At 35.2% G+C, this 72089-nt stretch overlaps 1 protein-coding gene and 2 long non-coding RNA genes across 4 annotated transcripts; 2 read left to right on the plus strand and 1 right to left on the minus strand.

Moving 5' to 3' along the window:
- The first annotated feature begins 13216 nt into the window (after window positions 1–13216).
- On the plus strand, window positions 13217–29309 carry LOC18444797 (uncharacterized). 2 transcript variants are annotated; one of them, XM_011628987.3, is made up of 7 exons: window positions 13267–13661; window positions 13936–14051; window positions 14737–14872; window positions 15080–15826; window positions 27756–27847; window positions 28350–28500; window positions 28874–29309. In XM_011628987.3, the coding sequence occupies exons 2-6, from the start codon at window positions 13951–13953 to the stop codon at window positions 28498–28500; spliced, it is 1227 nt and encodes a 408-aa protein (XP_011627289.1). In that variant the 5' UTR covers window positions 13267–13661; window positions 13936–13950; the 3' UTR covers window positions 28874–29309. The 2 variants fall into 2 exon arrangements, with proteins under 2 accessions (XP_006855024.2, XP_011627289.1); XM_006854962.4 differs by lacking the exon at window positions 27756–27847 and having other exon boundaries at window positions 13217–13661.
- Window positions 29310–29656: 347 nt separating this feature from the next.
- Window positions 29657–31532, minus strand: LOC148779761 (uncharacterized). The gene is made up of 3 exons (XR_016044917.1): window positions 31331–31532; window positions 30299–30499; window positions 29657–30039 (listed from the first exon to the last, which is right to left on the minus strand). It is a non-coding gene; the product is annotated as an uncharacterized LOC148779761 (long non-coding RNA).
- A 17833-nt stretch (window positions 31533–49365) lies between these two features.
- LOC148779762 (uncharacterized) lies at window positions 49366–49850 on the plus strand. Its single transcript, XR_016044918.1, has 2 exons — window positions 49366–49479; window positions 49568–49850. It is a non-coding gene; the product is annotated as an uncharacterized LOC148779762 (long non-coding RNA).
- The last annotated feature ends 22239 nt before the right edge of the window (window positions 49851–72089 follow it).

Genomic DNA, 72089 nt, shown 5'->3' on the forward strand with positions numbered 1-72089 from the left:
ACAACTGTAACTACTGAAGGTAAGTGTCACCGGAAAGTTTAGAAATGTTCCAAACAACATTGGAACCATGGAACTCTACCAAATCCGCAATCTTATCGTATGGGAGAAGGACCTTTGCAAATAAGTTTGGAAAAATAAGCTTCAAAGGCGTATCACCCAGCCACTTGTGATGCCAAAAATAGACAAAGGCTCCATTCCCAACGGACCACCGAAAGTATGCCTCTATCATAGGATGACATCTAGAAATGGGCTTCCAAAGATAGAAAAAATCATTGGGACGTTAATCACGTAACCAAAACCCAAGCCTATCCCTCCCATACTTAGAGATAGGCACTTGGCACCGTAGCTGATCAACACAGTGGAAACAATGCTACCACCATTTGGATAGAAAAGCCTCATTCATATATTTGAGCTTACGGATGCCCAAACCCCCTTCACTCATAGGGGTACACACCCGATCCCATCTCAAGAGATGGAATTTCCTCTCTACTATAAAAGACCTCCATAAAAAGTTACACATCATTATTTCAATTTTCTTAATAATTGGGGCAGGCATGGGAAGGAGCGACATGAGGTAAACTGGTAAATTTGCTAAGCATGAATGTAACAAAGTTACTCTTCTGCTAATAGAGAGGAATAGAGCTTCCATAAATCTAATTTCACCTGCTCACGTTGAAGTACATTATCCCAAATGGAAATATGAGGCCCGAAGTCCGAGATGGGAATGTCCAAATATGTGGAGGGGAATGGGAATGCCCAAATATGGAAATATGAGGCCTTGCTCTTCATATGGGTTGTTCAGTTGGTTCACATAGTCCACCTTTCATTTGGATTGAGGCTTTTAATTCGTACAATACCTTACCCGCTAGGATCTTCCACTTCTGCAACTTCTAGTGCTTGTGCGATAGTGTTATTACCATTCACCATCTCCTAGAGTTCTTGCCTATATAGGTGAGACTCCGTGCAGGATCGTCAATCGATGTGATTATGGTTCCAAAGCATCTCGAGTCCGGCCATCAAGCTCCCATTTTATACTAATGCAATTGTGTTGCCTTTGATTCTAATGAATATCGGTCCTTAAAGTTTGGAAAGTCTCAACTGAAGTGAACTATTGGGTGCCTATCTTTCCTTAAATCAACTCTGCAATGTCGAAGTATCAATCATAGTGAAAACTTACTTGGAGGCTAGCCTTCCTTCCAATTGAGTTTATCTTTTACAAGAGCAAAGTAACCAAGCCCTTTCTCTTAGGGGAGGGGGCCATAGGATAGCGAATACGCTAGAAAGGTTGGGCTGAATGATTTTGGTCAAAGGGACCAACTTGAAATAATAAATTTTTTAGGTATTTTGCTTTGAGTTAGTTTTAGTAAAGTAAGATTGCATTATTCTTAAAGAAAAACACTTAAAAACATCCATAGGTGAAGTTCTATAGTACCTTACTTAGAACTCGTCACCATCCAAAGTCCATCACACGATTACAGTTATCAAGTAGCGTTTGAATTTTAATAATTATTTTACTATTTAGATTTATATGAATTTGAGACTGCGTACATATGACCAACTTGCACCAAAATAAAGTATTAAAAAAATAATCGTCAAAAAAGAAAATGACAAAAATACCTCTAAAATTTTATAGGGCTATTTTTGTCATCTAAATTATTGTTTTATATTTTAAGTCATTTTTGTAATAAAAATATTAAAATTCAAACACTGTTAGACATTTGTGACTGTGTGATCGACTTTAGTAAAGTACTATAAAACTTCATTTATAAGTGTTTTGAAGTGTTTTCCATTTCTAAATATCATCTTTTCTATTCTTGAGTGGATTCGAATATTTGGATGAAGATGAAATAGGAAACTGCATAAGGAAAGTTGTATTATTTAGAGGAAGATCAATATTTGATGATGGGCTAGAGAGCAGTCCGTTTCCAATTATTTTATCAAGATAAAATACATGTTTTAAGAAAATAGGTGGTGGCATGTGCGGGATTTAGAAGTTGATGGATCCCCTATCACGTGATATGAGGACCTCTCAAGTCTGTGTATACATGTGAGGAGTACTTTTGCTTTTATGCATTAATGGGAAAAGAGTTCGTCATCTCTTTAGGAAATCGTTGTATGCCTTTCATGGTGATCTCTTATAATTTTTAGTGGTCTCTTGCTTACACAATTCAATTCAACAGAGAGGTGGTTGTCAAGAACAGTAGTGTGATTTTGGGCTGTGAGGATATTCAGTAGAGAAATACTTTCGACTTGGATCTACGTGCTCCTTGTATTCAGTTGCTGGTGCGTGTGCAATCTTTCCGCTTTGCACGACTTTATAGTTATCAGCACCCACTGATCCAAATGTCTTAAAGAGGCCCACATTGTTTGATATATGAAAGGTTGCCCTGGTGTATACCCATTGACTTTTCTTTTTGTTGATCCTATTCACTTTGATGACAGTAGTTTCTAGTTTTTTCTTACTGGTTATATTTTATTATTTTTGAGACTTTTGAGGCTACTCTCAGTATCAGCATTCCATTAAATAATGTCCTGGTTTCCCAAAATTAGGCAGTTTCATTTTCATTTGTCATTAGCTTTGGTTACTTAACATGACCCATGACATGGGAAATTAACCTCCTCAAATCTGGGATTATTTTAATGAAAAAATATTTTCCAAGTTTGGAACTTAAAGAAACTTAAGTGATTTGGCTAGGTGAAAGATTCTAATTCCATGACAGGGGGAATTTAAATATATTTAAATTAAAGAGATAGTTCAGTGAAAAAGTCTCTCTACATTTACCACTTTATTAATAAATTAGTTGATTTTAATGTGATTTTTTTTAAGGATCATAGGAAATTTTTTACATTTTTAATAATATACTCTTACAGTAATTTTGGATGCACAAAAAGTGTTCCACTTTAGCTCTCACTAAAATTTTATCCATATACTTTGACAATTGGAGAAAATGGCCCATGGTAAATAGAGAAAAGAATATTGCCTCAAATATAACAAAAGAAGGTGTGGTTTATATGAAGTGGCAAACTTAAATTGCAGAAGTAAAGTTTAGAGTGTTCGACGCTATCGAATTTAGTAGGATGGAGTAGGTCTGATACATATTTTAAGTATGTTTAGAAGATGCATTTTTTTAAGATAATGTAAAATCTACATCATCCAAATAAAATGAGTGGCACAGATTACTACAGCCTTGCACAGATTACCATAGCCTTACTTCTATATGTAAGATTGATACCTTATATAAACTTTTTCAATAGAAGATTATATAAGAACTTTGACTAAAATAATTGAGCTTCTTGGTTTAGGGATCAGGGAAAAAAGAGTTAAAAGGGCTTTTTGAAAAGCACCAAGCTTGTGTCTTAGATTTTTAGAATAGCTGCTATAAATGTATTGGAAAGATATCCCACCAAACATTTTGGGTATCTAGAGGGAATCCAAAACACAGTGAAAACCCAAAAATAAATGGATCGGATAGAAATCACATACCTTTTTCAGAACTGATTCTTCTCGTAAAGTTGATGTGATCCTCTTGGTCTCTTTACATGCGTGTCTATGGTTCTAGAGTTCGATGTTCGCATCCCAAAGGCCACAACGGATTACTAGAACCGACAGTATTGTTTATATAGCACAAATCCCCAGCCTTTGATAGAAGGCCCAAGAGCTTTTGGAGCTCTTTCTAGAGCTCTTAGAGAGTGAAAATTAGGAGAGAGAGAGAGAAATGGGAGTTTTTAGTTGTAGAGAGAGAAATCATTTTAGAGATACGTAGATCTCATGTGAAAGTCTCAACTTGTTCTGTCTCTTTACCAACTTTACATAAAAAATTATCCCAGGAGGGAAACTTATAAAAAAAGGGAACTTATCTTACATCTTTTGGATAATGTTAAATCAAGTCAACCTTATTCCTATTTAGATATCTCATATCACATAGGATTCTCATATCTCTTCTCTCTACCACTAATAAGTCCAAAATTTTGTGGACGCCCTCTTCTCTAATCTGCCACTAAGAATGCTGAAAATGTCATGGACATCCATGTACCCATTTAAGGGCGGACTCTAAATCCACTATCTCACACTCATCCCATGGTGGGTATAATAAAAGATGTCAGATCCCATAATCATCATCTGATGATACATCATAATACAAGAGCTCTCTCTTACTATCAGGAAATGCACCTTAATACCTTAAAGACCAATGCATCTCTGCAGAGAGAAACCACATTAAGTATCCATCAAATTGATGTAGAACACCTATTCTCTTTTGCTAAAAAATGCTTTATCCTGCCCTAGAGTCGGTTGGCCACACCTAATCGAGTATCTCTATGGATCCCTCATGAGCTACTTTATGCTCAGAAGACTACTCAACCATTACGTGTACTCCCACTCAGCACATCTAATTAAACCATTGTTCTCATGCAAGCCAAGAAATTCAATTGTAAAAATATAGTATTATATTATTATAATTTTTTTTAAAATATTTTGCAAAAGAACATTGAGCATAAAAATCGTTAGTCGTTGATCAATTGAGGAGTATCTAATTAGAGTACACTTATTTTTCTAGGTGTCAATCGGAGTGTGATGCAAATGGTTTTTCCCTAGCCCTACTATTATTCCATTTTGATCTGCCTGCTTTCTTAGCTCAGCCCCCAACCCAGTTGAATCATATATGATCATGGGAGAGCATACTAAAGTAGCAACATCAATCTCCACTTTCTAGTATAGTCACAGGTTCAATAAGGGCACTCTGGGTCATTAAGTGACCAGCTATATCTCGTATGGTGTAATAGAGAACATGGATCATCCTATACACGTCTACCTCTATGGTAGTAGTGGTCTTGCTAAGCACGTGTTGTATGAGTCACATGCCACGTTGTAAATTATAAACAATACGATGATCTATTTCGAATTCACACCAGGCAAGTCTCAACTCGGTCGCAACCATGCATCCCATCACATCAAATGCGCCCTTGAGTCGAACCCAAATACCTACCCTAAGCATCCATGATGCTTACATCTTGCTATCATACAGGTTACATGATTTGGTGACTCATATAGATCATGTCGATCCATAACTATGGAATCTCATCTTGATCTCATATCGAGATGATACTCACACCCATGTGTATCTCATCCTCCAATGTCCCAGACAATGAGGGTAGTTAATGTTGTACGAGAGAGTGAACCAAGCCTACTGACGATATTATCTAACAATGAATAAGCGTCCTAGTGTGCTAGTGTGAATGTACAATCAAATCATGAGCATGTCATGAAAAATTATAATACAATGAAATACTCATATGAGTAGTAAATAAAAAATGACACCCATATACGAAAAGAGTCAGACACTGATGATGGAGTAGAAAACCAATTAGGGACTCCTAGGTCCTAGTTCCATCACACGAGTCCTATACTTCTCTCAAGCTATAGGCTTAGTCATAGGGTTTGCTAGTTGGATAAAATGCCATGATTGTCTCTCTCCTCTCAATGACACCTCACATATATTGATACACAATCTCAATATATGTGAGGTGTATCTTACTATGCTACTTGGGATCTTTTTCGAAAGCTTGTTCTACCGTGATATCACCAAAACACACTTACATGCTCTTCAGCACTCACTATGATCTCTAGCTTTGCAGGTTCCTCGTGAGCCATACACTCTCCCACAATGCTATACATCAATCCATGTACTCTGTATCTATATAGGACATGCTAATCATGTAATCTGACTTGTTGCACCAAGAAATTGCTCCCATTCCCAGAGTAGAGACATCTTCTAATGAAAACAATCAATAATCTAGATTACCATCTAATTATATTTACTCTATCTTCATAGTAGGATTATTTCCCAGAAAGATCCATGAGTAGTATCTGGTTTACTAGCGATATTAGATTGTCAAGTTCATGGTCTGCCAATGTTCTGGACCTAGATTGCTCTAGTGGCTGCTTGACAAACCCCACAATACATCTCATCACATTTACAACATGACATTCATAAGACTCCCAACTATGCTTACATGTGGTACTCAAATCATCTTTTCATATATCAGTCAACATGTATGGACAAATATTCAGATGAAGCACATGGCCTTTCATGGTTGGAGTATCGATGCCTCAATCATGCAACTTTTTTTTTTCTTTTCTTTTTTTAAGATTTTTTTAATATAAATTAATTAAGATAAAATTAAGGAGCCTCTTAGAATGATTGTGCTTGATCTTAACATCGAGCACATGATGCACTTTGTTCATGTCCTTCACATCGAAATTGGAGGGCAACTACTCTTCTGCGATATCGATTTTTCCTTTTAGTTCCTTACTATTAGGATCTTGTCAACCCATAATAACGAGATCATACAACTCCCATTATTCATGATGACACATCATTTTCAAGAAATATCACCTAAACAACCATGTGATCAAGCTTTAGAGCCTAACTCACTACAATGGCAAATGTAAGGCGAATTAGTATTATTCTCACCACTAGGGAGAATGTCTCAATATAGTCCATTGACTCAATTGGGTGAACCCTTTCGCCACGTTCATGTTTTGTGCTTTGTTCATAGTCCTATCAACCTTTTTATGAATGGGAAGATCCACTAGTTTCCATACTCGGTACTTCTCCATGGAGATCTTATCTTTTATTCCATTGTGACAATCCACTCACAAGTAATAAATGATCTCATTGTTTCCTGATAAGAACCTAGTTCATTCTCATTAATAAAATGCAAGCCAAACCTTTCTTCTTCAATCTCTAAATCTGTGAGGAATTCTACTACATGCACTCCTATGTGACTCAAGAAAGAATGGTGGTTCCCTTCCACTGTCCCCAATGACCAAGGGAATACTTCCACTATCATCTTTTAGTGGATGAATTTTCTTCACCTTTCTTTATTTAAGATTAAAAAGTCATCCAAGACTTCTAATTCTCATAAACTTCAACTCAACGAAGTCCTCATCGCAGGATTCAGGATTTTTAGGTCACACTCTTCAGATTGACAAACTAGGACAATACCCATCAAAGTTCCTTAAAAAAAAAAAAATCTAGTTAGGCTTAGTACTATGGACCTTTAGTTTAACTCATTGCAATATGGAATGACAAGAACAACTGATATCCATAGATAGAAAATGGCTTTTAAGGGATGTCGGACTGGTCTATAAATTATTTAATGGGTTTTAAAACACAGATCTTGAACGCACCCAATTCGAGATATATACAATAGTCAATAAAGCATCTCTCAGAAGCTCACATATAAACATACTTGCACTATTAAAGACATCACAATATCCAATAGGGTATTATTCCTTCTCTCGTAGCACCATGTTGCCACAAAGTACAAGACATCATTTCCGTTTAACAAATCCCATGATCCTTTGAGAATTACCCATGACCCGTTGTCAATTATGAGAATAATAATTCTGCTTCTTGATAGGTTCTCAATCTCCATCTTAAATCTAATGAAGCAATACATTGCTTCTGATTTAAGTGAGATTAAGAATACCCACTGATGACCCAAGTATTAACATTAGGATTTGTCATAGGGCCTTCCAATCCTGGAGACCACATATGTCCAAATAAAAGTTTTCTAACTATTATTTTTAATCCATGTGATTAGTAAGAGATTTTCCAGTAGATATTACAATTGAACAAGGTTTAGGAATGGGAAAGTTCAATTTTGTTGACAATACATCTATGAGAAAAAATTATTAAAACAAGTAATTAAATATTCAATTTCTCAAAACACAATCCCCTTAGAAAGCAAATTGATTGTCCCGTAGAAGAGGGTTAGGACACGAAAATGTGGGTTACTCCTCATCCAAGGAGCACAGAGCATATAATGGAGCAACATGGTCTAATATAGACCATGCGATGATTCATATGACCCTATGTGCACTGCACCCTTAGAAATGTTGTAGCCCATCCAATGCTCTCACCGGAATAAGGGAAGCTAAACGAATCTATTGTCCTATATGATGCCCCAAATTCCACAATCTAATTGAAGGAAAGTGAATGATCATCTTGCACCCCATGCATACATTTGCATAGATAGTGAATTAGACAGTTCATGCTACCTTCAATTAAGTGCATACACGAGTGAAGTGGCGAATCTATCCTGCGACAGTTATATGTCCAGGTCGACTATCCAAAATAGGAGTTATGCTTAGCTCTCTTCCATTTGTTCCCAGCACCCACGACCTCCATATTCTCTTTAATGATGAGAATGCTGCCATTGGGTTAACCCTTGGGTTCGCTACCGCCCTTGGGCCCACCCACCTTGGTAAGTAAGGCGGTGTTTCTATCACTCATAGAGTCCCAACCATGCCTCTAACTCCAAATGTGGAGATGAGTGACTCTCCAAAAAGCTTCATCAATAGCTCCATATGGTTCCTAGGAATGGGGAAGTGACTAGTGCATAAACACTATTTGTGCCTGCCATTTCAATAATGCCAACATCACACATATCATAGATCTTTGTGTTTTTTTTTTTTTTTTTTTCAAATGCTCCATCATGGAGACATTTGGAGGCACATCAAATGCCCACATGAGTGTATGCAATATGGTGGTTGTGGTGCCATCAAACTAAAAGCGGAGGCTAGCCTTACGTGCCTGACTATTGGAAAACTTTCATATTGACATTTTAGTCATTGTGCATGCCACTTAACATAAAGTAGTTTACACAATGATCATTAATTATCTATGTCTGACATGTTTCCATCTGTGACAAGCCAAGATCGTGTATACTTACTTCAGGAGATCCATGCCGACAGTTAGATTTTCCATTATTGTTGTCTCTTGAATCGGGTATTGGAAAAAACACATATATCAAAGAAAATAAGTTCCCATCTACCAAAATTTTCCCTTTAAGGATTTGAGCAATCCAAATATGAAAATGCCATAGCAATCTATGTCTGTGAATGTAGAAAAGAAATCACATTGAGCTTATAACATGGACAATTGAGTTTGTTCACTCAATTGCGCATCCACAAAGAAATGTCATTGCTTCTGACATTTCTTCGAGTTTTCAAGAAAAAAATGCAAAACCCTACTTCCAAAGCGATCTGAAGCAAAAATTTCATGCAGTCAAATAGAGGCTAGGGCCAATAATCAATATCAAATAAGATTTGGAGGGCAAGGCTCCTGATCCTCGTCATCAAGGAAGTGATCGAATCTCGGATGCACAATCCCACATCAAAAAGGGAAAATAATTGCAGTCTATGGTCCAATTTGACTTGCAATAATTTTACCTAGACCCACCAGCATCAAAGGGCCACAAAAAATAATAAATGGGGCACAAAATATGATTTTAGGGCTAAAATCATTTTTTTTACACAATCAGTAGACAAGACCCTGTTGGTTGCGTATGCTTTTTGTGCTGCCCCAAAAAACATATAAGATTTGTTGAAAATGAACGTCCAAACACAAAGTTATGCCCCTTGGAAATTTGGGGCTGCACTGTAGCAGTCCGCAGCCTGGGCCGCATTAGAAAGTGCCGTTATAGTGAGTTGTGGTCGTACATAATAATGTGCAACTGCGGTCACCATAAATCATGCGGCCTTAGGGAACATGGGTCGGAGCAACATAGAAACATATACAACTGAGGCCACAATATTTTTTGTGCGGCTCAATGAACATTCTGAATCCGCATGATTATACTGAGTAGATACGGCCGCACTTTACAATATAAGGCCTCAGGGCCGAAGTCAAAAATATGGGTGTGCCCGTGGTTTTATAATTTTACATATGATTCGTTTGCGCATTTTAGGCCACACTTGGCACTCTGGACCATGTGGGTGCATGCATTAGCAGTCCACCATGCAACCACCAATGACAGGCTACAACGGCTGCACGCACACACGTAACATTCGGTGACCGCCTGTGCACATGTTGCACAACCACGTGCACACGCGTGGTCCTTGGGGCCCACGCAGACCGCCATTTAGGACAAGTGGTTTTGCATACCCTGTGTGCATTCGCAACACCGTGCAAGCCTACACGCGCCCACGTGGACTTGCACTATGGTTCCTCACGGTGGACCATTGAGGGACCATGGTGGCCAGAGTGCACCCAACGCATGTTTTGGCCCCCCTGAACATCCTGTGAGCGAACCATTCGCACCTGAGCATCCACTCGCGAGTCCCATAACCATTCCCAACTCCCACAGAGTCATCCAAACCAGCGTTTTAAAAAACGCCGAGTCGAACCGGACTCGCCCGGTTCGACTCGGAAATAGTGAAAAAGGAACCGGATCGCCCGAAAATCGGAAATCGTCCGGTTCTAGAGAGAACCGGACGATTCTGTACAGTGAATCGCCGATTCACTGTACGGAATCGGCGAGTCCGAACAGTGAATCGGCGATTCCGTACGGAATTTTTTTTTTTTTTTTTTTTTTTTTTTTTTTTTTTTTTTTTGGTAATCCATGATAGATTTTTTTTGTAATCCATGATCGAATTTTTTGGTTTTTTGTAACCCATAATAGAATTTTTTGTAATCCATGATCGAAATGTTTGTTTTCTTTTCTTGTAATCCATGATCGATTTTTTTGTTTTTTTTTTTTTTTTTGTAACCCATGATAGAATTTTTTGTAATCCATGATCGAATGTTTTGTAATATATGATCGAAATGTTTGTTTTTTTTTTGTAATCCATGATTGAAATGTTTGTTTGTTTTTTTTTAATCCATGATTGAATTTTTTGTTTTTTGCTTTTTTTGTAACCCATGATAGAGTTTTTTGTAATCCATGATTGAATTTTTTGTAATCCATGATCGAACTATTTTTTTCTTTTTTTGTAATCCACGATTGAATTTTTTGTTTTTTGTTTGTAATCCATGAACGAATTTTATGTAATCCTTGATTGAATTTTTTGAAAATTTGTGATTTTTTTTGTTTAATCCATGATCGAATTTTTTTTTGTAATCCATGATAGAATTTTTTGAAAATTTGTGATTTTTTTTTTAATCCATGATAGATTTTTTTGAAAATTTGTTTTTTTTTTTTTTTAATCCATATTATTCAAAGAGAAAACGAGAGAGATGATGATTCTGAGGCCACCCTATCCCAGCCATATTATTCACATATCGAGTCCCAACAGCAACAGTGTAGGGATGAGCACGAAATACTGTAAATTAAATGCTGAATGGCGGTTCATGCAGGGAAAGAACATATCAATATTCGCATATTCATTCAAAAACATGAAAATTCTTAATGGAGTACCCTCATTTTTTATTGAATTCCTAAAAACCAATATTTATAATGAATTTTAATAATTTTTTCGGATTTATTTGAAGCTTTATTCTGACCGATTCACCCGATTCCGATCCGGATCGCCGATTCGCCGATCCGGATCGGTTTTTGAAAAGCCCGATCCGGGTCACCGATCCGGTTTTTAAACCATTGATCCAAACATTCGAAAAATCTCCAAAAAAAATAAAAACAATAAAACAAGATGGGAGAATCTCTAGAAAATATCTATTTGTGTTTTCGCACATACATTGTATTGGTTAACAGATCTAAGGGCAGATCTCTACAATAACAACCTGATACCAATGTTGGGAATCAAGAGGGAATCCCAAATGCAGTATAAATATAAAAATACACGGATCAGATAGAAATCACGTACATTTTTCTGAACTGATTTTTCTCGCGCGGTCGACGCAATCATCATGTTCTCTTTTGTATATGTGTCTTTCAGTTTGAGAGTTAGATACTCGTATCCAAAAGTTGCAATCAATTACTAGAACTGATAGTATAGGATACACAGTGCAAATCCCACTTTGATGGAAGGCCTGAGAGCTTTTGCATCACTTATGAGATTTCGTTCTAGGGCTTTCAAAAAGAGAACCACGAGAGAAAGTTTTAGTTGTATATAGAGAAACCCTTTTGGAGAGATACATATATCTCATGTGAAAATCTCAACTTTTTCTCTCTCTTTAATAACTATATATAGAAAAAGGGATTGTCTACAAAGAGACCATTTACTTTTTCTACAAGGAGGTTATAACTATTCCCACCTTAAGGTAAGTCATGAAGTCCAATAATTTCTCTTTGGAACTTTGTGTCTATTCAATGACACTCTTATAACCACCCATTTTGAAATTTAAAGATTAAGAATGATTGTCACCTCCTTGTAGAAAAAATAAATAATCTCTTTATAGACAATCGCATAGAAAAATGTCTCATGATGAAATCTTATCTAAAAACAGAGTTATGGTACAGTTTTTTTGAAAAATGTTCCATTAAGTCAACCTTATCCCCATTTAAAAATCCCATATCACACGTGATTACTATATTTTTTCTTTCTACCACTAACAAGTCCAGAATTTCATGGATATCCTCTTCTCTATTTAGCCACTAAAAATGCTAACAAATGGGCGGACTCCAAATCCAACAGAACATAATATAGGGAATCCATAATGCATTAATATAGGGAACCAACCCAAATAAAATAGCAAATACCCTCCAGTGCGTTGCATATATCCTCTTATTTTAGGCAAAGAAAACCAATTGGCAAGCCTAGGACCAAGAATAGTATTACACATTCAACTCAAACATTGCCACTTTATATGCTATCTAGCTAACTAAAAATACTTGTGTTTGATGTCTCCTTTCTATGAACCCACATGGTTGCAACTTGGTCAAAATAAATAAAGGCTTACTTTAAAATGCACCTTAATGTGTAATTCTGGTGCTGGAAAACCTTCAAATCAATCATCTCGTCCTTGATAATTATGGTTGTGAAAAAAATTAGGATTTTAAGCACTAAAAATAATATATATTATAACACATTATTTAGACCTTCCATTTCACCCTAAAAATAAATGTTCATGAATATGCAAGATTTGTATATTTTTTTATATTCAAATTTTATAATTGGTGTTGAAAATTGATTTTAGAATCATCATGAAAATTTTTGATGCCCAAAGTGCTTTTTAGATGAGGATTTGAGGCGAGACTTTATTTTGTTTTCATAAAACCTAGGCCTTCTATAAATGAGATTGTATACAATGACCATTGAACTTTGATACAAGGAGGTTACAATTACTTATAACCATCTAATACGAAATTTGCTAGTTTAGATATGTGTCAAAGTTCCAAAAATTTCTTTTGAAGTTTGAACTTGTCAATTGGAATAAATACAGCCAAGATTAATTATAACAATCTTGTACCCAAGGTAAAATAGTTTTCTATACTTTTCCTATACAAATTGCATCTATGCCAAAGGCTTTGAGGCATCGAAACCGTATTTTAGGGATAGTTTTGAGGTATATCTCAGTTGAATAGTACAAGGCTGACGCCTTATACAAACCTCAACCTTCATATATCTCTCTCAAAATAATATATAAAGCCCCCATTTCTTCTCTCTCTCTCCATAAGAAAATCCAAATTCCCCCTCATCTATCTCTCTCTCTCTCATGAATTAACAAAGGATGTTGCAACTCAGATTCTGAAAACCAAGTTGTTACTTGTTTGTTGATTTTACATGAACCTCATGACACATATCTATTATATTACTATTAACTGCCCTTTTCTCTTACATATTCATTCAATACGTAAAGCCTTCGTCCCTCTCTTTCTCCTCTGTATACCAGACTGCGTCAGAACTCCGTGATTGCGAATATTAACGGTTTTTTTGGAGCCCCAATGACGCATGACTTCCGTAATTTACCGAGGTTTGTTCATGTTCCGAAACCTCTTTCTCCATTGATTCTTCCTGAATAGAATGCTTCTATACTATTTGAATCGAAAAGGGTAAAGTGGGTTTTCCAGAAACCTCTTCCAGAGCTATATAGAGAGATTCAAATCATGAAGTTTTTGGTTTTCTTTGAATTGTTCTGAGATTATGTGAGCTTTTTGTATATTTGATTGCTTCCGCTTTTCTTTAGGGTTTGCTGAAATACTGCTATTTTCCTTTAAACCAATATTGGTGTAACTGTGTTGACGTAGGTGAATGTACTGTGGATGATTATCTGGAAACTGGTTGCCATGGCTGCTAATTTCAAACGATGGGAGCGGGACCCTCTCTTTTCGGCTGCTGAAATTGTTCAGGACTCAGCTGACAGGTCTCTCTCTCTCTCTCTCTAGCGATCGATCTATCTGTGGCTAGAATGCGTTGTAGGTATTCACAAAAATGGTGGTTTTGTTGACCCAATAACAAGAAAGGAGACTGTTCATGTTGTGGTAGCTGAAGTTTCCTGCATTACACTTTTCTATATGTCTCAGAGAATTTGAACTTCTTTTTTCAAATTTATGTTTTGGGTGTTCGAGAAAACTATAGTATTTTCTCATTATATTAAAAGGGAGGTGGGTTTCCAGAAAATTATAGAAGTTATTTATATTTATAACGTTAAGCCGCATGTCTCGTACCATTTGTATGTCTTTTTATATTTATAAAGTTAACCTTTTCCTAAAAAAAAATAAGTAAATTCGGCATTTGTAATTTTCCTGCTATCTGTAGTTTTTTGGTTTAGTTTCTGTTATGTGGGTTTTTTCTTATGATATTTTCATAATTATTGATCTTTTACAATGGATGATATACGTCACATGCCTACCTAGACAAATTTCGGTGAACATTGCAGAAATTAAGACCCTGTTTCTTTTTCTTCCTTTTTGTTTTTTTTTTCTTTTATCATGTGTCCTTCCTTATCAAGTGCAGAAAAATATAAATGTTATTCATCCTTGTCTTATAACTTTTTTTGGTTTGGCTTTTTTCCTCGGGTTCTTTGTTTGGGTTGTCTTAATTTTCAGAATGGAGTCTATTCTTAGAACTTTAATGCATGAGCATAGTCTTCTGCAAGATGGTCCTGCTGAATCCAGATTGCTCAGCTCAATGGAGTTTCATAGAAGAGATTTAATTACTGCACTTGGAACTACCAAATGGCAGGTAAGACTTATGGAAGTTAACATGATAATAATAATAATACTAATAATAATAATCATTATGATCATATTTTAATGATTTTTCTATTTTATAATAAAACGTCATCCATAATATCATTGTCATCAACTCATTTACATCATTATTTATGTTTTCAATTGGCGACCTTTCAATTTCTCAGCTTATACGTTGTTATGGTCTTTTCGTAATTAGTTAGAAGACTTTGAAAGGGCAGTCAATTTATCGGCTTTGTCAGATAAGGTGCATTTGGATGAAGATGCAATGTCCAGGCATAAACAATTTATCAGAGCAATTAGGGAACAGATTGCAGTCACTGGGAAATGCCTGGAAAGTATACCAGTGGGTGAAGATAGTAAAAACACACAGTGGGTTGATTTAAATGAGCAAGATAGAGAGTGCTTAGCGCAATTTATTTCTGGGGGTGACTCATTGAATGATACCAGTCATTATGATAATGAGAGAAACATTATGAGTAGGTATTTGGATGCTACTGCTACTGCATCTGGTTTTGCTGAAAGTAGTGATGAAATTGTTGAGCTCAAAGTTGAAGATGCACCTTTTAATGGAGAAACCCAACATTCTAAGACTCAGCATTTGGACAATGGGCTGAGTAAAAAACCAGGGTCTTGCCTTGATTTGTATGAGCAAAATGAGAAAATTAAATATGTGGATCCGCAAATGTTGGTTCAGTTGGACAGTAAAGGGTTAGGAGAGATGGGTTGTGGAGCCGAAAACATCTCTCTTAAGAACAAGTTTAGAGTATTTGGAACCAGAATTGGCTTATGGGGGCTTCTCAGTAACTTGGGTATGACACCTGCAACTGAGAGGTCTAGGAGTCTTATGAAGCGAAGGAAAGATGGTGAGACAAGTGGCTATGATTGTTTAGATATTGAACAAATGGAATCATCTTCAAGTCTTGGCTTGCCCCCTCGGAAGCAGGTAAAATTTTCTCTGTGTTATGCTTTCAACATTTGGATAATGTAAACTTGTTATGTTTTTTTTATGTGATTGCCATTTTTTCTTGTGATTATCATAATTCATGTTCGTGATACAATTTGAGCTTTGAGCATTTTAATCTCTTATTATAACAAAACCAATGTGTAGAAAAATCATACCATATCATTTAAAATTAAACTAGGAAGAGGCTTATAAGCCTTCAATCAATCCAAATACCAAGTATGACATAGAATGTAAACCAAATAGCCATTATGATTGGGCTTTTTTTTTTAAAAAAATGGAAAATAAATAAAAGTTTTAGTTTGTTTTTAATCGGACACACCTGAAAGAGAGATTGGGTTTATATATCCTTTATATAGTTGATGCCTTCTTGGGGGTTGGTTTATTCTTGTAACAAATATTTAATTCTTACAGTTAGTTTATGGTACAAATATCGTAGTTGGTTTTGAGAAGGGAGGTATTTTTTGGCATTTTGGTTGTTGGTCTTTGCTCTTCATAGTGGTTGTGAGACCCACTTTCTTGTAGAAGCTCGTAGCTTCTAGCTTTGTAGGTTATATTTTTGTTTACTTATTTATTGCTTGGTGGAGATTGTTTGATATGTTCTTTCCTTTGTATTTATTTGAAGAAAATAATGGTTGATCTTTCATCCATTATTTTGCTGCTACTTGTTTTCCAATTTGAGTTCACATCACAAGGAATTTGGTAAGGACTTGTTTGTAGGTTTATGATCCAATACAGAGAATGGAGAAGTTCCATATATATCACGTGGACTTTGTAAAATAGATGTAACTTGCTCGAGTCGACTAAAACTCGGGCGAGTTACTCGCTGCTGAGCCTGAAACAGGGTACCTACGGTTTCCCTGTATGGTACTCCGGCGAGTACTTTACAAGCTCACCGGAGTATTGATTGGAGTTTGTATAATAGTCAGCAAAAAGGGGGAGTTGAAATGCCCCCCTTTTTCTTATTTTTTTCGTTTTTTACTCGAATGGTGCGTGATTTGAGCCCAATTTGTGCTTACCGCTATATTTTTGACTAACCTATCAATTACATGCATTAGATTTGAGGGAGAAAAAGTTCAGATTTGATAGACCTTTTAGATAAAAAATTTTGGGTAAGATTTTCTTGATTTTGAAAAATTGCGATTTCTTTGTAATCGATGATTGATCTTCAGTGAAATTTGATCCCAAATTTACTATGTTCTTGATCTAACCATAAGCTTAATTTTCAGAAAAGTTCCAAAAATTAGGATTTCAGAGATTTGAAATTCGGATTTACTGTTCATCCAATTTTTCAAGACCTAGGATCTCCTAGATCGGAACTTGAAACCCAAAATAGGATTGGGATTTTGATTGGGTTGTCCAAGGAAGCTTTGACAAGCATTGGAGGCATTGGCTTGCACCGAGCGTGGAGATTGGGTGACCACTGCAAAATTTTGGGTAAATTTCATATTTTTTCATTTTACTTTCATACATTTATTTTTTAGTAGATCAATAATATTTGATTTGTAATTAATTCTGTATATAGTTTTAAGTTTTACAGTGTTTTATAATTTTCTATTCTTCTATTTTTACTTTCCAATATATTTGGATTTTTCCTATCGATATTTATTCTTTGACATCAATTTTTTTATATTTCATGGTTCACATAATTTTTTTTTAAAATTTTGTATATTTTTAGATACTTCATTTTTCTATTTTAGGGATTTTTCTTTTTTTTTTGTGAATTTTTTGAGGCCTTTTTTGGGCCTTTCCTTTGCTCGGGTCCGACTCGGGGGAGTCCAAGTGTACTTGGGCAGGTGCCCAGTCCACTGCCAGAGCCGTGTTTTAGAACACTAACATCAACACATAGGGCTTCGACATAGATCCAAGAGGGTATCTGGAAGATATGCATATTGAGGAGCCACTTATTGGAGGGGGATTGTGAGGCTTGTACATGTTATCATTTGTGCCAAAAGATTTGATGGTGCGATTGTTTATGGAGAAAGCTTGGTTGAGGTTGAATTGAATATTCTATTGCCTGGGAGTGATGGGGGGATTTTCCATTGGAGTGGAGGTACGATTCGATCTAACCTTCACAAGGGAGTAGGTTGTGGAGTTATTCTCTCTCAAAAGGGTGAGAGACTGAGGTGTACTGACTTTGGACAGCATAGGCAGAGTAGGCACTGTTCTAACAAAGTCATAGGGGTGGTAATGGAAAAAATGGGACATTTGGGGAGACTGCTCTGTTTCCGTCACTGAAGACACTGAAGATGGTGGCAGTTGCTGGTCAAATTTCAGTCAAGAAGAGAGAACAATGGAACCCACATCTTTTATTGGTAAGATTGAGTTGGAAAGATTGGTGTTGCACATCCTGGTTGAAGTCAAGGATTCAGAGGAGTCTTTTTCCTCTTTGCGTCAAAAAATGGGTGCTATGAATATCCTCTTAGAAATGTCCAGAAATTAGAGGTATGTCATTTGCACCTCATGAAGTGTATCTCATTCCCAATTCCTTGTATCCAAGAAAAGATGACCTGTATTTCTAACTTTCTTCTATGAAATTTCAGGGATGTATTTTTTGGGTTTTTTATTTTCGTTTAGGACTTTATGAGTAGTTTAGGAGGTTAGTTGGGGACCTTATCTCTTTGGGCATTATTTATTTTTTTGTGGGGTAAACTTGACATTACAAATTATATTTGCAGTAGAAGTTTTGTTTTAATTAGAATTCGGGTTTAAGGACATCTATTGTAGGTTTAGTCTCTATATAAAAGTTGGTTTAGGGTTTCGTTGAAGAGTTGGAATGTGGGATTTTGTTGATTTTGTGGGTCCTGATTTAACTAGAGAAAAGAGTTTGACTTGTAATGTTCCCCTTTACTTCAATGAATTCTTTAAATATTTGATTTCTTTGTTCCTGTGATTTTTCCTATTGCATTAGTTGGTATCAGAGCAGGCTTGTCCTGTAGCACCCTAGGATCTGCTGTATGCTTGCACGACAACTGCTAGAGGATGTTAAATTTGTGGTGGTGGTGTCATATTTATATGCGAGGAATTCAACAATTTGAAGAGGAGAATGGAGGAACTGACTGGTGAGTTACGTCAAAACCATTTAACCCAAAGGGGGATGAGTTTTATCCCTCAAAACACATTCCTGGTTGGTGTGGGATTCATCTTAGCCCTCTATGAAACTCGAGTTTGCTCAACTAAGGGAGTATGATGTAGGATGACCTGTATTTTTAAATCTTTTTATCAAAATTCAAGAACATATATTTGGGATCTTTAGGGTTTTTTTATTTTTAATGTATAGTTTAGATGTACTAAAATCTGCTAATTTTTGGATTACAAGCCAATAAGATTTTCCAATGGGGTAAGATGTGTTTGGGTATTTCTTGCTTTCTGGGTACAAATTAAAAAATCTAGTTATATCACGTCCAATCAACGTTTAAAAAAATTCCACCGTTACTCGAATTTTTTGTCTTGTCTGACTTCTCTATCTCAAACCCACACAACCATAACTGTCCCTTTCTCTCTCTTTTAGCCCCTTGCCCTTTGTGCCAACTACCAACCATAGATCTCTTATTCTGCAGCAACCTCTCTCTCTATCTGACTTCAATCCTCTTTCTCCTTCTGCTCCTGCAGCTGCCTTCTTTCTCTAAATGGCTTCAATTACCCTTTTCTCTCTCTCTCTCAATGTGCCATCACCGAATACTCTCTCTCTACATTCCCTGTCTCTCTACATTCCATCACCTACTCTTTCTTTCTCTCTCTCTCTCTCTCTCTCTCTCTCTCCACAGTCCTACATTCACCTCTACCTCTGTGGCAACTGTCCCATATCTCTCTCTTTGTGCCTCTTTCCTTTTTTTCCTAACTTCCAAACATGGATTACCTCTTTGCGGCCCTCCCTCTCTCTCTATCTGACTTCAATCCCCTTTCTCTCTCTACACCTGCGGCCCCCTTATCTCTCTATATGGCGTCAATATACTCTCTCTTTCTCGTTCTCTCTCCACTGTCCCTCATTCACCTCTCCGCCTCGCTCTCTCTCAGCCCCTCGCCCTTTGTCCCAACTCCTGGCCACGGATCACTCTCTGCGACTCCCTTCTCTCTCTCTCTATCTGACTCTCTCTACACCCCGCAGCCCCCTTCTCTCTCTATATGGCTTCAATTCCCGTTCCCTCTCTACACCAAAAGCAACCCTTCAAAACAATGAAAGCTGAGGAAATACAAAGAGAACCTAGTTGCAAAACTTGTCATGACCTCACTTGCCATAGTTGCAATTGGTTGCCACCAACTCTGCTTCAAAAGCAGTTATTCGGGTCTCATTTTCGGTGGATTTTTGGAAACTAAAACATGAAATCCACCACTTCTTTTGAGAGAGGAGACGATCCCATAGTCCTCTTTCTAGAGAGAAAGGAAACGTGTAGCGTAACTTGTTGAGTGGGTTTGTTTTGTGGGGAGGTGTTTTCTCTCTCTTTTGAATCTTCCTTGTACATACCATAGTTGTTGGAAATGCCTTGGAACCCAAATCGTTTTAGGAACTGGAATCGCGGAATCGCAGTCGGCTAGAAGATTCCTGTCTTAGGAATCATTGTCTTTACAATAGGAATCGCTAGGAACGAGATTCCTAGTTTTTGAGAATTGTGTTTCGACCGAAATAGATCTAAGTTTCATCCACATGGAATCAGGATTCTGTCCTCCTTGGAATCGAGATTCCCATCCCCCTGGAATCAACATTCCAAGAGTCAAGATTCATTAATATGCAGAATCGAGTTTCCGACATCTATGGAATCGAGCTTCTGACATATGTCGAACATAGAGATGTTGTTTCGAATCGTGATTCTAACATATTTGGAATCAAGTTTCTAAAATATATGGATCAGAGATCTATGCTAGTTTGAGATCGGGATTTACAATAATATGGATTATGGAATGCATTTGACCCTACTAGAAATGAATATTTTATTTTTATAGAGAAAGAAGCCACAAGCACATCTTGAGCCTCATCAACTTTAGAACCTATATTGAATGTCTCTTATTAGAAGGTTTCCCAAATTTTAAAGTGATTGTGTTGACTATTAAACTTACGATCATTATATAGAAAAGAAAATTATTTCTAAATTGTTATTTTGACTTCATTATTATAAAGACAAAATTGGATTATGTCTACGTCATAGTTTTACTTTTAATTATATGTGTTGTATTTACTAGTTATATTTTAAATTTAAAGTGAAGGCCATCCAGGGTGGTACAAGTAAAATAATGAAATCCTGCAACCACTAGAAGCATTTGAAGGAAGATTTCTACTCCAATTGACGTGGAATCAAGATTTAATCCTCGCTGGAATCCAGATTCGATATATTTGGGAACGTCTTTGCCCACAATTAATGGGTTCAAGTTTCTAAAGATGTGTTAGATTGAGATTCCAAAATTAAGGAATCAAGTTTCCTTGGTTTCGATAAATGGTCTCTTAAGATGTGTTGAATCTAGATTCCAAAATTAAGGAATCTAGTTTCTTTGGTTCCAAAAAATGGTTTCTAAAGATGTGTCGAATCGAGATTCTAAAATTAAAGAATCAAGTTTCCTTAGTTTCGAAAAATGATTTCCGTAGAGATTCCTTAACGGAAACATGGAATTGGGTTTCGGAACTAGAAATGGGAGGTTGGTGGAGAGATTCCGGTAACTATGGTACATACTAACAATTTACAGAAACCACAAAAAAAAAAAAAAAAAATCATCATCATCATCCAAGTCTTATCCTAGTTAGTTGAGGTCGGCTGCATGAATCATGTTCCTCTATTATTCTTTATCAAGTGCCGTACCCTTAGCAAGCCAAAAGTCACCATGTCTTTTTGCACTGCTTCTAACCATGTCCGTTTGGGCCTTCCCCTGGCCCTTTTAGAGCCTTCCACTTGAACCAATCATACGTTCTAACTGGTGCTGTATTAGGTCTCCGTTGTACATGGCCAGCCAACCTAAGTCTACTTTCCTTCATCTTATCGCTTAATGAGGCCACAACTAAGTTCTCTTATATGTATTCATTCCAATTTCTATTCTTTCTTGTTTTGCCACTCATCCATCTCAACATCGTCCTCTCAGCTATGCTCATGCTATAGATATATTGTTTCTTGATCACCTAACGTTCTGTCCCGTAAAGCATGGATGGTCTTATAGCTGTCTTATAGAACTTCTCCTCCAGTTGTAATGGTATATAACGATCACATAAAACTCCAGTTGCACATCTTCACTTCGCCCACTTGGCATAGCAAAGTTTTACGCTGGCTGTCTACCTAATGCAACCCACCTCCTTTAGCTGCGCTTGGGATGATGGGTTAAGGGAAAGTTTAAGGCCGTCACCCTTATTAGACCAATAACAAAAAATAAATTGACAATTTTTAAATTCAATGTGAAAATACTAGTAAGTTGTTTTTCATTATAAGAATTTTAAATGATGCCTCCAAACTTGCCCTAAACTTTTCAGGATAAGATTATTAGGTTAGTTATTGTATTTTGGCATTATTTATTTCGTTGGGGGAATAGTAATCATTGTGAATTATATAGTACTCGGGAGTCATATTTTAATTAGCATTACGGTTTGATGGAATATGTGGTGGTATAAATAGAGGTTGGTTTAAGGTTTTAGTTGAACGGTTGTATTTTTTTTTTGTGAGTCCTGGTTGAACCAGAGAGCTAGAATCTTGGCTTGTAAGCTTGCCCTTATTTCATTCAAAATGTTAGATCCTTGATTTCTTTATTGCTGTGATTTTTCCCACAGCATTACTTCGTTTGAATATTCAGACACTCCAAAGAATTTGCTTCATGGCTAGAATCTCTTTGCTTTCATTTGCATCTTTCATGTAGGCCGATGCCTTTTTGTGCAAGGGGACATCTACAATGTGTAACAATTTATGAACATGGTTTTAATAGGAGTATTCTGCAATCTATGATCATTTTTTGTTGTCATGTTGTCTAATCTTTTGTTCTCATCTTGTCTAAATGTGGTACGTGTGAGAAGGAAAATTAGTGTTTGGTCCTGAGAAATGGACTGGAGATTGGTAGGGATGGCAGGGAATCTGGTGCTGAGAGTCAGGTGGTTAGGCGAAGGGCGAGAAAGAGATTCAACAAAACCCTATTTTGTGGTTCGGAGATTCTCCCTATGTATGCTTGAACCCTTCTTTTTCTCTTGTGTGGCGCTTCCCATTCCAAGATTTCCTCAACCAAATTCGTCACCTACTCATTCTAATAAAATCAACTCCTCCCAGTCCCTATAACATAGCCTTCCTCCTTCCAAACCCATCCCCTGTACCTTTGATCCCTCTAACCTAGTTCAGCCTTTAATCTCACCTCCTTCCCTTCAAATCCAGCCATCACCTTTCTGGACCTGCAAATTTGCCACAAGATTTACCTCCATTGAAGTGTGTTCAATTCAAGCCCTAAAAGTTGTCCGGAACCCACCTAACTGTTTCCCATGACCCGAGTTCATTTCCTATCTTCCTCAGGCTGATCATCCTCTTGTGTTTCTATTAGAAGTCACTATCCAATCCTAGAACCTGAACGTATTCATATCATAGTCAATCCCTAAACTCAAAATTTCGTAACACTAACCCTTCTATCTAAACATCTCTGCTCATGCTATACTCATGTAGGAGCCAACGCCATTGGTCCTACATTAGAGTAGGGGAAAATGAAACCATAGATTGTTGAGAATAGCCAAGATCAAGTAGGGGAATAGTGTTGGTGAATGACATGTGAACGACAATTTTGAGAGAGTTGGGGATTGTGGCTCTTGGCTCAGTAGTTAGGGAATTGAGGCCACAACATAATGTTAGGGTTTCAATTCTACTGCTTACCTGCCAAAAAATGTTTTAAAAACTGCACTAGAGGTTGACCTAGAGAAGTTTCTAGTCTACTGCAATTCAGTTCAACCAGCGAGCCATTTGAATTAGTCAAATAGAAACGAATGAAGAAAATGAAAATTCACATTGGTGGAAAGGGAAGGCATTTGTGAAATCCATGCAGGCGCAGGGCATGCGGGGGAGGGTGATGTGCAAGAAGTGATTTGGAGGTGAGGAAGTTTGGAGATCTTTTGAAAGGGAAAACAGGAAGGTTAAGCCTATAAAATGTTTTGGGAGGATACTGTTGAAAAGGGCGTGGTGATTATTCAATAAAGAGTGGGGTGGTGAGGGGAGGGTGGTTCTCAATAGAGGGATGAAGGGTTTCACATTTGATATTGTTATAGATGGAAGAGAAAAAATGTGTACTGTAGAATGATAGTCACAATGTTTGAAAACGTGCCTCAGACTCGCACCTCAGGCTCGGAACTTGAGCCATAGCCTGGCTGAATTGCTTGGGCAAGTCCGAAAAGACTCGCCTGCCAGAGTCTGCACCGAGCTTGAAAACTTATTTCATGTTGTTTCAAATTTTCAATGAAGACAATATTGCAAATGATCTTTCTCCTTCTGCAAAGGTCCCCTTTTGACATATAATTTGTTTGTGGGTGGGTCTGCAGTTTTTTAGCTTTTCCCTTCCACATAAGGCCGTCTTCGACCATTTTAGAATTATGATTATTATTTTATTTGTTGGTGTGTGGGTCAACAACTTTTTATCTTCTTCTCTTCCATGTGGCTCTATTTAAGGCCCTTTTGGAAAGTTGTAAATTTGCATATAAGGAAAAAGTTTATATAGAGCCGAGGCTCTAAACAATCAAATTAGAGCCTACCGCAAAAATTTCACTAGAAGAGGTTGTTTTGATGCCCAAATATCCTCAAATTAATCTCGACATGAAGATGCATGGACATGAGAAAAAAATGGATTTTAAGTTTTGGAAATAGTGCATCTTGTAACGCATTTTTGGACCATCAATTTTCAAGATTTTATAACTAAAGTTGAAAAATATATTTTAAGGCTATCACAAATATTTCCAGTATTGAAACCACATTTTTGGACACTATTTGAAGGTGCACTTTACTTTGATTGTTTAGAGCCTCGGCTCTATACAAACCGCAACCTTAGTATAATTCGTTGGTTGCTTAGGCGGCCTGACACCCAAAACGCCTAAGCGGCCGAATCCGCATCTCACAGCTGTCTGATAGAACTTGCCTTGCAACTTGTCCTATATATATATATATATATATATCATCATCATCATCATCAATACTTTTTCTCAACTAATTAGGGTCGGCTACACAAATCCTGGTCCGCCATTCTGCTTTATTAAGGGCCATACTCTCAATGAAGCCATAAGTCCCTATATCTTTTCTCATTGCTTCCAACCATGTCTTTTTGGGTCTACCCCTTGTTCTTTTTTAGCTTTCCACTTGAACTAACTCACACCTCCTAACAGATGCTGTACTGGGTCTGCTCCACACATGGCTAGCGCACCTAATTTTACTCTCTCATCTTATTGCCTATTGGTGCCACACCTAAATTCTTCTGAATGTATTCTTTTCGAATTCTATCCCCTTTTGTCTTGCCACTCATCCATCTCAACATCCTCTTCTCAGCTACACTCATTATATATATATATATATATATATATATATATATATATATATATATATATATATATATATATATATATATATATATATATATACACACACATACACACACACACACACATATGGAATAGTCTTAAAAATTCTTATAGGCGAAAATGAATAGTGTTTTGCCCGGCCACGGACTTGCTATGTCAGTGGCGGTTTATTGAATGGACCCGCAACAAACGACACAATGTCCGTGATGCTTCCGCGTGAATTTTTGATCGTCACGGACCTAGCATGTCTGTGATGGTACCGCCACAGATATGTTAGGTCTGTGGCGGTCGTTTTATCCACGCTGTCCGATTTTTTCGGGCAGTGATGTGCTTATAGGGGAAATCACTGTAGCATTTTGCCTATAAGTGTTGCGTAGTCTCTTCATATATATATATATATATATATATATATATATATATATATATATATATATATATATATATATATATATATATATATATATATATATAGAGAGAGAGAGAGAGAGAGAGAGAGAGAGAGAGAGAGAGAACAATTGTTTCATCCGGGCTGGTCCGCATTAGTACAATATGCGGTCCAAAGGTATAAAGCATCCATCTTAATGATGGACGCAAATAGGTGGTCCATTGAAAACAATTGAAACTAATGGTCCAAATGTTTTCTTCATATAATTATTATTTCTAGTTTTCAAAATTTATTTATTTTTTCACATTCATGATCTCCATGTTGAAGACTATATATTCTCTAAAAGTTAGGATCAAATTCTATTTCAAAAATAAGTTTATATTAAGGGGCTACATGTGCGGGTTTGGCCGCATGCTAACCATCTCCATATATATATATATATATATGGGGCCTGCATTTCTACATTTGCAGGCCTGGCCGCATGCTAACCGTGTCCATATATATATATATATATATATATATATATATATATATATATATATATAGGAAGGACCTTAAAAACGCTTATAGGCGAAGTGCTACAATGTTTCGCCACCACCACGGACTTGCTATGTCCATGGCGGTTCATTGAACGGACCCGTAACAGACGACGAACGGTCCATTATGATTCCGCGTGAATTTTTGACCATTGTCTGTGACGGTGATGAGCCTTTGGGCGAAAACACTATTCATTTTCACCCATAGGTGTTGCGTAGTTTCTTCCATATATATATATATATATATATATAGGGGAATGGTGCCATGTCTGCCATTATAATATAATGAAACCACACGTCTAGAAAACCATGTTTTTTGCATTTTGTATGACCCCAAAACATGCACAAACCTTCTCTTCATCCTAAGTAATCAATCCCAAAAAAAAAAAAAAATTCATTTTGCACCCTAGATACGGTCAAAATGAGTCCCCTCCAATAACGAATCTAGACCATTCATTTGGTGAATTTCAAGATCTAGGCCTTTACAAAGTCATTTTTTTTTTCTTTTTTAACATTGTTCATCTAAAGAAATTGGCAACGAGAAAATCCTTTTAAGGCCTAGATCTAAGCATCTTATCAAAATGGACGGCCTATGTTAATTGGGCTAAAGGAACACTTTCTAGGTTGTATTTTCAAATTTTACTTTTTGTTATTGTTCTTTGAAATGAAAAGAGTGTATATTTAGAAATTGGGGTTAAACAAATGCCCCTAACATAGTTTTTAAAGATCATTTCATTTTATTACTATACAATTATATATATTGTTAAACCTATCCTATCTAGGTGGTCCAATTTATAATCAAAATATTTTCCAAAATATTTTTTTAAAGTAAAACATTTATTGCTTCTTCAATATGACTTTTTGTATTAGACTGCACTTTTGATAGTTTTCGTACCTTTCGTAATTAATACAAAATTCATCTACCGAAGGCATTAACTATCAAGGGCTCCTTGACATTAGCTGCATGCTCAAGTTGGTTTGTTTCATAGTTAGGGGATCGTGAATCAATAGAACTTGTGGCTCTCACTTCCACGTATTGTGGTATTTTCAAATATGGTTTTTATATTTCAAATAGTTATTTCCCTTTGAAATGAAGGCTCGGGGGACATCATTCTAGATATGTTTTAGCTATAAGCACAAAACTGAACATTTGAAGGTAGAATAACACACCCAAATATAATTTCCTTAAAAAACATTCATATGGAGGCTTATCAAAAGGACAGCAAATTCTTTAGGTGTGGTTAATTTTAGTTTCATATTAGTTGTTAGGGTTTTATTGTTGCCATATAAGCCACAACAGCAATTCTAAGAGAATAAGGAATGGATTTATTAATTACAATTTCTTGCCAAATAGTTTGTAGTTTGATATTGTAAAATGCATTGATGATGCAACCACTAATGTGTTTTTCCTTGTCTTTTGACTAGAAACATCCTGTTTTCTTAAACATGCCTTCTGAATACTATGTCTTTTGTTTCCCTGGGTAGCAGGGAGATTCAACCTTGGGATGTTGTGTTGTGCCCTTCAACCCCCTAACAACCAAGCCTAAGCTCCATATCCCCAGAAATTTTACTAGCATATGGTGAAAATTCTTCACATTTCTTGATGAGATTATTTATACAATCTTAACCATCTTCACCTTTCTCATGAGTTTTTAGCTGTAATAATCTAATTCACACAGTATTTTAAAAGAACCCATCGTTGCCACTTTATTGATTTGTTTAGTATTCTAAAGTTTCTTGCGGCTTCTTATTTCATCTTTAGCTTACATTTAATTAAAAGTGGGAGGTTTGGAAACTTTCTTAAATACCTAATAGTTTGTAAAATCTCAACATTGCTGACTTGAAATGCATGAAAAAATATAATGGCACTGTTTTGGTATAGATGAGAATTTTCATTGTGCCATTTTGTGCATCTTGTAAATTTTCCAATCATCCTTTTGCAAACCCCCTCGCTCTTTCATACACACACACATACACGGACACAAAAAGTGACTTGTAGCCATATCAGATGTGCCAATGTGCATCTTGCTATCTTTTTACATGGTTAGCATTATTTGACAAGTTAGTTTTGCAACTGAGCAGGGATCAAATTTTGAGGGAGTTGCTTATGACCTGCGGCCTTGTAGCTGGAGCACCGTGCTCCAGAGGAAATTTCAAAGGTCTCAGCAACTTATTCGATATGATCAATTCCCTGTGCGGGCAACAGGAATTTTTGTCACTCTCGGAATTCTAGGTATGTTCCTCCTATTTTTTTATTAGGAAAATGTACTATCAATTATAATCCAATTGTCTAAAGTGATGAGCCATAGTGGTAATTTTGTTAAGTGAAATTGATTGATGGTGGCAAGGGAGTGGGGTCTGCTGTTGGGCTCATGTTCTGTCACGGTGGGTCCCAATCTCTTTTTCATTGCCACTCTCATTTGATTGGATCATATGTATGACGAACCCAGTGGGCCATCAGTATGCTATTTTCATTAGATTATAGGATACCGACACTTGTTCTTTGGGTTCTGTTTTTCAAGTAGATTTCCTCAATTGTTACTCGTAAGTGTACATCGCATGTAATTTAGAATGAAATGGCTTATGTCTAAACTACTTTGGTTCAGGTCTTTTTGTTTTCCAAGTGGCCTAAGGAAAACTGCAAGTTCATTGGATTTGAAGCTTGTGCAGCCGCCCTTGCCAAATATTCTACTCTTATGGCAAGATCAGCATAGAAGTGAAAATTGGTATTTTGTTTTGACAAGAAAAAAGAGAAAAATTTGTTTGACCTTCTTTTGTTTCTTTTTCTATTGTTGGGAGTGAAATTTTCTCCCTCCCTGTAATTGCTGTTCTGGTGCTGTTACAGTGGCTCTGCTGTGTTGTATCTATATGTATATGCAGCTGATTACGCATATGTGGGTTTTAGCTGCTGCTTTTTTTCTTTTTTTCTTTTTCCATTATGTTCAATTTTCTAGGATTTGTGAGCTGCTTTGTTAGACGGAAAGACACTCTTTGTAACTTCTCGAATCAAGATGAAGTGGGAATGGAAAAGGAGAATCAAAATGTGAACGACTGATAATGAACGATCTCTCTCTCCCTCTCTCCTCCCCAACCCCAAACCCCCCCCAACACACACAATTATAAAAATGAACACGGTAATGGGAAGATGAAAGGATCTGGTGTTTGGTGCAAAGAAGTACCCCTCGTTCTCTATCGTCCCTTTACTCTCTAGGTGGACAACAGGTTAAACTGCTGTATATAGTTAGCATATTAGCCGATCCCAATTAATTGGGAAAAGGTTACGATGATGATGATGATTATTGATTGCATTTTTTGACCAAATTTGTATTACATAGCTATTTATTACGGTAGGAATTTAAAAGTTCGAAATTTATGCAATTTACTGATTAGAAGGCTGCGAATGATATCGATTTTATTGTCATTCCCATATGCATGAATTTGCGTAGGCATGTAAATTGGATATACATATTGTATGGTATCAAATACATCATTTTGGTCCTAGCTGCATATTAGAATTAAGGGATTTATGATCTAGATCACCTATATCTATGGGAATCGATTGAGATCGATCCAGTTATAGGATGGGATGTAACTCCTCAAGAATTTACAATACAGATATTCCTGAGATGTGACAGTCAAAACATATGTACATCTCTTGATAGGATAAATTTACTGTGGCGAGATCTTACAAAGTAACAAAAGAAAGCTAGCAGAACAACAATATCTTCCAAAGTTGATCCTGACGAACACTGAAAATGAAACCGCAGTTCTCCTGAAAAAAATTGTTTACCATAGTTTGATGAGTTTGGCTACTCAGTAAGCGATCATCATAATCCTAAAAATAACCATAATTGAAAGATATCAATATTTTCATAAAGGAGATCTATTAACAGAAACACATTAACGGTTTTACTTTCATAAATGCATAATTAAGTATAATCCGAATAATTGAAATGTATAAAACATTTTAATGGCAGTGCATAATTCAAAAGATTTCACAAAATAGCCTACTGGCGCCCCAAGTAGGTTACCTATATACCCCATCAACGTCCTGATGGGTCCACTTAATCTCTATCGGCGTCTCAGATAGGTCCACTTAATCCCTGTAGGTCCACTTATACTTCACCGGCGTACCGGATGAGTCCACTTAATCCCTACGGGCGTACCGGATAGGTCCACTTATATCTCACCGGCGATATTCGAAGCAGCAATATCATGTACTCAACATATCACTGAAATTATTAGTATGAATTTCACTGAAACCATTAATAGCAGTCACTTTCAATAACATTTCCAATATAACCAGTCAATATTTTGGGCTCAAATTTAGAAAGGTAGCAGTTCGTAAAGACATTCTAGCATGATTGCCAATCTAATATGTATAGAAAAACTCTTATAGAAATCCAAGAATACGGAATCATCACAATTTATGAGATGTCAATCCGCAAATAAATATTTCACAGACAATGCTATAACCAATCGCAGAAATATCAGTTTTCAAATAATAAGGCAGTCATTTGCACATGAAATTTACGATGTCTAAATATTAAAAAACAGTAGAAAGAAATCTCACAATTTTACTAAAAGCAGAAATATCATATTTATTTCTAATAATTTTACAGTATTTAAAATTTTCTAACAATAGACTAGAAAAATAAATAAATTTATTTCTAAGAATTTACAGCATTTAAAATTTCTAACATAGATACAATATCACAATTTTATTAAAAAGATTATTTTTCAAAATAAAGAGGTCGCTTGTGCATAAAATTTATCGCGTCTAAAATTCATGATAATAAGCAAAAATAATTATTTTATTTCATTTTTTAAAAAAAAACGGATTATTTTTCAAGATAATGAAGTCACTTACTTTAACTCCAAAATTAGGGGAGCATAAGTTCCATCCCACACAAAATATCGGTACTTTCTTTAGAGACTCGATGTGAATGAAGGATCTTTCCAGGAAAAAAAAACATATAAAATCAACTTAACCGAGATTATGATTTACACGAGCAAATGAAAGTAGTATATACAAAAGTTACCTTGCATACTAAATTGAGTACCTCTTTCTTTCTCACATCGCTGATCTTCTAAATTGACAACCTCTTAATTTTTCACATCCCCGATCTTCTTTAAAGGAAGCACACAAGTATCATTACCTAAAGCTAAACTAAACAGTAACCACGCTAGAGAGAGAGAGAGAGAAAACAAACCCGTTGATGGGGTTTTTGTTTGCAAGAGAAAAAAAAACCTGCTGATGCTTTAAGAGAAAGAGAGAGAGAGAAAAAGACGAATAAAAAGGAAACACCTCAACGCAAGGCGTTGTACAAGGAGTTTAACATAAAGTTTTAAGATGGTGGACCTAAGGTCCACCCTAATAAAGTTAAACCCTCAAGTATATTAACAATAATATCGCTTATTTATTGTTAATATAAAACCAACAATATCCTAACGGTATAAAATTATTATTATAATTATTATCATTACTAATATATAATTATTATTTTGTTTATTTATTTTATATTAGCACCATTAATATTATTAATATTATTTTATTTATTTATTTATTTATTATTTTATTTTTTTTTGAAATTTTAGGATTGTTACATTCTTCCCCCCCTAAAGAAATTTAGTCTTCTAAATTTGTGTACCTGGTTACTGAAAAAGATATGGATATTTTTCTTTGATATCGTCTTATCGTTCCCAAGTCGACTCCTCTTTTGAATGGTATTGCCATAATATACGGACTAAAAGAATCTCCTTGTTGCACAATACTTGTACCCTTCTATCCAGTATCAAAATTGGCTGCTCAGTGAAAGATAGGTCCTTCCTGATTGGTAAAGGTTTATATTTCAAAATATGGGATGGGTCGGGCTGATATTTTCGTAGTGATGATATATGGAAGACATTATGGACGTTTGCCAATTCTGGTGGTAAGACAAGTTTATAAGTGACACTTCCGATTCTTTCCAGGATTTCAAATGGTCCGATGTAACGTGGGCTTAGCTTTCCTTTCTTGCCGAATCTCATAATGCCCTTTATTAGTGAGATTTTTAAGAAAACTCGATCACCTTCTTCAAATTCAAGATCTCTCATTCGGTTATCGGCATAACTCTTTTGCCGACTCTGAGCTGTCTTGAGCCTTTCTCGAATTAATGCTATCTTATCCGTGGTTACCTGGACAATTTCTGGCCCCAAAAGCTTTCTTTCACCAACCTCGTCCCAACAGATGGGCGACCTGCATTTCCTTCCAAACAGGGCTTCATATGGTGCCATCTGGATATTGGCTTGGAAGATATTATTATAAACAAACTCAATCAGGGGTAATGGTCATCCCAGCTTCCTGTAAAGTCAATGATACAGGGATTCAGTATATCTTCCAAAGTTTGGATGGTCCTTTTCGATTGTCCATCAGTTTGGGGGTGAAAGGCAGTGCTAAAGGTGAGTCTCGTCCCCATGGCTAATTGTAGCCTAGCCCAAAATTTAGAAGTAAATCGAGTATCCCTGTCCGATACAATAATGACCGGAACTCTATGCAACCGCACTATTTCCTTAATGTACAACTGGGCCAGTCGATCCAAAGTGTACGTCGTGCGAATCAGCAAAAAGTGGGCAGCTTTGGTCAGCTGGTCCACAATGACTGAAATGCTATCATGTCCTGAATTTGTCCTAGGCAAGCTAGAGACAAAATCCATAGAGATGTGCTCTCATTTCCATTATGGCATGGATAAAGGCTGCAACAACCCAGCGGCCCTTTGATGCTCAGCTTTTACTTGCTGACATGTTAGGCACTTAAACACAAATAACGCTACCTCTTTTTTCATATTATTTTACCAAAAGGTTTTCTTCAGGTCCTGATACATTTTAATAGTTTCGGGATGTATCGTATAACGAGAGTGATGTGCTTCTTCCAAGATAGCTTTATTCACACTCTTATCATTCGAGACACAAATCCGACCTTTGAATCTTAGCAATTCCTTACTACATATAGAGAAATCGTCTCTCTTTCCCTGCTTTACCTCTTCTACAATTGTTATAAGCTGAGGGTCTTTTTTTTGTGCCGATCGAATCTGTTGGATTAATTGTTGGCAATCACACTTACCACACCATTAATGGACGGAACCGGATGCCAATCCACTATTTCCTCTAACAATCTCATTTCTTGAATCATTAGATGAACTAAGACTCCCGTAGATTTTCTATTTAGAGCATCGGCCACAACGTTAGCTTTTCCTAAATGATAATAGATTGTACAATCATAATCTTTTAAGAAATCCATCCATCTTATCTGTCGCATATTTAAAGTCTTCTGAGAGAAGAGATATTTCAAGCTCTTATGATCCGTGTATATTTCGAATTGCTCACCATATAGATAATGCCTCCATATTTTCAAAGCGAATACTATTGCAGCCAGCTCTAAGTCATGAATTGAATATTTTTTCTCATATTCTTTCAACTGTCTGGATGCATATGCCACTACCTTCTCATATTGCATTAATACGCAACCCAAGCCTTTATGTGAAGCATCACTATAAATCACAAATCCCCCACTCCCCTCAGGAATAGTTAAAATAGGTGCTGAAGGTAATCGAAGTTTTAGTTCTTGAAAACTCTCCTCACATTCACTTGTTCACTCAAATTTGATATTTTTCTGTGTCAATCGAGTCAATGGGGTTACGATTCGAGAAAATCCTTCTACAAATTTTCTGTAATATCCTGCCAATCCCAAAAAGCTTTGAACTTCAATCACATTACTTGGTTGTTTCCAATTAACAACGGCTTCAACCTTCGAAGGATCAACTGATAGACCTTCCTTTGATATGACATGTCCTAAAAATGTCACTTGTTCAAGCCAAAATTCACATTTACTAAGTTTGGCATACAATTTTTTCTCTCTTAATATTTGCAATACCATTCTTACATGCTGCTCATGTTCCTTCTGATTCTTGGAATAAATTAAAATATCATCGATGAATACCACAATAAATTTATCCAAAAAAAGCTTAAAGACCCGATTTATCAAATCCATAAATGCAGCCGGTGCATTGGTTAATCCAAAAGGCTTGACTAAAAATTCATAATGGCCATACTTTGTTCTGAAAGCTATCTTGGAAATATCTTCACTTTTAATCTTAAGTTGATGGTATCCAGATCTAAGATCAATTTTTGAAAATACTTGTGATCCTTGTAATCGATCAAATAAATCATCAATTCTAGGTAATGGATACTTATTTTTCACTGTCACTTGGTTCAACTGTCTATAATCGATACACAATCTCATGGTCCCATCTTTCTTTTTAATAAACAATACCGGAACACCCCAAGGTGACACACTGGGCCTGATAAAACCTTTATCTAATAATTCTTCCAATTGTTGTTTCAGTTCCTTAAGTTCTGCAGGTGCCATTCTGTAAGGTGCCTTAGAAATTGGGGCTACCCCTGGCAATAATTCAATAGAGAATTCAATTTCTTTGTCAAGCGGTAATCCTGACAATTCTTCTTGAAAAATATCGAGAAATTCTCGGATAACCGGAGTGGTATCCAAATTTATCTTTTCCTTCCTATCTTCTTTGATATAGGCAAGAAAGCCTTGACACCCTTTTCGAAGGAGGCGATTAGCTCGAATACAGGAGATTAAATATGATGGGCAGTCTTCTTTGATACCATTGAAGTAAAATACTTCGAAATAATAAAGGTAACTATTTTCTTGTAACAATCAATACTTGCATGGCATGCAGAAAGCCAATCCATGCCTAAGATTACATCAAAATCTTGAATTTCTAGGAGTATTAAGTCAACCAAGAGTTCTTTTTCTTCTATCTTTATTATATAGGATTTGTACACTATATTGGTGTTACTTGAATTTTCCATCGGTGTGGCTACTTCTAGAATGTATTCTAATTGTTCTAGTTCTACCTTTAAGTGGCATATAAAGTGTAGTGACACAAATGAATGAGTAGATCCAGGATCAATCAAAACATGAGCTATTTTTTGGAAGATAATAAGAGTACCTTGGATCACTGATTTTGAGGCCTGAGCGTCTTGCTGGCTGATCGCAAATACTCTTCCCTTCATCTGAGGCTTTTGTGCTATCTCTCCCTGCTTTGGAAGCTGTTGCGTTTGTAAGCTAGGACATTATCTAATCTGATGTCCCAATTTTCATATTTAAAACAGGCTCTAGTATTCCAATAACAAGGACTCAATCCATGATTTTTCCCACATTTTTTACATGGTTCTACTGGGCTTTGAAGTGAAAAGAGCCTTGGTTTCTTGTTTGCCCTTTCAAGCTGATGTCGATTAGATGGTGTGGGTCTAACCTGACTTTTCTGATTTTTCGTCTTTTGGTAATCTTCAAAATCTTTTTCGACAATTTGGGCTCGATCCACTATTTTAGCATAAGTTCTCAATTTTAAGATTGATATTCTGCTTCTAATAGCTGGTCTGAGACTGCTTTCAAATTTCTTCACCTTTCTTGCCTCATTGTTAATCATATGTGGTGCAAACCTGGCCAATTCAGTAAACTTGGTCTCGTACTGTACTACAGTCCGGTTTCTTTGGATTAATTCCAAAAATTCCATTTTTTTTTTGTCTCGAATAAAATCTGGGAAATACTTTTCATTAAATGCCTTTAGAAATATTTCCCAAGTCAAGGGTTTATTTTCTTTGGCCAATACTCATTTTGCCATTCGCCACCAATGCTATGGTTCTCCTTCTAACATAAAAACTGCCAAGGCAACCTTCCTATCATCAGGACATTCCATTACCTCGAATATTTTTTCCAATTGCATAATCCATCCCTCAGCTTCCAGTGGGTTTACAACACACTTAAAAGAATGTGGGTTCAATTTCTTAAATTGTTCGATATCACTCCCACCATTTCCTGCAACAGATTGCATGGGTGAATTGTTGCTTTCCATCTGATGTTGCATTAGAGCAACCATATTTTCCAAAGCTTTATGAATTTCTTCCATATTGGCTTCAGCTATTCTGGATCTTGACTTTGTCCCCGTCTGTAGACACAATAAATGTGATTTTAAGTACATTCTTTTTAAATTTCTTAAGAATCTTAAACCTATTGCTCTGATACCATAATTGTCACACCCCAAGAATTTACAATACAGATATTCTTGAGATGTGACAGTCACAACATATATACATCTCTTGATAGGACAAATTTACAGTGGCGAGATCTTACAAAGTAACAAAAGAAAGCTAGCACAACAACAATATCTTCCAAAGTTGATACCGACGAACACTCAAAATGAAATCGCATTTATCCTGAAAAAAATTGTTTACCATAGTTTGATGAGTTTGGCTACTCAGTACGTGATCATCATAATACTAAAAATAACCATGATTGAAAGATATCAATATTTTAAAAAAAGATTTCTATTAACAGAAACACATTAACAATTTTACTTTCATAAATGCATAATTAAGAATAATCCGAATAATTGAAACGCATAAAACATTTTAATGGCAGTGCATAATTCAAAAGATTTCACAAAATACCCTACTGGCTTCCCAAGTAGCTATATATCCCATCAGCGTCCTGATGGGTCCACTTAATTCCTATCGGTGTCCCAAATAGGTCCACTTAATCCCTGCAGGTCCACTTATACCTCACCGGCATACCGGATGAGTCCACTTAATCCCTACCGACGTATCAGATACGTCCACTTATACCTCTCCGACGAACCAGATGAGTCCACTTGCATGCTTAAAGTATTTCTAAATACCTTTAAACATTCGAAGCAGTAATATCATGTACTCAACATATCACTGAAATTATTAATATGAATTTCACTGAAACCATTAATAACAGTCACTTTCAATAACATTTTCAAAATAACCGGTCAATATTTTGGGCTCAAATTTAGAAAGGTAGCAATTCGTAAAGACATTCTAGCATAATTGCCAATCTAATATGTATAGAAAAACTCTTATAGAAATCCAAGAATACGGAATCATCACAATTTATGAGATGTCAATTCGCAAATGAATATTTCACAGACAATGCTATAACCAATCGCAGAAATATCAGTTTTTAAATAATAAGGCAGTCATTTGCACATGAAATTTACAATGTCTAAATATTAAAAAACAGTAGAAAGAAATCTCACAAGTTTACTAAAAGCAGAAATATCACATTTATTTCTAATAATTTTACAGTATCTAAAATTTTCTAACAATAGACAAGAAAAATAAATAAATTTATTTCTAAGAATTTACAGCATTTAAAATTTCTAACATAGATACAATATCACAATTTTGTTAAAAAGATTATTTTTCAAAATAAAGATGTCGTTTGCGCATAAAATTTATCGCGCCTAAAATTCATGATAATAAGCAAAAATAATTATTTCATTTCATTTTTTTAAAAAGAACAGATTATTTTTCAAGATCATGAAGTTACTTACTTTAACTCCAAAATTGGGAGAGCATAAGTTCCATCCTACACAAAATATCGATACTTTCTTCAGAGACTCGATATGAATGAAAGATCTTTTCTAAGAGAAAAAAAACATATAAAATCAACTTAACAGGAATTGTGATTTACAAGAGCAAATGAAAGTATTGTATGCAAAAGTTACCTTTCATACTAAATTCGACGACCTCTTTCTTTATCACATCCCCAATCTTTTAAAGGAAGCACACCAGTATCATTACCTAAACCTAAACCTAAACTAAACAGTAACCACGCTAGAGAGAGAGAGAGGGAAAACAAACCCGTTGATGGGGTTTATGTTTGCAAGAGAGAAAAAAAACCTGCGGATGCTTTAAGAGAGAGAAAAAGACGAAGAAAAAGGAAACACCTCAATGCAATGCAAGCTGTTGTACAAGGAGTTTAATATAAAGCTTTATGATGGTGGACCTAAGGTCTACCCAAATAAAGTTAAACCCTCAAGTATATTAACAATAATATTGTTTATTTATCGTTAATATAAAAACAACAATATCCTAATGATATGAAATTATTATTATTATTACTATTATTATCCTTATTAATATATAATTATTGTTTTATTTATTTATTTTGTATTATTTCTATTAATACCATTAATATTATTATTATTATTTATTTATTTATTTTTCTTTTTTTTTTTTGAAATTTTAGGATTGTTACATGGGATGAGTTTGCGCTCAGTTTCAAGACGTTTAGATCTAGGCCTTAAAATATTTTTTGCCCTTTCTAAATTTTAGATGACTTATTATCACTAGATTAATAATGTTAAAAAATAAATAAATGATTTTGAGTTCGTAACGGTATAAATCTTGAAATTCACTAAATGGATGATCTACATTCATCGTTAGAGAGGGACTCATTTTGAGCATATCTAAGTTGTAAATTGAATTTTACTTTTTTTGAAGATTGATTATTTGGGTGAAGAGAGGGTGGATGCAGTTTTGGGGTCACACAAATGCCACTAATATAATTTTCTAATAGGGTGGTTTTATTATATTACAATGACATGATGACATGAAATCATTCTCCATATATATATATATATATATATATATATATATATATATATATAAGCTTATTTGATAATTTATTGGTCCCTTGTGAGTTCTCACTCCATAAATCCCTATTTCAATTTTAATTTAATTTAATGTATTTTAAAATATTTTTTGTATGACCGATTAAGACCAGTATAGGCCTGATCTAGAGCACTGATCGAACAACCTGATACGGATTTGTACATGAACGACCTGCCCACTGATTCAGGTTTTAAATTAGTGGATCTAGGTGACAACTCACTTTTAATATAATAATAAAAAGAAAACATCTTGTTTTATTATCCATGATACTAAATTAATGCTAATATTCAATACCATTAATGATCATAACATGCAATAAAATAGTGGTGTTTAAACTCATGTTAAAGTAGAGTTTTTTTTTTTTGGTAGCTCAGTGGTAGGAATTAAGTTTGAGATATGGTGTTGCTTAACGTCAACCGCTAACCACTCAAACTTAAGCCCAATTCTTGATATAAAAGGTAGACTTGCTTTAAAGGAATCAAGAATCATATGAGAGAGAGAGATACAACCTTGAAACGATTGGTGCATAGGGCTTGTTCCCTTGGGAGCCTATATTATTTCCCTTGGCAAAAGAGTTACTTGGGAGCTTCTTTCAATCCGAATTTTTGGGATCTACCTAAGAAAGAAGGAAAATCTAGATTTTAAATTCTTAGGCTTTTGCATTTGGAATTTAGATTTGCTGTCCAATTTCTCAGTTCAATCTTGTAACAATATCTATCTCAGGAACATATAGAGTGTGTTTAAAATTTTTTTCTTTGCAAGTTTTGATGACATCCTTTCAAAAATCCATTGGAAATTTAGAGGGAGTTTACTAACTATTCAAGATTGGAGTGTATCGATCAATGATTCTAAAACTTTACCTGAAAAAAATTGGATCAGGATTGATGGTTTACCTCTTCATATTTGGAATTTTGATGTGTTTAAATTGATTGCTTCTCAATGTGGTAAATTTGTTTAAATTGATTGGAGCTCGATTAATGGATCAAAGATTGGTTTTATTCGTATGAAAAAATGAGTGGAATTCTTATTCCTATAGAAGATTATCATTAAGGCGAAGAATTCTGAATTTTTGTTGGATATTCATATTGAAGATATTCAGGGTGTATTAGAAAAGACTGAGAGTCAGAATTTGGAGTTAATTGGGAATAAAGGTGTTTCTGGTAATGAAGGATGGAAGGCTGTTAAGGATGATAGGTTTAAAGTTCATCAATTGGGAGGTAAATTTGGTGATCAGGGCAAGATAGTGTTTCAGGGGAGATGACGAGTTATGTGGCTTAAGTGGAAGTATGACGCGTGCATCAAGACAGCCTAGCTTTTTTCAAACTAGGGGTATATTTTGGGCGCCAAACTAGCTTGGGTGGTGAAGGGGCAGATGATGATTCAGGATAATGATAGTAGTTCGATCGGTAATCGGATGGTTGTTAAGGAAAATGAGAAGGTGGTTGTAGATCTTATGGTGGATTTTAATCCATCGGTTTCAGTTTAAGTGGTTTTGTCTAAGGATTCACTTAAAGTGCAAAATGGGCAAGGAAATTTTGAGGAAGTTGTATCATCAGTACAGATTTGGAAATCTAAAAGACAGAATGCAATTGGGTATGGTTTGAAAAGCGGTTATAGGATAGAAAAAATAGCAGAATTCATGGATGATTATTACGGTGAATTGTAGAAAGATTTGAAGGAGGTTCTTCAAAAGTGGATTGAGAGAGAGAGAGAGAAGTGGTATGGTGAAGCAGACTCAGATAAATATTATAATTGAAGAGATGAGGGGTTTTCGGTGTTTGCAGGGAATATTAAGCCCCCAAATGAGTCTGATGGCAGTGACTGGCTGAAAGAGCTAGTTATTGTTATTGATGGGGAAGAAGAAAAGAAACATTTGGATGATAGTCTGATGCCTCTTAGTATGGAGGTGAGTAAATCTTCGCACAAGCATCAGTGGGGCGATGAAGAGGTTATTGAAAATGTTGTCCCTTTGAATATGATACTAGCTATTGATGGTAAAAAAGATGAGCATAATCAGGTTGTGCCTATGCTTGAAGGTATGAAAGTGCGTTCCCTGGGTTCTACTGATGCCATTGTGGAAGCATGCCTAGTCCTGATCGTTCTGTAGCAAAGGACGACAGTAAAGAGTCATTCAGACATGTTGCTTCGAAGAAGAGAGGTGTTGCTTCTGTTGGTGGGGGAAAAGGTAAAAACAAGGTTGCTGGTGAGTCCGGTACTGTATATGCTAGCAGGTATGGTATCAGGCATAGTTTGTCTATCTCTAAATGATAAGGTTTTAACCTAGAATACTCAGGGCTTGTGTGGTAAGAAGCGAAAATTTGAACTTCTGATGGTGATTAAGCGTGATGGTCTTGATTTGGTTCCAATTCAAGAAACTAAAATAGTATGTCCTTCTTTGTTTGCTATTAAATCTGTGTGGGGGAATAGACATCTACAATTCTGCTGTAAAGAATTTATAGGTGGTTCTAGTGGCATATGGGCTCTTTGGGATCATAGTGTTCTTTATTGTATTTGGACTGCTATTGATATATGGTCTATTTCTTGTAGTTTTTTTATTAATTCTTGTAATTTTACTTCATGTTAACTAATGTGTATGGGCCAAATGATCCTTTGCATAGACCGGATTTTTGGGCTGAGATTTCTAAATTTGGTAGAGAGTTTTCTTTACCTTGGATTTTAGGATGGGATTCAATGTTATTAGATGGCTTGAAGAGTCTAGTTGTCCTCATAGAAATAATTCTTGCATGCAAGGTTTCTCGAGCTTTATCTCTAAATTTGGTCTCTTGAATCTTCCGGCAATTGGGACCAAGTATACTTGATCTAATAATTGTTGTACTAACACTATTTTAACTAGATTGGACATGTTTTTGGTCACTAATAGTTGGGAAGAAATGTTTCCTGAGGCTGGGGTTAGGGGTCTTCCCAAATTGTCTTCTGACCATAGTCCTCTGTTATGAGAAAGTGAAACTCCAATTCATAGTAGTGGTTACTTTAAATTTGAAATGGCTTGGATCAAGAATAAGGTCGTTAATGACGTAGTAAAAAATTGTTGGCAAGTAGCGGGGGTAGAGGGTTGGAATGGTTTCAAAGTTTCGAAAAAGGCGCAGTATGTTAAGAAAGAGCTTACAAAATGGAAAGAGATTACTGGAGTGAACTACAAGAAGGTGATAGAAGAGATTCTGAATACATGGGCTGAGATTGATCTGAAAGAAGGGGATTTGGTCGTCATACATTGGGATGACAAAACTTTGAGAAATAATCTTAATAGGGACTCACAGATTTCCTTGGTGGAGGAGGAAACTTATTGGAAACAAAGAGCTAAAGTTAGATGGCTGAAAGAGGGAGACCTGAATACTCATTTCTTCCATGCAACTGCTAATGCTAGGAAGAGAGGTAACAATATTCACGGTTTAAAGATTGATGGGGTGATGGAGGGTGATGATGCTTGGCTGGGAATGCTATTGTGAAGCATTTTCAAGAAGCTTTCACTGCTGGGTTTGTACCCAAAGCTGACTTTAGTCAGGTTCTTTTCTTGAAATTGTCTTCTGATGGTGTTAATAGGTGGAAAGGCCTTTCTCAGAATTGAAAGTTAAGGAAGCTGTGTTTAGTCTGGCAGGTGACCGAGCACCTGGACCAGATAGCTTCCCTTTAGGTTTCTATCAGCACTTTTGGGATCAAGTAAATGTTGAAATCTTTGGGTTGGTTAATGGGTTTTTTTTAATAAGGAATGGTAAACAGTAGTATAAATTCAACCAATTAGTCTCTTGATAAGTCTATATAAAATTTTGGCGAAATGTTTGGCTATTAGACTTAAAAGAGTCTTACTCATGGTTATTACAGGCCCTCAGTCAACATGTATTCAAAACAGATAAATTTCGGACAATATGTTATGTGCTCAGGAAGTTATGAGTTCAAGGATTGCTGAGAATAATCCGTGAATTGTTTGGAAGATTGACTTGGAAGAAGCATATGACAAGGTAGAATGGAAAAAACTATTGCAAACTATGAAGGTGATGGGATTTGGTGATAGGTGGCTAAAATGGATTAATGGATGCTTGGTATCTACACATTTTTCAATCTTGATAAAAGGTAAACCTAAAGGTTTCTTTAAGGCATCAAGGGGTATAAGGCAATGAGATCCTCGTTCTCCTTTCTCTTTTTACTATTATGGGAGTGTGATGCTGAAATCTGTTGTTGATATGGGTATTATTAATGGATTCACAGTCAAAACTGCTGGAACTGTGGTATCACATCTTCAATATGCCGATGATACATTTATATTTTTTGGGGTTCATGATTAAGAGATTAAATCCGTTAAGAGATTATGGAGGAAAATACGAGGGGAAACATATGGGGAAGATATTGAACTTGGTTTGGTTGCAAAGGGGAAAAATAAAAATGGTATTAGTTCTATATGGAAGGGGATTGTTGCTCATCAGATATTCTTTCTTAGTAATATGCAGATGATGGTGGGGAAAGGTGATTTTTGTTAGATTTTGGCAGCAAAATTGGATTGGTAATGGTCCCTTAAAGTATCAATTTCCTAATCTTTTTTGGTAAGGTTAAAACTAAAAGTAAAATGATTAGCAAGATGGTTAGTGGAAAAGGCTTTAATGCCATTTGGGATATTCAGTGCCCTTACCGAAGAGTTAGTAATGTTGTGACAGATAAATTAGTAAATTGTTTAATTCTTTTATAGCAGTATTTTCATTTCCCTGATGAAGGTCATAGATCTATTTGGACCCCTACTAGTTCTGTTAAGTTCACTGTGAAATCTGCCTATAATATGTTGTTTTATAATAGAATTAGATGGGAAAATAGAAGCATTGCTAAAGTTTGGAGATGGCCAATTCCTTTGCGAATTTGGGCTTTTATTTAGTTGTTAACTCAAAAGAAGTTATTAATTGTGGATATGTTGATTAAAAGAGGTAAAGTTCTCCCAAATGTGCGTTTGATTTGTAAAAATAATGAAGAAACTGTGGAACTTATGTTTTTTGATTGTGTTGAAGGGAAAGAGTATTTGGAGATGGGTATTCAATTCGCTAGGGGTCCAAACCAATTTTCAGTCACATGCTAATAGATTCATTAATGGATGGGACTTTAATGTTATTGGAAAGAGGAAAATGTATTTGGAAAGTGGTTAAAGCTGCTATAGTATGGGAGTTATGGAAAGAAAGGAACATGAGATGTTTTGAAAACTTCAGTAAACCTTATATTGAATTACAAGAAAAAATCAGAGTGACTGTGGCTGAATGGTTAGCTATCAATAAGATGCGGTGGGGTGTGTCTCGCACAAATTTGATTTATAATTTGCATATTTTGATGAGAGAAAAGTGTATTAAAGAAGTTAGAATTGGTTTGTGAAAGGCACTAGATTAAGGATGGGTGAAATTGAATTTTGATGGACGTTCAATGGGCAATCCAAGCCTAGCAGAGGTGGGAGGCATCATTCGAGACTGTGGGGGAAAAATATTGCTAAAATATTCAGGGCCAGCTGGGAATATAATGATAAATGAAGCAGAATTGAGATCTCTACTTCAAGGAGTGAAACTTAGTAAACAATTTAATAAATCAGTTTGGATTGAAGGGATTTTGCTTAATGTTGTTAAGTGGATCAAGAGAGAAGCTGAGTTTCCCTGGCTACTACATGGTTTAGTTAGAGAAGTATTTGCAGTTTATGAAAGTATGACTGTGAATTTCCTGTTTTTTGAGAATCAAATATGGAAACTGACAAATTGGCTAAGGAAGGTGTAGCTCTATCAAGCCTAAATGTGGTAGTATTATGATGTCTTTTTCTTTTTCTTTTTTGGTTTTTGTATTGTAGGTTGTATGTTTGTAATAGTGTGATCTCTATTACTTTTGAAAGATATACTCCATTAAAGATGTTATGATGAAATGAAATGGTTACCTGTTCCTCAAAAAAAAAAAAAAAGTTGTCAACATAGTTGTGTGGTTACGTCCCAAAATTTGACTCTTAAAAGTAGTCCTAGATTGAGTTTTTCTAGGTTGAAAGGGTTACATCCTAATATTTTTCTCCTAAAAGTACTCTTAGATTGAGTTTTGCTTCAAGAAGTAGATAGGGAAAATGCCCTCATGGGATCATAAAATATTTTAGATTTTAAAAACTTTAGGGGGTTGTAATCTTTTTACTTTCACGATTCATTAATAAAGCTACTAATCTTGTCGAAAAAAAAAATAAAAAATTGAAGGGGTTCAATAGAACTAAGTCAAAGCAAAAAGCTAAAACTCCCAAACATTATTCATTACTTGAAAACTAATGTCCTTACCCAGGAAACAAATTTTTTTCCATGAGTCATAGGACTCATATATGAAGAGACAAATGACCCTAAATTGTAAATTGTAGAGGACTAAATATGGTGAAACAAAAAGGGGGCAATGTTTCTATGAGTCCTAGAACTCATATGTAGAAATGAGCCATGTTCAAAAAATCGACAGAAATGGTTAACCGGGCATTGGGCTGGAATTGGTAAAAACCAGTATTGGGTTAACCAGAAAAAAAAAATATACAGAAAAACATAGATTAAATATATACTACCTTATTACTTACATTTATCTTAAAAAAAAAAATTGGATCAATTTTTTATATAAATTAATATATGAATACTATGGAGATATGAAAGACAATTTAGAATTTCACATTAATTCAATTGAGGGAGTTACAAAGTCCAACTAACAATGGCTAAAGTCCAACTAACAATGCTAGTAGTAATGAGAGTGGTGAGTCTAGATATTAGGATTCACTGGGCGAAAAGGCTGAGTAAGGCCCTGGTGGACTCTCTAGTGTTGCAGTTGTGTTCCCTCACCAGTCAGGAACATTTCCCGTGGTACCCCCTTGGCCAAATTCTCGTAAGACTTGTCTAACCTTCGTGGTCTCCCCCATGGTATTCTGTGTTGTGGCCCTCAGCAGCTTCAACATTGTCGTCATCAGAAATAACCAGGTTACACTACAGGCTGCGAGTTTGTCTCTCCCTTGTCAAGTAGCTGTTATGCCTCGATGCATGGACTTCCTCTCGAGCCAATCTCAGTGGATCATGTTCCTATACATCGGGTACCTTATCATGTTGTGCCCTTTCCCATTTCTCCACAACTGGATATTGCCAATCTGTTTCTACTGTCCCATCTGTTTCCTTGTTATCCTGCTCCTCATCTTCTTCCTCTTCATACTTGTCATAGTCAATGTCCATGTCCACTACCATGTCTCCTTCACTGGGTACTACAACGTTCACATTATCATTCATATTGGCAACTGCCCCCTTAAGGAAATCTTGGTCTAGTAATGGGGTCCTCTGCGATACCCACTCATCGGCAAAGTCCTTCCAAAAGATATAATTAAGGTTGATTGGTGTGTTTCTCAATTTCAAGTTGTAGTGGACGTAAACTAGGTTGTACAACATCTGAGTCTTTAACCTATTATTCCTAGGGGAATGTATTCACTAGAATTTACTCTAATTTCTCTCCCACCTTGAGGAAGCACATGTTTGACTCAGTACTCTTACTCCAATCTTTTTTAATTGCTTTGATCAAATTCCGTGTATCGTCCACCATTGTGTTGACATAGACAAACATAATAGAAAAATAATTAATTTTTAGAAACCCACAAATAGTATTGTACTAAATTATTATAAGTTATAACTAACCTAGGTGCAATTTTGCAGTTGTTTTTTTGGTATTGTTGTATGCAAATTCCCCATTTTCTTCATGTACATGATAAGCTACAAAGAACAAAAAGTGAAGACGAGAAATTAGTACAACATAGAAATGCAATTCATTATTTTGAATTAAAATTTTTATTACAAACCCGTTTGCTTAAAGTTTACTTGCGACATACATTCCAACAGAGTATCAAGGTCAGACTCAAGCATGTAGATACAGTTTCTCACACCTCCATGATATCTGCATCACATAATGTGGCATTAGAGTACAAGTTTTGTGGGTTAAAAAAGAACCATGTACATGGTTTATTATATTATTAATTATGATAAAGTTACTCAGAGTTGAGATAAAAATATGAATTGCAACAATGAATCATAAATTACCTGCCTCATGGATATCGCAATGGAGTTGGTGTCTCCACCTATGATCAACGATCACCAATATCTCATCAGTCCATATGTTATTTTGAACTATGGCTTCACGTGTGTGTCTCATTGCGTTGACTAGAAACCCCATTGCTGGCTTATAATCAGACCCAACTAACCTCAACACTTGCATTAGAGGTTTAGTTACAGAATTGCAGTGAGCTCAAATACTTTTAGTCGACAAGGATGCTTTCAACCTTCATTCCACGTTGACTCATTACTTCCCTATCAGTCTGCCACTTGTTAGAGTATATCATTGACCTCAATCCTGGCTTATTGCTCAACATTTATTGTATAATAAAGAACGTTTTGGTGAACTTAGTATTGGATTCATTGACAATCTCTCACATGTAATGCTTCCTCATCAAAGCATGAAGGTACATGTGACTATAGATGAATTTTTTAATCGGCTTACATTTCAAAATATAATTTTTAACCCTCTTTAGCTTCCCTATATCCTTAAGCATCAAATTAATACAGTGGGTAGCACAAGGAGTTCAATAAAGATTGGGTATTCTCTCCATTAGCAACAAGTCTGCTTTCCTGTAATTCACAACATTTGTCAGTCACTACTTAGACCATATTTTTAGTCCTAACCTCATCTACATTCTTGTCTATGTGCGCGCATAACAGTCTTGTAGTTTGTCTTTTATTTGATAGGTCAGTGCTAGAGTGGTAAATAAGGCCCTTAGGGGAACTTATTAAAATATTGACAAGATAATTGTGGGCTTTGTCCTTCTAACCGTCTGTCATGATGGTCACTCATGTGCCTGACCAATAGATCTTGAACTACGTAATATGCTTATCGACATCATGGAAAACATCTTCTAAACATGGCCATGTAAGCTCCTTCAGTTAGGGCTCTCCCAGCCATGCATCAGCTATAACAGATACCATCTGTGGGCAGTAGTCTGAATTCATAGAAATAAATGGAAGAGCATTAGTATACCAAAACATGCTAATCATGTTTCTCTCCTTTTCCACTGATTTTTCTACTGAAGAAAATTTTATTTTTTCTGATGGTATTGTGGCTTGTGGGGGTCAAGTCAAGAGGGTTCGTGGGTCATTAGTGGCACATCTACAGGTTTAGGTCGGTGAGTAGTAGATGATTAACTATAAGATGATGGGCAACTAGAGAAACTACGTCTCAGTCTACTAGATGTGGACTTAAGCATTGAAGGATCGCATCCTCCCATATCCAATACTACAAGTTGAGGCTGGTGGCTAGATGATGCACCATCTCTTTTACCATACATCTCTTGAATTTCTATTTGTTTATAGTTTAGCTCTTGGAGGTTGGCAATCTTAGCTCGTTCCATTTTCACTTTGAACTCTGCTTCTTGATCCTCAACCTCATCTATGGGAATTTCGGATCCCCTCCCTAGCTCCTCCACATCCCTTTGTCTCCTTCACATCCCTTTGTCTTAGCATATTTTTTCCTTTTCCACCTACTGGTAATTTTAACATTTGTTCTTTTACTATTGTTGGCACCTCGTTATAACATGTGATATTATTCTTTACCCTAGCAAGGTGCTCTTTTAGGCAAAAAATACCGCCACCCATTTCCTTGTTACAAAAATTTCATCTGACTTTTCCTTTGTCATTTACTTTTACGTTATATTGGCATGCCGCATCTCACTTCCTCATCTTTTAGTTTTCTTATAAACTTTCTTGAAAATCACATTTCATTAAAACTTATTGAAAAATTGAATATCCTGAAAAAAAAAAAAACAAAGGTTCCCTAATTCATGATTCCTATGTCCTAGTTACTAGATTATGATTCACATGACATTGAAGTATAGTACCATATATCCAATTGAAACTCTCCATTTCCCTCAGTGTGTACCTTGTATGGGTTCAGGAGATCCATTTTCAAAGTTTACAGTGGAGCATTGCATGCATCTCTCTTGCTGATATGGAGATTGAAATAGTTCCTACAAATGTGTCACTGCATATGCAAGGTTAATATGGCCTTTCATACAGTAACTATTTGATCTTATCTGGGTTATGCTAGAGCTAATAAGATTACTGCTTACACTTAGAAATTAGTAATTCGAAAAGAAATATAAGTAAATGGGAGCATAACATGATAATAAAATTACCAGCAGCACCATAGACAAATTTAGAGCTCCATGGCTATAATCTAACCCGCCAACCACAGGGCATACTGAGTTATTCATATTTGGTGCTTAAAGTGAAAAAGATTTTCTCTAGATTGTTTTATCATTTGTACATTTCTGTGGGTAATGAGACAATATTGTCATTGTGCAGTTAGTTGCATCTCGTTCTATTCTTTGTATCTTTTGTTGTCATTTGTATATGTTGGTACGTGTGTGTGGCCATGGGGCATTTAAACGTGCAATATTTCTCTCTCTTAGAATTTAATGCTTATCACTAAAAAAAGGAGGCTTTTTAGATAGAGAAAGTGTCATTATCTAACGGCTAGAAAGTAACCACCCACTTCCCAGGATTATAGGGTCACGTTTTCTCAGAGATTTCAAGAGGAAGCCGAACGTTAGAGAACGACCTCCTTCATCGCTCTTGAAGAAGAGTTTCATGGCCATGGAGAGGTACACAAAAATTTACAGAGTTCTCACAGTTCTGGTAAACGTTTGATCTTTGCGATCGATAGTCTCACGACACTGCCTCTAATCCTAGGAGTGGGTCCTTCTCTTCCTTCAAGTTTTTCACATTGGTATCAGAGCGGGTGGTGGAAGCGTGGTGGGCTCGTAACCTATCGTTCCTAGGTTTCATTATTCATTTATTTATTTATTTAGTTAATTCTTGCTCATAACCCACAGGTCCTAGGATCAAAATCGATTGTTTGGTTTCCTGTGAGTTTGTATTTTATTGAACAATATCTCTCTTATTTATTTATTTTTTATCAATTCTCTATTTACTCTGTTGAAATTTATCATCTCTGAGAAAGTTGATTTCATAAGCCATGGGTCAATTTATTATTTATTCGTTATTATCTCTAAGATAATTGTTCTATTGTTGGGTTTATCTTATTGTTGTCAAAATTAGCTGAAATCCTTTGATATCAATCTGTTGCTATTTTCTCTCATAAATTATTATAACTTTTGCAAGTTAATAGTTGTACTTTGTTAAAGCAACAGAAGTAGACGCACTCTGTTTAAACCATCTACACTTTTGATATATGCACTTTGTAAATAGGAGATTTCTATTGAAAGTTAGAGAGAAACAAATCACATATTTTTTATTCTCTCTTGGCCTTTATTTCTTGTTCATCATCAAGGTAACATTTTTTTTTAATGTTGATTTTTTTTTTTTTTTTTGTGTGCCATTATGTAACCAATAATTTTTTTTGAGGCGAACTTTTTCAATAGAAATCGTTGTTGATGGTTATAAAAATAAAACTAATAAAAAAATAAAAAAATAAAAAAATAAAAAAATAAATAAATAAATAAATAAATAAATAAATAAATAAATAAATAAATAAATAAATAAATAAATAAATAAATAAATAAATATATAAAAGGTTGCTGAAATTTTAGAGAGAGAAAGATAAAGACACACATAATTGCTGAAATCAATGGGCTTGCACCTTTCTTTCTTCCATATATTGCTGAAAATTAGTGCATAATTTTATTGGATTATTGAAATTGTTATGCACACAACTACAGTTTAAAAAATCGCTGAGTCGAGCTGGACTCTCCCGGTTTGACTCGGGTATAGTCCGAGCCTGTTCCACCAATAAACTGGGAAGCGCTCGTGTCCATAGAGAACCGGGCGATTCCCAAGTCAAACCGAGTCACCTGCAAGAACACGGGCTGCACAGTGTTCTGCACGAGATTTCAATTTTTTTTTGTCATTTTGTCAGCGATTTTCAACTTTTTCAGCCTTATGAACGGATCTTGCAGGCTTTAATTCAAATTTCTCATCCATTTGAGTCAATGAAACGAATTAAAAAGCACCATTTTTTATAAAAAAATTTGGATCGAAGAGTGAGCTTTAGGGTTTCCGCCATTTCACTGATTTCAAGCGAAAGAATGCATCATTTTTTGTAAAATTTCAGGGTAAGTGATCGTAAGAGTGTTGGTCAAAATTTTTTGTTCATAATTTGTGATTATCTTGGATGAATACATATCAATTTTGAGTTTGAAGGCATGGGCGCACGAAGAACAGGTAAGAAATGTTTTTTTTTTTTTTTTTTCTGCCATGCGATCAACTTCAGTCAATATTTTACAAATCAGGCATTAAATTTATAGGGTTTTGATTCGTTGTAGAGTTGTTTATCATCACATGTATTCAATTAGATTATATTTATTTGAGTTGGATTTTTGAGAAAAAAAGACTGATGTCTGTTAAAAAAAAAAGGACCGACTTTTTTTTTTTTCTCCGCCATTCTCTCAATTTCAATAAATATTTTGCAAATAATGTGTTGAATTTATAGGGTTTTGATTCGTTATAGTGTTGTTTATTATCGCATGTATTCAATTTTATCTGATTTATTCAATTTGAGCTTGATTTTTGAGATTGAATGACTGATGTCTGTGAAGAATTGTGTTTTTTTTTTTTTTGTTTCCCTCAATTCAATCGATTTTATTTAATATTTTGATAATAATGTGTTAATATTATAGGGCTTTGATTCCTTAGTGTTGTTTATCAAAACATGTATTCAATTTGATGTAATTTATTCGATTTGAGGGGGATTTTTTAGTTGAAATGACTGATGTTAGGTTGGTCTGTGAAGAACTGGGTTTTTTTTTTTTTTTTAGTTCATGATCAATTTTTTTGAAAAATCGTGATTTTTCGAAAAAATTGTTTTTGATTATCATGACGAATTAAACAATATTTTTAATTTTTATCTTTAAATTTCTAGTTCAAAAAATTGCATGTTGATAGATTATTCATGCAAAAAAATACATGTTATTATATTTTTAATGCAAAACTGTATTTTTTAATTTGTTGTTAATGCAAAAAAATACATTAACAAATGCATGATGTTAAACTGTATTATATTTTTAATGCAGTTTTGCACCAAAAAAGTATTTTTAATTTTTAAATTTTTAATACAAAAAATACATGTTGTTAAACTGTATTATCATTGTAAAAAAATCGTGGCATGTTGTTATATTTTTAATGGTAAAACTGTATTTTTAAATTTGTTGTTAATACAAAAAAATACATTAACTAATACATGTTGTTAAACTGTATTATATTTTTAATGCAGTTTTGCATTAAAAATTTAATTTTTAAATTTTTAATGCAAAAAATACATGTTGTTAAACTGTATTGTCATTGTAAAAAAATCATGGCATGTTATTATATTTTTAATACAAAACTGTATTTTTTAATTTGTTGTTAATGCTAAAAAATACATTAACGAATACATGCTGTTAAACTGTATTATATTTTTAATGCAGTTTTACATTAAAAATTTATTTTTAATTTTTAAAATTTTTAATGCAAAAAATACATGTTGTTAAACTATATTATCATGAGGAATTAAAGTGAATATCATTGTAAAAAAATCGTGGCATGTTATTATATTTTTAATGCAAAACTGTATTTTTTAATTATTTGTTAATACAAAAAAAAAAAAAAACAAATATATGTTGTTAAACTGCATTATATTTTTAATGCAGTTTTGCATTAAAAATGTATTTTTAATTTTTTAAATTTTTAATGCAAAAAATACACGTTGTTAAACTGTATTGTCATGAGGAATTAAAGTGAATATGATTGTAAAAAAATAGTGGCATGTTATTATATTTTTAATGTAAAACTGTATTTTTTAATTTGTTGTTAATGCAAAAAAATACAAATGCATGTTGTTAAACTGTATTATATTTTTAATGCAGTTTTACATTAAAAATATATTTTTAATTTTTTAAATTTTTAATGCAAAAAGTACATGTTGTTAAACTGTATTATCATGAGGAATTAAAGTGAATATCATTGTAAAAAAATTGTGGCATGTATGATAACTATATTATCTTGCAATTTTCAATTTTATTATTAAATTTTTAATGCAGAAAATGTATGTTCTTGATAATTGAGTTGTAAGCATGTTTGGAGCTTGCATTTTTTATTATATTATCTTGCATATTTGTAATTGAGATGTATAATTATTTGTGATCATTTCAATCGAGTTGGGATTGTGCCAACTATATCAATGTAAATTTATTTGTGGCATTGTGAATGACTATATCATTGTAAATGTTTTTTGTGTCAAATATACGTGTAGTGGCATTATGGATGACTATATTAATGTAATTTTTTTCTTGATTCTAAGTGTGACTTATACGGACTTTTTTTTTTCTATAATGTTGCATAAATATTTTCTTTTTCTCAGTTGGAACTAATTCAAGTTTGTGGAAATGAAGATTTGTGACAAGTCCATATGTATTGGCATTGTGAATTACTATACCATTGTAAATATATTTTTTATTCATACTATATCAATGTAAATTTATTGTTCTATATGTAGTGACTGATATAGGCTATTTTTATCTACAAAGTTGCATAAATAAATTATTTTTCCAAGTACGAATTAAAATATTTTTGTCAATAGAAGTATTTTGCATTAACAATAAATATAACTTCATGAACTACCCCTACATATTATCACTACACATGGTGATTATTTTTCATGTTGAACTGTCAGGTTAATTTTTAACCTTTTACATTCAGTCGAACCATGGCAAGATCTGCGGAAGACCCTACGTGGCAACATGTGGGTCTGACTTGATTCCAACAAAAAAGACAAAATTATTTTTAATTACTGCCAAAGAGTGATAAGTAGTGGGGTACATAGATTCAAGCAACACGTCGCAGGGGTTAAGGGAGATGTTTCTGCGTACAATAGTATCCCTAATAATGTAAGAAAGCAGATGACGGTATTTTTGAAGGCCACCAATGGTAAAAAAATTGCAAAGCAAAGGATAGATGAGGAGATAACTAGTTTATATACGCCATCAAGAGGGAATGATCCAGAAAAGCAATATAATAATAACTTGGAGATGGCCACAAGAATGAGTTTACATGAAACATACCAGAGGGAACGCGGGTTTCGAATGCCTGGTGGTTATGACATGGGCATGTATGGTGGGCCTAGTTCATATATGTATGGCGGGCCCAGCTCGAGCATGTATGGCGGGCCCAGCTCAAATATGTATGGAGGGGTTGGTGGCAATATGTATTAAGAGGAATCAGACGTGGAAGAAATGGTTTCTAGCTTACCTAGGAGTGCCAGTCTTGCAGGTCATGGTTGTATAGACCTATTTCTCTCAAATGCTTAAGTTAGAATAGATGACCCTCAAAGGCATGGTGAAAGGTACGAGAAACATGTTAGGCAGATATATAGGAAAATGGTTCTATGATAAAGGGATCCCCTTTGATGTAGCCAATAGCCCATATTTTTCATCTATGGTTAACGCAATCCAGAGAGCCGGGCCCGGGGTAAAACCCCCGACGACATATGAGCTCAGTGGGCCAATATTGGATGAAGAGGTGGAGGAAGTTAGAAAGTGGATTGAAGAATATAAACAGAGTTGACCAAGAACATGCATTACTCTCATGAGTGATGGTTGGTTGAATAAAGTTAGCAAAAAGGAGTTTGTAAACTTCTTGGCCTATTCTCCAAAAGGTGCAGCTTTTTTGTCTAGCAAAGACGTATCAGGGACGAAGAAGGATGCAAAATTCTATGTACGACTATATGATCAGTTAGTGGAGGAGGTGAGAGATAAGCATGTAGTCCAATTTATTACGGACAATGCGCATGCATGTGTTTCTGTGGGCAACAAATTGATGGACAAGAGGAAGCATCTAGTATGGACCCCGTGTGCTGCACACAACATCGATCTTATGTTAGAGGAGATCGGTGAGATCAAAATTGTGAAGGAGACTCTACAGGAAGTGAGGTTGGTGTCAAGATTTATATATAAATTAGAGAATAGTCTAAGAAAAAACAGATAATCAGGCTTGCCATAACCCGCTTTGCGACATTTTACTTGGCTGTGGACTCCATTCGGGAATCTGAAAGTGCATTAAAGAGATTATTTACCAGTGAAGAATGGTTAAATGATCGCCTCTCGAAGTCCAGTATCGGGCTAAAAGTGGACGGCATAGTCTCAAATAGGAGGTTCTGGTCTCGATGTTCCAGTATCGTAGAGACCACTACCCCTTTGGTCACGGTGTTAAGAATGGTGGATGCTAACAAGAAACCTACCATGGGTGTCCTTTATGGGGTATCGAGATGGTCAAATCAGCTATTGGGGAGAAGTGTAGATTTGCTAGTAAAGTGATCGAGATTATAGAAAGAAGGTGGAACACCAAATTTGGACGTCCAATTCATTATGCAGGTAAATACATATTTATATCATTAGAATGTTTCATTATAAATTATTTTCTTATGAAATTTTAAATGACATTTCTCTATCTATATATTTTCTAGGTTACTACTTCAACTCAAAATTTTTCTATTAGACACCTGAACACCCCCACAAGATTATGGAATGGGTCAGATACATTATTGCCAGGTTGGAAAGAAGCCATCGAAACCAGGTCGCAGCAATACAAGATGTATTATTTAATATTTGGGTAAAAACTTGATTGAGTTGTTAAAACGAAATATTTTGTTTTAGCTTACTATGTATAGGGATGCTATAAGATCCTTCGGAACTAGACTTGTCAGGAATTTTCGAACTAAGATGGATCTAGGTTATCCCCTAACTAATATTTTGTTTATTCATATATTTAATCTTATGAATTGTTCTTGTCCTTACAATGCTTTTTGCATTCTAATCCAGCTGAATGGTGGGAGATATATGGTAGTGATGCACCTCACCTAAAGAGGATAGCAATCAAGGTGCTCTCCCAGACATGTTCTGCTACTGGCTGTGAGCGAAACTGAAGAACGTTCCAATGGTTGCACGCTGCTAGAAAGAATCGACTCGCTTCGAAGAAGCTTCATAAACTAATCTACGTTCATTACAACTTAAACCTCCGAGAGCGACAAATAAGAAGGAAGCTTGAAGACTATGAGCCGATAGACTTGGATGCAATATTTGTCACAGACACAACAGAATAATGGGTAGTAGAAGAAGATGAGCCAGTGTTGCATAAGAGAGCGTTCTTTGAGGCTATCAGTGAGGAAGATATTGAAGAAGGTGATGAGCAGCATGAAAGAGGAAGCAGCCCGCCAACGTATCCACAATTCGTAGGAGATGTCGGTGATATTGCACCTAATGAGGGAGAGTGGGAAGGGGCTCTAAGGGAAAGTGAGAGAGATGATGATTCTGAGGCCATCAAATCCCAGCCAAATTATTCATATATCGAGTCCCAACAACAATAGGGTAGGGATGAGCACGATAGTGTAGGTGAGAATGAAGGATGGACAAGCTTCGGTGATTTTGGATTAGGACCACAACAAAACACTAATACTCAGGGATTTGGGTATAGTCAGGTGCCCACTAATTTGGATGATTCGTTTTTAGAACGAGTCAATGAATTGTCACGCGAATTCAATCAATGGCACCAGCGTGACCAAGATGAAGAACGACGTCGTCAGTCATTTTATTTTTAGATCGTATGTTACGAATTGTATACTTTATTGTAGTCCATGTATGATGATATACTTAATCCATGATAATTATATATTTATCCTTTTGTATGATGTAAATTAAATGGTAAATAGTAGTTCATGCAGGGAAAGAACATATCAATATTCGCATATTCATACGAAGAAATGAAAATTCTTAATGGAGTACCCTAATTTCTTATTGAATTCATAAAAACCAACATTTATAATGAATTTTAATAATTTTTTTGGATATTTTTTAAGGTTTAATCCGACCGATTCAGCCGATTCCCGATCCGGATCGTCGATTCACCAATCCGGATGGGTTTTTGAGATGCCCGATCTGGGTCACCGATCCGCTTTTTAAACCACTGCACACAACAACTATTCAAGAAAAGGTTGTTATGTCAATTGCATGCATTTTTTTTTTGTGGCTTATAATTTAGGAATTTACTACATATTTTATTTACATAATAATTGTCATTGCATTGCATAATTATCATATGCTTAGGTCTTTTTAAGTTAGAAAATTTCATGCTCTTGATTTTGTGAATTCTTTATTTTTTGTGCCATATTTTTGTTGAAAATATCAAAATATCACTGTAGACTCTCTCTCTGGTGCTAAAACATATTCATATATTTATGTAACTTATATTTATGAAAGATTTGACATAAAGTAGTTGTTGCCTTACTTTATTAATTTTTTATTGCATCACAGCAGTGCGAACATAAACTGTTTGAGAAATTTTTTTTTTGAGGTTTCAGCTCCCTGAGAGTCGGCAAACCTATTGAGTTAACTAGCAGACAACCCTTTCTTAAACACAATTAATTTTTTTTCAACTTTTAGGTATCATCTAAAAATTTAAAATCATATCTAGTCTAGTTATGTCAGAACTATCCAAACTTGAAAAACTCAATGGGACCAATTTTTCTATGTGGAAAAGAAAAATTGAATATATTTTTTTTCAAGATAGGGTAGATTATGTCCTAGAAACAGAACGACCAGTTTTAGAGCCTAAAGTCAATGGTCAAGCTAGAAGGCGACTTGAAAAATGGTTAGAAGATGACAACGTAGCTATAATTATTATGTTGAGCTTTATAGAAGATGATTTAATTAGAGTATTTGAGGATTACACCACATCTCAAAGTATGATGGGTGGCCTATGTGAAAAGTATGTGACCACTTTTGAGACCCATATACAATTGTTGTTAGAAAAATACAATTCTTGCAAAATGAAAGAAACAGACTCAGTGACCGAACATGTCAATAAAATGACAGTGCTCGCCAAAGACCTTGCTGCAGCTGGGAATCGAGTCCCCGATCGCATGTAAGTATCCATTGTCCTTAACAGTCTCCCTCCATCTTAGGAGTCTGTTATAATTGCATTGAACCATAATGCACAAGGGATAACCATGTTAAATCTTCCCATACATCTTAGTATTGAAGCTAAGAGAAGAATGAGGAAGAGGTCAAATGAGCTCCACTTTGCCCAAAGTTCATCTTCTCATATCCCTAAGAAACCTTTCAATTATCAGAAAAATAATATGTATAAGGGAAATGGTAGAAATTTTAAAAATCAAAAGAATAAGGTTGAGAAGACCTGTTTTTATTGTAAGGAAATTGGGCATATTAAGTTTAATTGTCCTAAGCTAAAAAATAAAAATAAGAACCAAAATAACAACCCTACTCGAAATAATCAAAATAAGAGAAATAACTTGATATGTGTAGTTCTAGAATCAATAATTGCCGATCATGACCTGAGAAATTGGTGGGCCGAGTCAGCCTTCACTCGACATGTCTCAGGGATCAAGGACGGATTCACAGAATTGGAAGAGATTGCAGCCGGTAACTACCGGATTTAAATGGGAAATGACACCTACTGTGTTGTACTAGGTGTTGGTACTCCAGGAGGAACAAATCTCTTATTGATTGATACGTTGTATGCGCTCAATATGAGACGCAATTTGATTTATGTCCCTAGGCTAGATGACAAAGGTTATGAAATAAGGTTCAGGTTTGGTCGGGTTACCATTGGGAAGCATTCTAGAGCTTTGGTGTACGGTACTAAAGTTCATAATTTGTACCGATTGAATATTAATGAAAGTTCATCATTTTATGGTTATATTGATGCTTTTATGTGTATGGATGATCCATATTTATGGAACTTAAGATTAGAATATATAAATAAAGACAAAATGAATTAAATGGTTAAAAGAGGCTTGCTCCTCAATTTAGGAAAAATTGTGTTCAAAACATGCGAGCTATGTATTTTTGGTAAATTAACTGAGAAGCCTTTCCCTAAAGGGAAAAGATCTAGTGAACTACCTAATATTGTTCACTCTGATATATGTGGCCCATTAAATGTGAAAACACATAGAGGTATGAAATATTTCATAAGATTTATAGACGATTATTCACGTTTTGGATATATATACTTAATTAGTAAGAAATCAGATGCATTAGAAACATTTAAAGACTATAAAGATGAGGTAGATAATCAGTTAAGTGGACATATTAAAATTCTTCGAACAGATAGAGGAGGTGGATATTACTCCGCCTTATTTTTTAAATTTTGTAAGGCGCATGGTATAATTCACCAAATGACTATGTCATATACACCACAACAAAATGAGAAATAGAACTCTAATGGACATGGTTAGGTCCATGATGAGCCATTCAAATTTATCACCTCATTTTTGGGGTGAGGCTCTCAACACTACAATACATATCATTAATCGTGTTCCAACTAAATCTATAGACTTGACCTCATATGAATTATGGACAGGTAGGAAACCTGACCTTACTATCTTGAAAGTTTGAGGTTCTTAGGCACAGGTGCTTATACCACCATAAAATAGAGATAAATTACAAAGTAAAACTATAAAATGCTCTTTTATAGGCTATTCAAAAAATTCTAAAAGGTATAGATTCTATAACCATGATACTAGATCATTAGTAGAGAGTCGTGATGCTCATTTCTTAGAAAATATAAATGATGGAAATATTTTAAATAAGCTTATTGACCTACATGAAATTGACAAAGATAAGGGTCTAGAAGACCCTGTTTCTCATACTCCCTCTACATTTGGTGAGAATGATTCAATTGAATCAAGTATACCAGATAGGCCTAAAAGAACTAGAGGCCCACCTACGATTTTAGAAGAATTTTATGTATTTATCAATGAAGATAATTACTATTCAATGAGTGATGATACAATAGATGAACCTCGAAGCTACAGTAAAGCTATTAGCTCACATGACTCAGCTAAGTGGACTCAAGCCATGGATGATGAACTTGATTTTATTAAAAGAAATCAAATCTAGGAGTTGGTGGACCTCCCTAAAGATAGAAAAGCCATCGGTTGCAAATGGGTCATAAAGAAAAAGCTTAATACAAATGGATTCATTGATAAATATAAAACTAGGTTGGTAGCTAAAGGATTTACCTAAAGGGAGGGCATAGATTATGTAAAATATTCTCCAGTAGCCAAATTTTCATCTATTAAGATCATCTTTGCATTAGTTGCATGTTATGATTTAGAATTATTTCAGATGGATGTCAAAATAGCTTTATTAAATGGAGAATTAAAAGAAGATATATACATGAAACAACCAGAAGGATATGTAATTAAAAACCAAGAAGACGAAGTATATAAATTTAAGAAATCTTTACATGGTCTAAAACAGTCTTCTAGGCAATGGTATTTTACTTTTCATAATATAATAACTGAAATTAGTTATATAGCCAATAGGTTATAGTGGGAGCACTTTTGTTATATTGTCACTATATGTGGATGATATTTTGATAGCCAGTAATGATATTGGCATGATTAACCATACCAAATCATGACTAAGTTCTCATTTTGAGATGAAAGATATGGGAGAAGCCTCATATGTATTGGGCATTAAGATAACAAGAGATAAAAGTTCATGTCTTCTATGTTTATCTCAAGAAAATTATTTAGAAAGTGTTTTAAAGATGTTTAAGATAGAAAATTGTAAGACCATAGATACACCTGTTTGTAAAGGCTTGAAATTATCAAAGAAAATGTGTCCATTAAATGATAACGACAAAGCTGAAATGAAAAGAATTCCATATGCTCAAGCTGTAGGATGCATAAATTATGTCATGTTGTGTACAAGACCTGATTTGAGTCATGCATATGGTCTTGTAAGTAGATTTCAGAGTAATCCTGGGATGACTCATTGGCAAGCTGTAAAAATGATATTCAGATATATTCAAAAAACTAAAAATTACAAGTTGTGCTTCCAAACTGACAACTTAGAGGTTACTAGGTACTCTGATGCAGATTTTGCAAGAGACCTTGATGATAGAAAATCGACTTCAGGAATTGTATTCCTCTTTGGAGGTGGATTTGTTTCTTGGTCTAGTAAGAAACAATATTGTGTAGCTCGGTATAATATGGAAGCCGAGTATATTGCTTGTAGCATTGCTACAACTTATGCAGTCTGGATTAAACGCTTCATAAATGATTTGAAGCTGGATATAGCCGACAGACCTGTTAAATTTTTTTGTCATAATCAAGCTGTTATTTCATCAATTAGAAATGAAGCTTATAGTTTCAAAGGTAAGCACATTAGAATTGATTATCATTATATTTATGATATTATTGAAAATAATGATTGTGAACCCTTTAACAAAGGGATTTGCTATCTTCAGATATGATTGTGAACCCTTTAACAAAGGGATTGAGTACAGAAATATTATCAAAGAGTGTAGCTTTGATGAGACTTAGAAATATTTAAGTCAGGAACTCCCAAATAGGATATTTTTTGATGTCTTGGCCATGAGAGGAAAAACCGCATCAACGTGAAAAACCATGGCATGACTTTGTATATTTTTTTTGTTATATAATCGCACTTGCGTGAAAGCCTCATCACAAAAATATGCACATAAATGTTAAATTCATTAAGTGGTAAAGACTTTATGATAATATATCTGACCTTCATAGCCAAGTGGAAGATGTTGGTGCATGTGTGTGGCCATGGGGTCTTTAAACGTGCAACATTTATTTCTCTTATAATTTAATACTTATCACTAAAAATGAGGCTTTTTGGAGAACAAAAGTGCAGTTATCTAACAGTTAGAAAGTAACCACCCACTTCTCAAGATTACAGGGCTACGTTTTCTCAGAGATTTCAGGCGGAAGCCGAACGTTGGAGAACGGCCTCCTCCATCGCTATTTAAGAAGGGTTTCATGGCCATGGAGAAGTACACACAAATTTACAAAATTCTCACAGTTCTGGTAAAAACTTGATCTTTACGATCGATAATCTCAGGACACTGCCACTAATCCTAAAAGTGGGTCCATCTCTTCCCTCAAAATTTTCAACAGTATAAAATTAGGCTCTTTGGACATTTGTCCCTAAGTCGCTAATATATAAGAAGTACGCAATCCCTCCAACAGTTAATCACATGATATAGATATGCGTGAAAATATGTGAATTATCAAAAGGGGAACATGGACGTACTGACGAGCATGTCATTCATGCATATAAATCTCTTTAGTGATATAGACCTCACAGAATAAGAAAAAAATCCACTGATAACATAGTGCATACCCAAAACATCTAATTACCCCAAAAAAGATTTTATCTTCTATTAAAAAATAGAATACGACATTATAAACTAAAGGTTGTCTCTCAAGATGAATTAGATCAATACTTTGTTCAGAAAACCAATAACATATTAGTCAATAATTAACAAGCAAAATTTGACAAACTATTTTTTCTGGGACACCACTGCTATTGCTAATAAAGCAGTAACCATTTGATAAGCTTTGAAATAACTTTATTGATCAAATACACCATCCGAAAGGATCATTAATCTACTACAAATGTAATCAAATGCTTTGAAAACAATCATATATCATATTCAATTGTTTTCATGCGAAATGTTTGATCAAACAAGTGTTTAAAAAATTGATGATTCGATCCAAAACTCAGGTGATCCGGATAAGTTAAATAATCATATATCATATTCGATTGTTTTCATGCGAAATGTTTGATCAAACCAGTGTTTAAAAACTCTACGATCCAATATGAAACCGGGTATCGGCCAGTCCGTCCGGCCATAAAACAAGATTCGACCGTTTTCTATTGAGATTCGGTATACGTGACATCATGGATTGTGTAACAAATGTGACTCATCTACTTACGCGCCTCTTTTTTAGCCACAACTGCTTTAAACGAGTCTCTTGACTTACCCCAAAAAGTCCTAATTGCGAAGCCCATCCACCACGTGCATTGTATATGACCTTAACACATGTCGCACGCCATCTCAATCCCACACCGCGCACGCGTGATCTCACCATTCTACTAAATTTAAATTATGATTTCTTCCAAATATTCGATGTGGGATATCTTTATCAGTCTCTCTCTAGCCGCTGCTACTGTGTTGGGATAAATAATGGTTAACGAGTTATTTAAGTGGTGCTTTATTGAGCGTATAAATATTGGGATAAGTAATAGTAATTGTGTTGGGATAAATAATGGTTGAAAAATTTATTAAATGGTGTTAGATTGACTCCATATATGTTGGGATAAACAATGGTTGTAGAGTTTATTAAATGAGTTGGAATCAAGGTTCAATCTCGACTAGAAAAATCTCCACAAAAAATTCATATTATTTTTAACATAAAGTTACTACACAAACTCTAAAAGTTTAATGTTTTTAAATGAACTTTGATGCACTATTAATTATTTGAGAGCTTTTGTAGATGATAATTAATTTTATCTTGAATATCTAAAATAATTTTGTGAGATATTAGGTAGTCTTGTATTATGTATATTATCAATTTACTATTTAGGCTTTGTTTTTTGTTTTGTTTTGTTTTTTTTTTTTGTTTTGTTTTTTTTTGTTTTGTTTTGTATTGTTTTGTTTTGTATTGTTTTGTTTTGTTTTTTTTTGTTTTGTTTTTTTTTGTTTTGTTTTTTTTTGTTTTGTTTTTTTTTGTTTTGTTTTTGTTTTCTGTTTTTTGTTTTCTGTTTTTTGTTTTGTTTCGTTTGTTTTGTTTTGTTTTGTTTTGTTTTGCTTTTTTTTTTTTTTTTTTTTTTTTTTTTTTTTTTGTGATTTCTAGTTTTTTTAGCTATTTTAAAAAAATACTAAATTAAATTTCAAAAAAGAAAATAATAAATAAGTAGGAAAGAACCCTATATTTACAAGCAATGTTAAATATTAGGTACTATTTATTATGTATATTATGCAATGTATTATTTTTTGTTATAGTTGTAAATTAGATTTTTAAATTATATGGTATTATAAAACAAATTTCAAATTTATTCTTATTTGTACAGTAAAGTGATGATAAAATAATAAAATACAAACCAATAATTCTAATTTCAATGTCTAATATTGTAATTAGTTAGGTTTTAATAAATGTTTGATGAAAATCTTCATACAAGGAAAGAACATCTCGATATTAGCTTATTGATGTAAAAAATAAAAGATATTAATGTAGTACGCTCATTTTTTATTGGATTCTTAAAAAATAATAGTTGTACTGATTTTCAATAATTCTCTTAAATTTTGTTTAATGTTGAATCTTATCAATTCTCGATCCAAAATGTCAATCCACTGATCCGGATGTATTTTTGGGATGCCCAATCTGGGCCGCCCATCCATTTTTTAAATCACTAGATCAAACTAACAAAAAGAACACTGGTTTTTTTTCCTTATATAAAAGCAGCAGCACAAATGGTCAATTTCCATGTAAATTAATCACGAGATTCAATCGAAATCGATCAAAACATTTACTTGACGTGAGCACTTACGTTACATATAGTTCAGTAATATGATTGAGGATATTACAGCCAAAAGAGGTAATAGTTTGCATTCAAGGGGCAGGGAGTACATAAAAACATGTATAATTTTTTAAAGAAACGTTCATTTTTTACAATAAAAACTAAAACCCATCATTTAAAAAAAATCAAAATGGGAACCAGCTTATAATGTTTACAAACAAGGCATTTTGAGTATGTTATTTCAAGTTTAAAAAATACTTTTTTGCATAATTAATTTTTTAGTAAAATAAAGTGGTGAACAAATACTCGAGCAACTAAAAAATTATATTAAAAAAAAGAAAAAATTATGAAGAAATCCGTTATAGTTTACGTCATTACGGTTACATCAAATAGTTTCATTATTACACAACTATCCGTTTTTTATCTTCCATAACGTCATTTTAAAAAAACGCCAACGCTGCCCATTTTTGGATGTTCAACATCCAAATGATCAGTCATCGAATTCTGCTTCCTCGATACCATTGCAGCTGTTTGAGCAATCTGATTATAGCAATTCCGGCAATTGTGTGGAAGACACAAAAGTGGAGGAACAGAAAGAAGAAGAATTCAGCATATTGGGTTACGCCATGTACTTGAAGAGAAGAAGAGACAGGGAGGGCTCTGTGGTTTCTGCTCAGAAAAGGCACCAACATGAATCATGTTCATCATCGCCTATGGATTTAGAAGCCAGGAGAATGGCAGTTAGGGATTGGGGAAAGCAACCTTTAGCCACGATTGATCCTGATCTATGGGCTCTCATGGAGAAGGAGAAGCAGAGACAATGGAAAGGGATTCAGAGGGTTTCCGAGAATTTTGTGTGTCAAGCTATTCTAGAAGCTTTAGGGAGTCACCTTACGAACAAGTATTCAGAGGGTTTGCCTGGTGCTAAGTATTATGGGGGAAACCAATTCATCGATCAAATCGAACTTCTCTGTTGTGAAAGAGCGCTAGCTGCTTTTGACTTGGATTCTGAGAAATGGGGTGTTAATGTTCAGGCCTATTCATGGACTTCAGCAAATTTTGCAGTGTATACAGGCCTTATTTTGCCTAAAGATCGAATCATGGACCTTCATTCTCCATCTGGTGGTCATTTGAGTCCTGGGTATTACACATCCAGTGGCAAAAAGGTATACGGTGGTTTGATTTTTTTTGAGAAGACCAAGTGAAATACACTATCACGTATTTTCGGATGTTCAACATCCAAAAATAGTAAATTGAATGTTTTTATTCAAGCCTTTTCTCGGATGTTGAACATCCAAAAATTTTATAAATTCGGATGTTGAATATCCAAAAATGGGCAAAATTATCTTTTTAAAAAATAGCGTTATGAAAGGTGAAAAACGGATAGCTGTGTAATGACGCACACTATTTGGTGTATCCGTAATAACGTAAAGTATAATGGATATTTATGTAATTTTCTCTAAAAAAAATACTAAATGAAAAGTCAAATGAAATTCATATCTGTGATCTCAGCTGTAAAAATTGATCACCAAATCGAGCACAAAATCGAGCGGTTGGAGGATGTTTTTCAACTCAGTTCAGAAAAAACTAAGTTGATACCCTAATCTATCAAGATCGATCACCAAATCTTGGATTTTCAATGAAATTAGGACTTGAATCTTTTGATTAACTCTGTGGTCTACAAAAGCCCTAGATTTTATTTCATAAAAAACAAAAAAATGAGCCCACAATCTGGAATATGGAGGATTTTTTCAACTCAGTTCAGAAAAATTGAGTCCATAACCTAATCACTCAAAATCGAGCTCCAAATCTCAGTTTTTCAATGAAATTAAAAGTGGAATCTACTGACTAGCTCTATTATCTACAAAAGCCATAGATTTTGATTGATAAAAATCCAAAAACGAGGCCACAACATGTAGTATGGCAAATTCTTTCAACTTAGTTCAGAAAAACTGAGTCGACGCCCTAATCATATAAAATCGAGTTCCCAATCTCAGATTTTGTATTAAATTAGGAGTAGAATCTACTGAGTAACTATATTATCTATAAAAGCCATATATTTTGATTGATAAAATTCCAAAAAACGAGGCCACAATATGCCAATATGGCAGATTTTTTTGAAAATATGAAAAGAAAAGGCCACAAAAAAATAATCAATTTTCGATGTGTTTCCTGTTGCAATCGGTCGTTTTATATAATTAAATCAATAATTTCAATTAATAATTGATTGGAAAAGTTTGAAAAATGTTGAAAAAATAAAAAAAAATGAATTAAAAACAAATCAAACGAAGACTCATAGGTTCTTTATAATATATCGGTCACTGCTACAAATAACGGTGGATTGTTATGTAACAGATGTTATTTCTGTTATTTCAATGTTTTTTAACAAATTGGTCTGGTTAGCTAAAGCATCGCTCGGTTAGCTATACAACCGGTCGGTTCGTGGTCATTCTAGCCGGTTTTCATCCTAACATTTTTGGGAGGTTAAAAATTAGATCTCGAACTCTTCTTGCTTTCGGGCACGCAGGAGCGCTATCTCAAGATGATATTTGCCCCCTTCGTTATAGTATTTGATGTGCATAAGAAGGGCAACAAATAGGTCTTTTACAATGTTCTTAAGCTTTATGCACCTGAGCTTGGAACCCACACACTAAACACCAGAGTCTTGATAGTTCAGAGAGAGAAAGAGACAAAATCGAGTAGAGAGAGTTGGCCTACTAGTTTGCTTGTTGGAATTGCAGATAATAATGTGTTGTTGAGAGGCTAAAAAATTGTTTTAAGTGTACAGCTCGTATGGGTACGAGGCCCTTTCTTAAAGAGCACCTAGAGGCTACCCGTTTAGTATTGAGGTAGTTACATGCCCCACCCAACAGCTACAAGTTACATTTACATGCACCTCAACAGCTACAAGTTACATGCACTTGAAGGCTGTTGTTACTAGCTTCCATCTCATCAATGGCTAGATGACCGCTGGATGTCTTACATACATCAACGACTAGATGACAGTTATCTGTCCCATACGTATTAATGTCTAGATGACAGTTGGATCCCCCTATGAGTCGGGCCCACAAAAAGATAATGAGCCACGAGCACTACTCACACGTGCTCGGCGAGGGGCGCCTCATGCGTCGATGCTTAGATGACCATTGGATGTCCCACATGTATTACCGACTAGATGACCGTTGGATCCCTCTACAAGCTGGGATCATAAAAATATAATGAGCCATGAGCTTGACCTGTACACGTGCGAGGGGCACCTCATGCACCAATGTAAGTGTGCGAAGTGCAAGGTGCGCCATCAAGCACCCTTGCACTCTTGCCCTCGTTTGTGCACACGCACATGCATGCGCGTGTGCACGTCGCATGCTTTGCGTGCTCTGTACATGCACCTTCTCTTTCTTTTGTACTTATAGTTTATTGTATGGAAATGTGTGCTCTTAAATACAACTCAATAAACTCTATCCTCTTCAATATAGGACTCAAACCCACATCTTTCTCTCTCTACAAAGCAATTAGGAAAGAACAATAAAATCAAAGTTGTTTTGAAATACACTTAAGCATTTTTTCAAACAAAAAATACTAACAATTTCCTCCACTATTTCAAAATAATAAGAAAAAATAAGAAACTTATTATTTGCATACCATGAAAGTATCTTTCGATTTAAAATTTCACTTAGAGTGTACATTACAAAGTCCATCAAGTATCGTGGTAGTGTATAACTTTGAAGTAGGTTGCTTATCTAACAGACCGATAGTATAACTCACAAACAATATTCAATCCTGGTGTCTTTTTAGTTGCCAGCACGTTTTGGGCCTTATAATTATATCCCGATTTCATAAGTACTCTAAAGACGAGTCTATCTCATAGGAAGCGGCCTCACTTCTACACTTATGTAAGTGTATCTATCAAGAGTGCCCCTGTATATAAAATACTACTTAAATATAATCCAAAAACAACATTAAGAGCATAGCTCATCCTACTAACATACAAGTTATTGTTATACATCATTTTTGATGTACTTATATTCCTAATGCGAATAAGGAGAGAGTTAGTAATAACTTGGTCTCAATGGTACCAAAGATACCGCCAGACCACTGGAGCACTTTAATAATAAGCCTAAAATTGGGCGACCTCTAAAGAAGTGTCAGAATGGCTTCAAATTACACGAGAGGGTAGTTTGGGATATCCTATGGAGACATAGAAAGTTTCGTCACGTTCTGATAAGTTTTGACATGATCAGGATGAAACTTGATTTTCAGATCTAGTTCCTATCATGCTAAAAATGGACCATACAACTACAACCTTATTTTTTTGAGTCTCTAAACAGTACCAGACCACTGCCATTACATTAAGAACATCAAAAACCCCTAAATATCAAATTTTGGCTCAATCGGACCCTCCATGACCATTCTTGGCCTAATGTACCATAAAAGGGTGGGTTTTACACTATTGCGGTGCAGCCACAACAAACTAGTGTTTTAGCATTTTGGTAAGATTTTCAAATGATCATAACTTGCTCGTTTTGAGTCTAGTTAAGCTCAAATTTGAACACGAGCTAGATCTTGACAACCCGATCGTTTTGACATAAGGCATGCATCATGACGTGACCTGAAATGAGAGAATTTCTAGAGAGAAGATGGGCACAGAAACATGAAAATTCAGATTTTATATAAGAGAACATCCAATTCTTTGGGAGGCATAGCTGAAGATCCCAATGTTGGATGGTCGCAAGTATGGGTCCATTAAGACCGTGCTTCGAAGAGCTATAGTTAGGCACAAGTTCTATGTATGATCGAAGGCCGGATAACACGAATTTTGTGGTCGAAGATGACACTTTTTTGATCACTGGAATCCTATTTTCAAGTGACTTCCCAAATTTGGAATACGCTCAAATGGAGACCAAAACAGATGACATTTACTGCAAAATGGTTGTGATAGTGTCCTCTTTGATTTGTGATGAAAATGAAGATTTGGAATGTCATAGATTATAATCATATTGATGGTTGAAGAATTGCAAAGTTTATTGACTTGGCCGGATTTTGGGTTCTTCCTAAACAATCTATTTCAAGACGATCAAAGGGTATCAAATGTTCACAATAGTTCAAGCATCGATCGATTCTACGACGATTGATCACCCGAATTACCATTATAGATGTCTGAGAAAAACTCATGAAGACTAATAATAGCAAGAGGCCCCTCATGGAGGGACGGTTTTGTCATTTTTGAAAAATGCTTAGGGGTATTTTGGTCATTTGGTCCAAATATGAGACTATTATTGTAATTCATTAAATGTGTATTTTTTTTACAATTTTAGGTACTTTTGAGTGTTCCACCCTTGTTTAATGGTTGCTCCCAACATTCTCTCATGCCTTCTATGCCTTAACTTCCTTTGCACTCCTGCCAGCGCCTCCACACTCTCGTCCCCTTGCACTCCTGCCCTCGCCTTTACTCCCTCTCACCCATGCCCATTCTTAGTATTTACCCTTACACGCTCACACTCCCGTACCCTTACAGCTTCACACTCCCACAGCGTCCATCTCTCGTGCCCTCGCCCGCACCCACGCCCAACACTCCTCTATGCCTTCACTGCCTCTCACCCATGCTCGCGTTTAGTATTTACCCTTACACCCTCACATTCTCGCACCCTTTACCTCTCACATTGGCGCCTACAATCGTCTTTCTCATCCCTAACTGCACTATCACACCCACATCCCTTCCCATGCCATTACACCTACACCCTTGCCCGTGCTATCATCCAACACTCACCATTCACGCCATCACTTAGCACACCCCTACCCACACTTAACCCATCTCACACACTCTGCACACATCTAACGTACACCAACTTGTGCCTGCCCCTAACACGTCCTAGCTTTTACCTGCGTGGCACCTGTAGACCTTCACACATCCCTAGCACACACCAACCTCTATCTGCCCTTAATCTCACATTACCTCTATCCGCCCATTTTTCCTTACATTTACATCCATACCTTTCAACTTCTCTTCTTTAAACCATTACTGTTTTAAATCTTTATTTTTAGTTCACCATCTTCTTATTTCTCTTTCTTTGTCAATCGCTTCTTTCATCTCCTAAACACTCGACTTGGGGTCATCCTAAGATAGTGTCTTAGGGTCCTAGTTTTAGGATTGCTACTCTTACCACCTTCTTGTACAGTAAATTCGGGTTATAAGATGCATTGATTCTCTTACGCTTAGTTACTCGTGTTGGGGTCATCATGAGTCAGCTTTCTTAGAATTTTTGACCGTCTTGCTACTCTAACCACTAGGTCACATAGTGCTAGGGTCGTGAGGGGCTTCTTTCTCTCTCATTTTCTCTCTCTCCTTTCTCTATCTATTTTTCAAACCATTCAACCAACAAGCTAGAGCCACTCACCCATTAAAAGGTACATCAAAGAGGAGGACATCTTATACGAACTCTATCCGTAGTTTCTTGAGTGAGATTCTGAGATAAGGTGTTGAGTTTTCAAGAGTCGATCATGTCCAAACTGAGCTGCTAGATAGTCAAAGGGCTTTCACGTGCTAATCTAAGAGGACATTAGCTAGGGCTTATCCCACGAACTCAAACTGCGGTGAGGTAGGTGCTTCAGTCCATCTCTTCATCAGTTTTAAAATCCTCTCACAGTTGGACTTACCTATCAGCAAAGTGACGCAGGAGCTGCACAAATGACACACACAAAAGTCAAGCGGTTGTTTGAGAGGGGGTCAATTCGACCCAGGCCCGACCAGTCATCACTAGACTTATCCATTGTATGGATTTTTTTATAAATGGGTACTATTATATTTTGTCGTCTAGTGACCAAACTAATCTTACGTACAATTTTTTTTTACCACATTGAACTTAGAATTTTGAGGTTACAAAAGACTACGTTGGGTTCCCATTGTAGATTATTACTTAATATATTCAAACCCCATTCGTTTTGACATATTACTAATGTCATCCCTGACAAGGCCTTTAGTTAAAGAATTAGGCAGAATTTTCCTTCATCTTACATATTCTACACTAATTACTCTATCTCCAATTAATATTTTAATGAAGTTATGCCTTCTCGCAATATGTGTAGATTTTCCATTATATAAATCATTACAAGCTCACGCAATGGTAGCTTGATTATCATAATATATTGTTATTGTAGGTGTTGGTTTTGGCCATATGGGATTGTCATATAATGAATTCTTTAGCCATTCGGCCTCTTTGTTGGCAGAGTCGAAAGCAATAATTTCAAACTCCATAGTAGAGTGTGAAATACATGTTTGTTTATTTGACCCCTATGCTATCATAGAACCCGTTAATATAAATATTCATCTGGAATTTGTTAGTGAATCTTGGATTTCATTATTCCAATTAGCATCACTATACCCTTCCAACACTCCGGAACAGCCTACATATTTTATACTACAATTAATAGTTCCTTTCAAGTATCTTAATATTTGAGATATAACATCCCAATGCTGTTTACATGGGCAACTTGTATATCTACTAAATTTGCCCACCGCATATGCAATGTCAGGCCTCACGCTAGTCATTACATATACTAAACTACCAATTACCCTAACATAGTCAAGTTAAGATATACAGCTCTCATCACTTTTCTTTAACTTAATATGATGATCTTTAGGAGTAGAGATTGACTTACGGTCAGTATGCTCAAATTAATTAAGCATTTTCTCAATGTAGTGAGATTGAGTCAAAATTAATTTATTTTCTTTTCTCACTATTTTGATATCAAGTATCACACCAGCTTCCCCAAGTCCTTTATATCAAAGTTAGATGTGAGGAATCTTTTAGTTTCCTCCACAACTTCTAAATTAGGGTCAAAGATAAGCATGTCATCAACATATATACAAA

The sequence above is a fragment of the Amborella trichopoda genome, chromosome 11 (genome assembly GCF_054954075.1).
Source record: "Amborella trichopoda isolate Santa Cruz 75 chromosome 11, AtrichopodaSantaCruz75HAP2 v2.0, whole genome shotgun sequence".
Classification (NCBI taxonomy): domain Eukaryota; kingdom Viridiplantae; phylum Streptophyta; class Magnoliopsida; order Amborellales; family Amborellaceae; genus Amborella; species Amborella trichopoda.

Coding starts and splice junctions, on each gene's coding strand:
- LOC18444797 (XM_011628987.3), top strand. CDS start 13,951: ATGATTATCTGGAAACTGGTTGCCATGGCTGCTAATTTCAAACGATGG. Junction 14,873..15,079: donor TTGGAACTACCAAATGGCAG/GTAAGACTTATG, acceptor TTTCGTAATTAG/TTAGAAGACTTTGAAAGGGC. Junction 27,848..28,349: donor AGAAATTTTACTAGCATATG/GTGAAAATTCTT, acceptor GCAACTGAGCAG/GGATCAAATTTTGAGGGAGT.